This window comes from Hemiscyllium ocellatum, chromosome 4 (genome assembly GCF_020745735.1).
Source record: "Hemiscyllium ocellatum isolate sHemOce1 chromosome 4, sHemOce1.pat.X.cur, whole genome shotgun sequence".
NCBI lineage: Eukaryota > Metazoa > Chordata > Chondrichthyes > Orectolobiformes > Hemiscylliidae > Hemiscyllium > Hemiscyllium ocellatum.
The window spans coordinates 6,502,517-6,566,349 of record NC_083404.1 but is presented as its reverse complement, the minus strand read 5'-3'; the positions used below and the strand labels follow the sequence as shown (position 1 = coordinate 6,566,349).

The 63,833-nt window shown below is 44.8% G+C and overlaps 2 protein-coding genes across 2 annotated transcripts; both read right to left on the bottom strand.

Moving 5' to 3' along the window:
• Nucleotides 1–7,971: 7,971 nt before the first annotated feature.
• adhfe1 (alcohol dehydrogenase iron containing 1) lies at nt 7,972–49,048 on the bottom strand. The gene is made up of 14 exons (XM_060822679.1): nt 45,640–49,048; nt 42,959–42,996; nt 42,075–42,118; nt 41,878–41,931; nt 39,041–39,195; nt 36,851–37,047; nt 30,802–30,879; nt 28,718–28,823; nt 24,361–24,513; nt 17,814–17,912; nt 15,432–15,510; nt 12,244–12,340; nt 11,018–11,175; nt 7,972–8,472 (listed from the first exon to the last, which is right to left on the bottom strand). Exons 1-14 carry the CDS (start codon nt 45,690–45,692, stop codon nt 8,389–8,391), a joined length of 1,395 nt encoding a protein of 464 aa, XP_060678662.1. The 5' UTR covers nt 45,693–49,048; the 3' UTR covers nt 7,972–8,388.
• Nucleotides 49,049–49,150: 102 nt separating this feature from the next.
• rrs1 (ribosome biogenesis regulator 1 homolog) lies at nt 49,151–50,856 on the bottom strand. Its single transcript, XM_060822680.1, has one exon. It carries the CDS (start codon nt 50,841–50,843, stop codon nt 49,842–49,844), a length of 1,002 nt encoding a protein of 333 aa, XP_060678663.1. The 5' UTR covers nt 50,844–50,856; the 3' UTR covers nt 49,151–49,841.
• Between the last annotated feature and the right edge of the window lie 12,977 nt (nt 50,857–63,833).

Genomic DNA, 63,833 nt, shown 5'->3' with positions numbered 1-63,833 from the left:
TTAGACACAAAGGCCCAGGAGTTTGTGCGAGATCATTGAAGGCATCAGGGCAGTTTAAGCAAATGGTTTAAAACGCGTACAGGATCCTCTACTTTATAAATAAGAGAGACTCACGATTGGTGTGTCGCTCCCAGGTGCCAGGACTTGTGATGTCTCTGATCGTGATTTCGGGATCCTTGTGGGGAAGGGGGAGCAGCCCCAAGTTGTGGTCCACAAAAGCACCAACGACATAGGAAGAGAGATCGGGATTTAAGGCAGAAATTCAGGGAGCTAGGGATAGGGAGAGAGATGAGTTGAACATGTGGCTACAGGGATGGTGCAGGAGGGAGGGTTTTGGATTCCTGGATAACTGGGGCTTTTTCTGGGGTAGGTGGGATCTCTTCAAACAGGATGGTCTTCACCTGAACCAGAGGGGTACCAATATCTGGGGTGGGAGGGTTTAGGCTAATTCAGCTGGGGGGGACCTAAATTGTAGTTCAAGTATAGAGGAGGTTGAGAGTAGGGAGGTCCGAAATAAGGTTTCAGGGTCAAAAGAGGGCACCGGCATGTAAGAAGTCGGTTTGAAGTGTGTCTACTTCAATGCCAGGTGCATCTGGAATAAGATGGGTGAACCTGCAGCATGAGTCAGTACCTGGGACTTCAATGTTGTGGCCATTTCAGAGACATGGGTAGAGCAGGGACAGGAATGGTTGTTGCAGGTTCCAGGATTTAGCTGTTTCAGTATGAACAGAGAAGATGGTAAAAGAGGTGGGCGTGTGGTATTATTAGTCAAGGACAGTATTACAGTGCAGAAAGGAATTTGAGGTAGTATGGGCTGAGATTAGAAACAGGAGAGGTCACCCTGTTGGGAGTTTTCTGTAGGCCTCCAAATAGTTCCAGAGATGTAGAGGAAAGGATAGCAAAGATGATTCTTGATAGCGAGTGTGACGGGGTAGTTGTTATGGTCTTTAACTTTCTAAATATTGACTGGGAATACTATAGTTTAAGTACTTTAGATGGGTCAGTTTTTGTCCATTGTGTGCAGGAGGGTTTCCTGACATAGTACATAGACAGGCTAACAAGGGGCAAGGCCACATTAGATTTGGTACTGAGGAATGAACCCAGCCAGCTGGTAGATTTGGAGGTAGGTGAGCACTTTGGTGTTAGTGTCCACAATTTGGTTATGCATACTTTAGCAATGGAAAGGGATTGGTATACACCAGAGGGCAAGAGCTCCAGCAGGGGGAAAGGCAAATACGATGCGATTAGACAAAATTTAGGATGCACAGGATGGGGAAAGGAAACTGCAGGGAATGGGCACAATTGAAATGTGGAGCTTATTCAAGAAACAGCTACTGCGTGTCATTGGTAAGGCAGTCAGGGAGGAAGTGGTGGAGTGAGGGAGCCGTGGTTTACTATGGAAGTTGAATCTCTTGTCAAGAGGAAGAAGAAGGCTCATGTTAGAATGAGATGTGAAGGCTCAGTTAGGGTGATTCAGAGTTACAAGGTAGCTAGGAAAGACCTAAAGAGAGAGCTAAGACAAGCGAGGAGGAGACATGAGAAGTCGTTGGCGGATAGGATCAAGGAAAACCTGAAAGCTTTCTTTAGGTGTATAAGGGATTTTAAAAAATGACTAGAGTAAGATTAGGGCCAATCAAGGACAGTAGTGGGAAGTTGTGTGGAGTCAGAGGAAGCGTTAAATGAATATTTTTCATCAGTATTCACACTGGAAAAAGACAATGTTGTCGAGAATCCTGAGATACAGGCTACTAGTCTAGATGGGATTGAGGTTCACAAGGAGGAGGTGTTAGCAATGTCCCCTGGGCCAGATGGGATTTATCCTAGGATTATCTGGGAAGTCGGAGGTGATTGCCAAGCCTTTGGCTTTGATCTTTTTGACATCATTGTCTACAGGAATAGTAGCAGAAGACTGGAGGATGGCAAATGTTGTCCCTTTGTTCAAGGAGTACAGACAATCTGGTAATTATAGACCAGTGAGCCTTACTTTGGTTGTGGGTAAAGTGTTGGAAAAGGTTATAAGAGATAGGATTCATAACCATCTGGAAAGGAATAAGTTGATTAGGGATGGTCAACATGGTTTCCTGAAGGGTAGGTCGTGCCTCACAAATGTTGAGCTCTTTGAGAAGATGATCAAACAGATGGATGAGGGTAAAGCCGTTGATGTGATGTATATGGATTTCAGTAAGGTGTTTGATAAGGTTCCCCACGGTAGTCTACTGCACAAAATATGGAGGTGTGGGATTGAGGGTATTTTAGTGATTTGGATCAGAAATTGGCTAGCTGAAAGAAGACAGAAGATGGTGATTGATGGGAAATGTTCATCCTGGAGTATAGTTACTAGTGGTGTATCGCAAGGATCTGTTTTCGGGGCCACTGCTGTTTGTCATTTTTATGAACGACCTGGATGAAGGCGTAGAAGGATGGGTTAGTACAGTTGTGGATAATGCTGAAGGATTTTGTAAGTTACAGAGTGACATAGATAAGCTGCAGAACTGGGCTGAGAGGAGGCAAATGGAGTTTAATGTAGTAAAGTGTGAGGTGATTCACTTTGGAAGGAGTAACAGGAATGGCTAATGGTAAGATTCTTGGTAGTGTAGATGAGTTGAGAGATCTCAGTGTCCAGGTACAGAGGTGTCCTTGTTGAAATATTCAAGAGTTTTGGGGGACTTGACAGGGTAGATGCAGAAAATTGTTTCCCCTTGTGGGAGAGTCCAGGACCGGAGGGTGTAATCTCAAAGCAAAGCGTCATCTATTTAGGACAGAGATGGGGAGGAATTTCTTCTCTTTGAACGTAGTGAATCTGTGGAATATTTTTACTACAGAGGGCTGTAAAGGCTGGGTCATTAACAATATTGAGGGCTAAGAGAGACAGATTCTTAATGAGTAAGCGAATCAAGGGTTATGGGGAAAAGGCAGGAAACTGGGATTAAAGCTTACCAGAACAGCCATGATCTCGCTGAATGGCAGAACAGACTAGATGTTTGCTTCTGCATCTTGTCTTATTTTGCTTTAATGTATTTATAAAGATACAGACTTAAATGATTCATATACGTTTATACCCAAAGCCACTCTTGATATGTCAGGAATATATACCACTCATCAGAATCATTTTCTGTTCATGAAGTACTTTTTCACGTTGTCGTGTGTGAGGATTAGTGAGGGCCTGGGTCAGTCACAGAAGTCATTGGTGTTGAAGCAAATGAAAAGTAGGATGTTAAAATGAGTGGATTCCTTAATTATTGCACTTTTGTGTATCTGTTAGGTTGCAAATATTATTCAGGAACACACAGGAAAATTAAGATTTGTATGGTTTGGAAGTGTTGGATAATAAAATGTAAAATAAAATGGGTGGTTGCCCTGACTGAATCAAATGGTCAGAAAATCCAAAAAGGCACAGCGGAGCTAATCTGGGGATTTGGCGCAGCATTGTCCAGACTTGTTCTGTAAAGTAATTGGTAAACAATATCACATTCACACAGGCATAACACTATATAATAATGCTACAAATAATGAATCAATAGGGATAGAACCCCAAATCTGCTTTAAAGCCATCAGTATGTTTTCTGCAGAAACTGTGATTAAATTATGTCTTCATCACAATGCTCAAGATATTATTCCTTGAATATTGCATCTTTCAGAAATCTGATTACAAATGTTTTACAAGCATTAGTGTTAGTCGGTGATGTGCAGCTGAGAAATATATAAGATCATGACAAGTTAATTCACTGTAAACTAGATTTATTTGTGGTATGTCCATTTTAAAATCACAATTGAATGAAAAACAGCAGGAATTATATTTTCCACAATGGAAACTCTATGATAGTAAAAGAAAGCAATATTGTTTAGCAACTTAATGCTGTTAGGATATTTTCTTACAGTTCACAAGACCAAGATACAGCAATTTATTCCAGGCATGAGATCACTTTTGGAACAAAAGATTCTGTGATATGCGATGAGGCCTTCTTGAATGTAATTTGCAATGAAGTGTATCTCAAAGCCATGCAAAACTGTATAACAAACTGGGACAAATCTCAATTTGTGAGAGTTTCTTTAAGAGCTTCTTTGTTACAGTTAAAAAACACTCCCAACTCTTTTTCATGCTACAGAAACACTAAAATATAATGCTGCTTTCCAGCAGTCATTACATGATTAGATTAGATTTCATTACAGTGTGGAAACAGGCCCTTCGGCCCGACAAGTCCACACCGACCCGCCGAAGCACAACCCACCCATACCCCTACATTTACCCCCTACCTAACACTACAGGCAATTTAGCATGGCCAATTCACCTGACCCGCACATCTTTGGCCTGTGGGAGGAAACCGGAGCACCCGGAGGAAACCCAAGCAGACACGGGGAGAATGTGCAAACTCCACACAGACAGTCACCTGAGGCGGGAATTGAACCCAGGTCTCTGGCGCTGTGAGGCAGCAGTGCTAACCACTGTGCCACTGTGCCGCCCATAATGTCATAAATCTCACACTATGCAATGGTTTTCAGCTCTTTTCTAGAGCTCTCCATTAAAAAGATACAAAATCATCCTATTTTGTCACACATATGTATAGACCTTCCTCTGATCGCTGCACGCTTTCTCATTCACATTAACAACTAGAGGAAAATATATTCTACTAACAATCAGATAGGAAGCTGGAGTGGTCAGGGTCCAAGCCATTCCATTCTTGTTCTTTGAAATTTGTTAAAATAACTTTACTGAAGAATAAAATCTCTACTTTGTGCACAATGTTTCTATTGAAGAGTCTAAGATTGTCTGGTTAGATGCATAGTGAAAGTTCCATTACTCTGCTTTACCTCCATTGCAGTACTGGTGAGGACAGTGTATATTATTGCATTACCCCAGTTTATTCTGGCTTGCTCATTAACATTGGTGTCTGAAAATTAAATGGATCGCCCTGGATTTAGGATTTAAATATTGCCATCAACAAGCTGCTATAAACTGGTGGCATGGTGGTGATGTCACTGGATTAGTGATCCAGAGCCTGGGTTAATGTTCTGCCAAAATGGGTGGAAATCCCACTATGACAGAGAGTGAAAGAGGAATTCAATGAAAAGCAAGTTCAGTGGTGACCATGTAACTGTTTGTTGATTGCTATAAAATCCCATCTGCTTCATGAATGCCCTTTAGGGAAGAAAATCTATTGTCCTTACCCAAATTCACATCAATGCATATAATATACAAGTGATCCTTCTTCAAAGATCACTGGACTTGGAAAGTGTTCAGAACAGGGGGAGGCAGAAGACAGGAATCTGTAGTTTGGTTATATTGACATCTATCATTGGTAAGATGTTAGAGTCCATTATTAAGGATGGGGTTGTGGAGTACTTGGAAGTGTGTAGTAAAAATAAGGCTGAGTCAGCAAAGCTTTGTCAAGGGGAGGACATGCCTGACAAATCTGTTAGAATTCTTTGAGGAGGTATCAAGCAGATTAGACAAGGAAAGCCTATGAATGTGATCTATTTGGATTTGCAGAAGGCCTTTAACAAGGTGTCACACAGGAGCCAAATAAGAGAAGAATCCATGGTGTTTGGGGCAAGGCCCCAGCATGGATAGAGGATTGACTGGCTGGCAGAAGCAGAGAGTGGGAATAATGGGGTCTTTTTCAGGATGGCAGCCGATGGCTTCCACAGGGCTCAGTGTTGGGACCACAACTATTCATGTTATGCATAAACAATCTGGATGAAGGATCGGAGGGGGTTGGTGCTAAGTTTGCAGATGACACTGAGATAGGTGGAGGTCCAGAGAGTGTTGACAAAGTGGGGAGGTTGCAGAAGGACTTAAACAGGGTGGGAGAGTGGGCAAAGAAGTGGCAGATGGAATACAGTGAGGGAAAAAGTGGGATTATGCACTTTAGTAGGAAGAATAGAGGCATAGATTATTTTCTAAATGGGGAAAGATTTTGGAAATCTGAAGGACAAAGGAGCTTAGGAGTCCAAGTTCGGCATTCTCTTAAGATTTGTACACAGGTTTAGTTGGCAATTAGGAATGTAATGTTAGCTTTCATTTCAAGAGGGCTAGAATACATGAGCAGAGATGTACAGCTCTGGTCAGACTGTATTTGGAATATTGTAAACAGTTTTGGGCCCTGTACCTAAGGCAGGATGTGCTGGTGTTGGAGACAGGTCCAAGGGAGGTTTACAAGAATGATCCCAGAGATGAAGGGCATGTCATATGAGGAGTGGTTGAGGACTCTAGGTCTGTACTCGATGGAATTTAGAAGGATGAGGGGGGATCTGATTGAAACTTACTGAGAGACCCGGAGAAAGCAGTAACATGGAGAAGATGTTTCCACTGGTTAAGAGAGACTAAGGCCCGAGGACACAGCCTCAGAGGGGAAGGATAAACCCTTTAGAACAGAGATGCCAGAGGGTGGTGAATCTGTGGAACTCACTGCTGCAAAGGGTTGTGGAGGCCAAGACATTGAGTGTTTAAGACAGAGATAGATTTTCCATTTTCTCTGCAGAGAGGAATGTGTCCCTGGTACCATTACAGTAAATCTTCTCTGCACCCTCTTTAAGGTCATGAAATTCTTCATAACATGTGATAATTAGCTTGGATACAAATGATTTAAAATTTTCAACCCTGGCTGATCAGGAATTCTATCATAGATACTAAGTTGGCTTGATGGTAGGAGACGGAGGGCAGTGATAGAGGGTTGTTGTCCAGACTGATGGCCTGTGCCTAGTGGTGTGCTGCAAGTTTAGGCGCTGGGTCCACTGTTGTTGGCAGTTTAGACAAAGGATTTGGATGAGAATGTACGAAGCATGGTTAGTACATTTGTGGATGACACCGAAATTGGTGCCATAGAGGACGGTGAAGAAGGTTATCTAAGATTACAATGGGACCTTGTTCAACTGAACCAGTGGGCTGAGGAATGACAGATGGAGTTTAATTCAAATAAGTGCGAAATGTTGCATTTTGATCAGGTAAACCAGGGCAAGACTTACACAGTCTATGGGAGACTCCTGGTGAATGTTGTTGAAATAGGGTACATAGTTTCAGGTACATAGTTCCTTGAAAGTAGCGTCACAGGAAGACAGGGTGGTGAAGAAAGTGTTTAGTCCGCTGGCCTTCATCAGTCAGAGCACTGAGTACAGGAGTTGGGAAATCACGTTATAGCTGTACAAGGCAGTAGTAAGGCCACATTTGAAGTACTGTGCACAATTCTGGTTACCCTGCTATGGGAAGGGTGGTATTAAACTAGAAAGGGTGCAAAAAAAAGATTTACAAAGGTGTTACTAAGACTGGAGGGCTTGAGGTAGAAGGAGAGATTCAATAGGCTGGGAGTTTTTTTCCCCGGAGCATAGGAGGCTGAGGGGTGACTTCATAGAGGTTTCTAAAATCATGAGGGGCAGGGAATAAGGCAAATAGCCAAGGTCTTTTCCCTAGGAGAAAGTGAGGACTGCAGATATGGAGATCAGAGTGGAGAGTGTGTTGCTGAAAAAGCGCAGCAAGTCAGGCAGCATCCAACGACCAGGAGAATCTACGTTTCATGCATTAGCCCTTCATCGGCGCACAGGTTTAAGGTGTGAGGGGAAAGATTTAAAAGGGACCTGAGGGGTAACTTTTTCGCCCAGAGGGTGGTGCATGTATGGAATAAGCTGTCAGAGGAAATGGTAAAGGCGGGTACTGTTAGAACATTTAAAAGACATTTGAGCAGGTACATGAATAGGAAAGGTTTAAAGGGATGTGGGCCAAATGCACACAAAAGGGGTGGCACAGTGGCTCAGTGGTTAGCACTGCTGTCTCACAACACCAGGGACCCAGGTTCGATTCCGGCCTCGGGCAACTGTTTGTGTGGAGTTTGCACATTCTCCCCGTATCTGCGTGGGTTTACTCCGGGTGCTCTGGTTTCCTCCCACAGTCCAAAGATTTGCAGGTTAGGTGGATTGGCCATTGTAAACTGCCCATAGTGTTAGGTACATTAGTCAGAGCGAAATGGGTCTGGGTGGGTTACTCTTTGGAGGGTTGGTATGGACTTGTTGGGCTGAAGGGCCTTTTTCCACACTGTAGTGCATCTAATTTAATCAAAATGGGATTAGTTCAATTTAGGAAACCTGGTTGGCATAGATAAGTTGGGCCGAAGGGTCTGTTTCTGTGCAGTATGACTATCATGCCTGATTTATCTTTCTATTGACCTTGCAATGGTACTAGGTAACCAATACATGCCAGTGAAATAATAAAGCAATTAGTGATTCAGAAAATCATAAAATAATGACTGATTACTATCATTAACTTGAAATATTTTCAACAACATATTTAAAACTTATTGACAGAGTTGGTTGACAAAACTAATGGTTTGCTTACATTCCTTTGTATTCAGTGAGGTTCCCTTATCTTAATATAGTTTTGAGCTTGTTCATAGAACAAGGTTAATACAGCTTCATAGAGGACTCGAATAAAGCTGACAGGTCTTCCTCTGTCTGAGGCCTTGGTGACAGTTTTGTTACTCTCTCCTAAATGAGATCAGCAGAAAAATGGTTTATTGTCTCCAAGATGTTAAAGGTGGTTCTGTTTCTGTTTACATGCACGACATACCCCTGGAATAAGCTGCCAATGGGTCTGGTTCCCTGAAGAAAAACTTCAGATACATGGATTTCAGGGGGGTGATGGTTATGTGGAGAGAATGTACAAATTGTTTCTCCAGAATTTAGAGAGTTCAGGGGTGATCTGATCTTCAAGATATTAACAGGAAAAGATCAGTTAGAAAAAAGTAAACTATTTTCATTGGTTGGGGTTTCTGGAATTATGGGGCTTAGTCTGAGAGTTAGGGCCAGATCGTTCAGGGAAGATGTTAGGAAGAACTTCTGCACACAGAGGGTGGGAGATATCTTTCACAAATACACCACTTTTCAATTTATTTCCCTTATTTCCTGTATTACATTTTGTTTTGTCCCTCTATTGGATAATCACTGAATCCCTACAGTGTGGAAACAGGACATTTGTCCCTCTACACCTCCATCCCCCATGACCAGGGCCTCCAAACCCTCCGTTTCTTCCTCTCCCGACGTCCCCAGCAGTACCCTTCCACTGACACTCTCATTCGTTTGGCCGAACTGGTCCTCACCCTTAACAATTTCTCCTTTGAATCCTCCCACTTCCTCCAGACCAAAGGGGTAGCCACGGGCACACGTATGGGCCCCAACTATGTCTGTCTCTTTGTCGGCTACGTAGAACAGTCCATCTTCCGTAATTACACCGGCACCATTCCCCACCTCTTCCTCCGCTACATTGATGACTGCATTGGCGCCACCTCGTGCTCCCATGAGGAGGTTGAGCAATTCGTCAACTTCACCAACACATTCCATCCTGACCTTAATTTACCTGGACCATCTCTGACACCTCCCTCCCCTTCCCGGACCTCTCCATCTCCATCTCCATTAATAACGACCGACTTGACACTGACATTTTTTACAAACCCACCGACTCCCACAGTTACCTGGATTACACCTCTTCCCACCCTACCTCCTGCAAAAATGCCATCCCGTATTCCCAATTCCTCCGCCTCCACCGTATCTGCTCCCAGGAGGACCAGTTCCACCATAGAACACACCAGGTGGCCTCCTTCTTTAGAGACCGCAATTTCCCTTCCCACGTGGTTGAAGATGCCCTCCAACGCATCTCGTCCACATCCTGCACCTCCACCCTCAAACCCCACCCCTCCAACCGTAACAAGGACAGAACACCCCTGGTGCTCACCTTCCACCCTACCAACGTTCACATAAACAAATCATCCGCCGACATTTCCGCCACCTCCAAACAGACCCCACCACCAGGGATATATTTCCCTCCCCACCCCTTTCCGCCTTCCGCAAAGACCGTTCCCTCCGTGACTACCTGGTCAGGTCCACGCCCCCCCTACAACCCACCCTCCCATCCTGGCACCTTCCCCTGCCACCGCAGGAATTGCAAAACCTGCGGCCACACCTCCTCCCTCACCTCCATCCAAGGCCCTAAAGGAGCCTTCCACATCCATCAAAGTTTTACCTGCACATCCACTAATATCATTTATTGTATCCGTTGCTCCCAATGCGGTTTCCTCTACATTGGGGAGACTGGACAGAGCGCTTTAGGGAACATCTCTGGGACACCCGCATCAATCAACCACACCGCCCTGTGGCCCAACATTTCAACTCCCCCACCCATTCTGCCGAGGACATGCAGATTCTGGACCTCCTTCACTGCCACTCCCTCGCCACCCGATGCCTGGAGGAAGAACGCCTCATCTTCCGCCTTGGAACACTTCAACCCTAGGGCATCAATGTGGACTTCACCAGTTTCCTCATTTCCCCTTCCCCCACCTCACCCCAGTTCCAACCTTCCAGCTCAGCACTGTCCCCATGACCTGTCCTACCTGCCTATCTTCCTTCCCACCTATCCACTCCACCCTCCCCTCTGACCTATCACCTCCATCCCCACCCCCATATACCCATTGTACTCTTTGCTACCTTCTCCCCATTGACCTCTCCCCTGGAGGCTCCCTGCCTTCATTCCTGATGAAGGGCTTTTGCCCGAAATGTTGATTATCCTGCTCCTCGGATGCTGCCTGACCTGCTGTGTTTTTCCAGCATCACTGTAATCTAGACTCTGATTTCCAGCATCTGCAGTCCTCACTTTTGCCCATTCGGCCCATCGGGCATTCACCAACCCACCAAAGAGCATCGCAGCCAAACCCACCCCTATCCCTGTAACACTGCGTTTTGCATGGCTAACCTACCTAGCCTGCACATCCCTGAACACTATGGGGCAATTTAGCATGGCCAATCTATCTAACCCGCACATCTTTGGAGTGTGGGAGGAAATCAGAGCACCTGGAGGAAACCCACGCAGACACAGGGAGAATGTGCAAACTCCACCCAGACAGTTGCCCGAGGGTAAGATTGAACCCAGGTCCCTAGCGCCGTGAGGCAGCAGTGCAAACCACCGAGCCATTGTGCCTAAATTTGTAAAAATAAAAACTAATCTCTCCTTGCTGAAGCAGTGCTTTAGACTACCACACACCTGAGGTAGAGTTCCTTTGACCAGATCTGGAATATCTTCTTTGCTGTAACCAACTGCAGTTAGACCATCTTCAACCTTCAACTCAAAGAGGAATTTGCGAAGAGTCTCAGCCAGAACTAACCCTGCATCTTCACGTTTCACAGTCCGCACGTCAGCCCCTGTAGGAAACAAAGTGCTCAGTTTGTAGGATCAGCTGGAAGGGATGTATACTCAGTACACTCAGTAAATTACAACATCGTTTAACCCTCCTCTACATCCGATTCCAGGAAATGTGACAATCAAATCACGTGCATAAAAGCAAAATGAATGCAATTACTAACTATTTCAACAAAGCTTGTGTTGATTATGGCCTTACAAAGAAATTCTTTGTAGAAATCAGAGAAACTGAATTTCTCGCCAGCCAGGAACTGTTTTGCAATTACGATACATTTTATACACAAAGCTCTTTGATATTTAGTTTGGATCAAGTTTATTAATTGCAGTCTGCTAATGAACCACTAGAAGAATAAATCACTATATCTTAATATTAATTTTAGTAATATTCACTAATGTTTCTTTACTAACTGTAACTTTATTGATTCACACATACCAGAAAGAGACTCTGTAAACAATGTTGTACACGTGGAATTTATATCTAATGGTTAATCTGATCTGAAAAATCTGTGCAGACTAAATACATTGTATTTTATTCAGTTAGTCAATGAGATTAGCTGTTAACCTTATCAATCGGAATTTTGTAAAAATGTTTTTGTAAGGACATTACCAGAAATGAACTGAAGAAAAGGTACGTTTCACAGATTTTACCAACTCACTTTCAAATGCTCAATTCTGCATACAGTAGCACCTCAACATACGAACGACCCCGTTCCTGAACAAATCGGGTTACGAACAGGTGTACATAAAATTTTGCTTCAACGTACGTACGAAATTCAAGGTATGAACGAAGGTACAAACACAAAAAGCCCGTGTGCGACCACGTGGTTTCACTGTTCTGCTTTGCTACACGCTTGAGCACTCGGGCTCCGCGTGATCTCATTCAATTCGTCTTTGGCGCGTGCGCTGTGAACAGCTACGTCCAAGCATTCTTATGCTATCCGAACAATGGGAAAAATTGATTCAGTTCGCGAACTTTTCGGTTCGTGAACCAGGTCCCGGAACGGATTAAGTTCGTAAGTCGAGGCGCTACTGTACTGTCAAAGTGATCAGCCAGAATTGTGCTCTCCCACCTAATATCTCCGCTGCTTCCAAGTGTCGTTCGGGACACGCAGAGCCTGTGAAAGTGAAGACTGCAGGTGAAGTCAAAACCACCGAAAGGCCATGGGGCTGCAAAGAGAGGACAAAGCTTATGTTGCAGGAGCAGAATTGCCAACAAAACATGTGGAAAGTAAGGAAATGCCTAAACTCAACTTCCTTCCAAATCCTCATATCCATGATTTTACCAAGATCCCCCTTAGCTGTGATTCTGTGAAAGTAAATCCCTTGTACGACTCTGTCTCCTCTCTCCACCCAATCCCAATGGTCATATTACCAACCACTAACTGAGGTAGGTTGCTACCATCAATCCTCCTTTCTGCTCTTTCAAAGTAAAGTTAGTAAAGGCACATTGCCTGTAACAAAACCAACATTCACGCTGCCAAAGGGAAATGTACAGAACTGCAACAGACACTTTTCCAAAGTATCATGAATGGGGTGCTACAGCAACCCCAGCTAAAGCTCCTCGACTCTTAGTGCAAGGGCTTGTCTGAAGATAGACCACAGTAGAATCCTAACAAGAACAGGCACTTAACTTACATAACAATGTTTAGTTTATTCTATGACAGCAATGGGCAGATTTAATATTTAACGAGTTCAATCCCAATAAGATTTATCTGAAACAAAAACAGAAATTGCTGGAAAAACTCAGCAGGTTTGGCAGTTTCAGTGGAGACAGTCATAGAGTCTTAAAGCTGTACAGCATGGATACAGACCCTTCGGTCCAACTTGTCCATGCTGACTAGATATCCTAAATCAGTCATAGAGTTGCTGTACAAAACCTTGACAAACATCTCCCTGCAAGTCACCCCATTAACTTCTCCAGTGGCTCAGTGGTTAGCACTGCTGCCTCACAGTGCCAGGGACCAGGTGTGATTCCACCTTCAGGTGACTGTCTGTTTAGAGTTTACACATTCTCTCTGTGTCTGCGTGGGTCTCCTCCCGCAGTCCAAAGATGAGCGGGTTAGGTGAATTGGCCATGGCATGGGGAGCAGGCCTGGGTGGAATGCTCTTTGGAGGGTCGCTGCAGACCTGATGGGCCAAATGGCCTCCTTCCACACTGTCGGGATTCTATGAGTTGCTCACTTGAATTTAGTCGACTGGAATTAGCCCTTGGCGTTTGGTTTGACCTTAAACTGAATTTTCTACCTTATTCCCACATTCACAATATTCCACCTCAGGAACACCACCAAATTTCAACCCAAACTCACCCCAATTCTGGAGTCATCCTGTTGTGTTGCCCGCCGGGTATCTCACCCTTCACTGGGTCAATACCAGTGGTGGACATCCACGGGTATAACTGCTACTGATTTACATTAGGATGGGGTAGAAGGTGCAACCTTCCCATCACACTCCCCAGCACACCCTCTGTGAGGGACGGCACAAGATTCAACCTTTTTCACTCTGAGGAACGCTAAAAGTGATCATCAGTCTTTGAGGTGATAACAGAGGTTTTACATGTTAACGCTCTCTGACATTACAGAAGTGATCACCCTGTGAGACTCATTATAACAAAATTCTTTATTGTAATTGGAGCTACTTTATAAGACCAGGTGAGTCACTTGAGATCTGTGTAATTTTTGACACGGTTTACAACCTATCAGAGTCTGGAACAGGGTGACCGAACTGCTGCATTTAAAGAATAAACTAGGTGACTGACAAAGAGTCACGAGTTTGAGTTTGAGTTTGATTTCTTCTTGTCATGTGCAACGAGATACAATGAAAGTGTTGTCTTGTGTGTTCGACAGGCAGATCAAATCATATAAGTGCATCAGGGTAACAGAACAGAATGCAACATACAATGTTATAGAGTCATACAGCACAAAAACAGGCCCTTCAGTCCAACCAGTCTGTGCTAAACATAATCCCAAACTAAACTAGTCCCACCTGCCTGCTCCTGGCCCATATCCCTCCAAACCTTTCCTATTCATGTACTTATCCAAATGTCTTTTAAACGTTGTAACTGTACCTGCATCCACCTCTTCCCCCGGAAGTTCATCCACACATGAACTCCTCTCAGTGTAAAGGGATTGACCCTCATGTCTTTTTTAAATCTTCCTCCTCTCACCTTAAAAATATGCCGTTTAGTCTTGAAAGCCCTCACCCGAAGGAAAAGACACCCTGTCATTGACCTATCCATGCCCCTCGTGATTTTATAAACCTCTGCAGCATCTCCCCTCAACCTTCTACACCCCAGGAAAAAGGTCCCATCCTATCCAGCCTCTCCCCAAAACTCAAACCCTCCATTCCTAGCAACATCCTGGTAAATCTTTTCTGAACCCTCTCCAGCTTAATGATATCCTTCCTATAACAGGTGACCGGAACTGGACACTATGTTCCAGATGAGGCCTCACCAATGTCCTGTACAACTTTAATATGACTTCCTAACTCCTATGCTCAAAGGACTGAGCAATGAAGGCAAGCTTGCTAAATGCCTACTTCACCACCCTGTCTACCTGTGATGCAAACTTCAAAGCATTATGTACCTGAACCCCTAGGTCTCTCTGTTCTACAACACTACCCAAGGCTCTAGTTTTAATTGTTGAACTCTTGCCTATGTTTCTTTTATCAAAATGCAATACCTCTCACTTATCCAAATTAAATTCCATCTGCCATTCCTCAGTCCATTGACCCAATTGATCAAGATCTCTTGGTAATCTTAGATAATCTTCCTCACTGTCCACATTACCATCAATTTTGATGCCATCCACAAACTTACTAACCATGCTTTCTGTTGTATTTAAGTCATAGAGTCATAGAAATGTACTGCACAGTGTTTTAATCTCAGCAACATGTCTTTGCTCATCACTCTTAAGTGAGAAAGTTACTCATGAGTCAGATGAATAATATATACAAGAGTACAACAATCCTTTACATTTCGAAGGCACCATGAGGTATGGGGAGAAGCAGGAATACGCTGTGATAGAGGGTCAGGGATGATGAGGCAGGCTCAAAGGGCTGAATGGCCTACTCCTGCTCCAAGTTTCTAATGTGACACATTACAAGTTAGGCATACAGCCCATGTTCAGTATACCCCCCTTTGTAACCTTGTCACATCACCCGACTCCAACAATAAGTCACAGCTTTGTAATACATCTTTATCATATTCCCTGCATGATCTATGTCCGAGGCAGCTGGATGTACATTCACTGCAAATACATACCACCAAAGGGTGATCCACGTTGTAGTCCTTTGCTGTAAAGTTTTTCACCATTCCTGCTATTGGATACGACATTCCATGACTGAGAGTACACAAAATGTACAGTTTGAGTCTGATCACCTAATGTAAGCAACTCACATCTTTTCACCATGAGCACCCAATACGTCCCCACCACCCCCCAGATTATAGCATAAATGCTGCCTCCTCCACACTTTAAGCCCCGATGAAGAATCATTTAGACTCAAAATGTTAGCTTGCTCTCTCTCCCTGGATGCTGTCTGACCCACTGTGATCTCCAGCAAAGAGTATGGGCTTGTGGTGCAACGGTAGTGTGCCTGACTCCAGATCAGAAAGTTGCATGTTCAAATCACATCAGGCTTAATTGAAGAAGAAAAAAAGGGTGACACGGTCACTCAGTGGTTGGCACTGCTGACTCACAGCGCCAGGGACCCGGTTTGATTCCCACCTCGGGTGACTAGCTGTGTGGAGTTTGCACATTCTCCCTGTGTCTGCGTAGCTTTCCTCCCACAGTCCAAAAATGTGCAGGTCAGATAAACTGGCCATGCTAAATTGCCCATAGGAGCAGGTGCATTAGTCAGGGGTAAATATACAGTAGGGTATTGGGTCTGGGTGGGGTACTCTTCGGAGGGTTGGTGTGGACTTGTTGGGCCGAAGGGCCTGTTTCCATACAGTAGGGAATCTATTCTAAAATTTGTTGTTTTGAGTTACTGTATTTTCTCTTGTGTAACTCAAGAGATCTGAAAATTCAACAAAATTTTAAGAGTCTCATGTTAAAACTAACTGAATCCACAATTATAGATTAAAATTAGTGAGATTTAAAAAGTCCCTGAGTTACTTCAGAGACAGTATGGATGCTTTTTTAAGGGCATACACTGTTTGTCAAGTTGACAGGTTTCGAAACGAGAGTGACTGCACAGACACAGGGCTTCAACAGACAGTGTGTCGGGGTTTGCGAAGCAGTTAGATAGTAAGGTGGATGGGATTTGATGATCCGTCTCTGCCCAGGCTCAGGGGCAGGACTGAGCCATGCCTTTGGGTTTGCAAGGTGCAGAATAAAGATCCTGCCACCCTCCTGCTTCTCTTTGGTCCAATTCGAAATGTTTGCCCCTCCTGTCCAGAAGGCAATGTGTGCTGCACATTGGCATTCAATCAGAGGGCTGGCTGGCTGCAGGGTTATCATTCCACTGGCATTGCCCATCCCCCCTTCCCAGCATTCCCCTTCCTTGTGACTTCTATTATGTGACTGAATTGTTAAAGTTCCCATGATAACCGTCACCAGCATTCTCACAACAACCAATCTGAGGTGAGGCCTTCAATGCCTCACTTTCTCTCTCCTTTTTTTAAAAAAGTGGTGTTACATTTTCCAATTTTGAAACTGATGGGTCCACTATCAAAGCTGGGCTAGTTTGGAAAATCCCAGCGATTGCACACCGAAGGTGACAGCAATCTCTTTTACAGCCCAAGGTTTCAGTCTGCTAGGACCTGGGAAATAGTCAGAATGTCAGGTTTCTGCAGATATTAATGACCTTAATTTCCCCACTCTGTTTAAACCCTAGTTTAACCCAACATTTGCAATATATTTTTCTACAATGAAGGCAGATACAGGACATTTGTTCCAATATCTCTGACATTTTCTAATTCTCCATTATAATTTCTCCTGTCTCGGCTTCGAAGAGAGTAATGTTTACTTTAGTTATTCTCTTATCTTTTAAAGAATAATAAAACACGTACTCAAGGCTTAAAGAAAGTCCCACTGCAGGTAGCAGTATCATCGTCACACATACTTTAGGAGATCCCTTTATAATGCTGTTTGATTGATATCAGCCAGTAATTATTGGCAGGTTTATATGAAGGAGGTTAATGTTACCTCTTGGCACAGATGTTGCTGGATCTGCAGAGTTCAAAGATAAGTAGTAAAATAGGGTAAAGTCACCATAGTCTTCCCAGACCATAGGGCTGCTCTCTCGTTAGGGAGGGACAGAGAGAGAGAGAGAGAGAGGGGGGGGAAGGACAGAGAGACAGACAGACAGAGACAGAGAGAGCGACAGAAAGAGACAGAGAGAGCGACAGAGAGACAGAGACAACTGGTGGTGGTTTAACCTGAGGGTCACCATGCCTCAAGTGAGGGGAGAGATTGAGAAGGTGGGAACTTAGCACCTGGGGTTGGGAACTGACTTCATACTATTGCTATCCCTCTGCATCACAAACCAGATGTCCAGCCAACTGAGCTGCTTTTAACTAATACACAGCAAAGAAAGGAAAAGGCAAATCAGTCCATAAAACACTAAAATATTAAGCTCTGTAAAGGTGTGTTATTTGTGGAAGATTGGCATTCATATCACACACATGTATTGCATTGCTTACCAGAGGTGGACACCAGCGTTTCCAAAACCAATTCCTGCAAAAACACTCGCAAGGTGCATGTTGAATCTAGCCTCGATGTCATCAGGGTGTCTAACAGCACTAGCAGTATGAAGGAGAAATTAATATTTTACACGTGATAACAGCATTCACAGAAAAACACCTGAACAATCTCCTATGACATTCAACGTGGGCGATAACAGGCGATACCAGGGGCAGGATTTAATGGGGCTTGTAAGAATGGGAAGGACCTAGGCTCGGGGCGTGGGAAGGGTATGTTATTGGGAGCTGCCATCTTGAGTCTGCAGCATTAGTTTGAGGTTGTGTGATATACCGGGTGGCATGTCAATGGCAAAGTGGCCAACACGATAGTGTATGTTGGGAAACTATTTCCCATTCATTTGTGGAGCTTGAAAACTCATCTATTGGGGAGCACATCAAATTCAGTCCATCTACAGGAACCTCCCTCTGGTTTCCTCATGGCTTAAAGATGGTGTGCACCCAATGTTTAATCTTTCGATTTGAGGGGAGGGTTTGGCGTTGTCTACCTCACCAGGTATGGAGTTATCAGGAATGGTAGCAGAAAGGATGAGGAGGGGGCTACACAGTTTAGTAGTCAGGTCCTCAAACAGCATAGTGGTTAGCAAAAGGTGCCCAAGTCTTGAAGCAGAGGGTTAAGAGGCGGAAGTACTTGAAGGGATCCAGGCTTCATCCTCTAGGGGAGGGGTTATCACTGCAGCGCTGTGGTCCTGTGTGTCTCAGGGAGACAGTTGCACCACAATGGAAAGCCAATGGTCAGGGAAGGGAACTGGGCAGGTCAGTGCATCCACTGGAAGCTGCTGCGTCGCAGGAGATCAGATGGGCATCCATCACATTGCAGATCAGGGAGGAAGCCACTGTGGGATTGGAGGGGCTCTGGGCATGGGCCATGGGAAGATCATGCAATCCCACTGATTAACTCCCAGGTGCTATAGGAATGAAGACCACGTCCACAGAGGTGCACACATCATTGTCTGCCACCTCCACACAGTCCCCTTTGTGGATGTGCAATGGGTCTCAAACATACACCCAGTCTCTCTGCAGCTTCACCTGCTACCAGAGGATGGCTCGGTCACACAGAAACACAGGCCACAAGACCATTAACCGAGGGGGAAGGGAGGTCGGTAGAAACCTAACCGAGATCATCTTCATCACTGCAGAGTGCAGGAGCACCAGCGAATGTTCAAAATGCACACCAACTATCTCTAGATGTCCAAGATGCAATGCTGGTCACAGCTTTCTCAGGAGGCAGTCACCCACCCTATAGCTCAGGGGCCTCAGAGGGAACCCAAGCCAATCACCCTCAAAGGTAACCGTGGCTCTAAGTCCCTTGACAAGGAGCTCACTTCAGGGGAACATTTCCCAGACTGCACCACACTGACTGAGATCTCAGAGTAGATCTCCCAGGTGCCAGAACCATGCAGAAACGTGGTCAGGACTATCAGAAGCAACAATCTTCAATCGTTCTGACCACAAATGATACTGTGACCTCACCATCTTTCCTCACTTGCAGACCATCTCTCTGCCAGTCTCCATCAAGAACTACCTCATTTCACCCATCCCTACCTCCAGCACTATGGGGAGTATACTGTTCTATCACCAGATGCAAGCAGTTGACTCTTAGCCATCCGCTATCTTCGCATCCCACCCAACAGCTGCCACGGGGAATGCCTGACAGTGCAGACAGCTGTCTAAAGGAGGAGATTCCAACTAACCCATACAATAAGAAAGTGAACAAGGTATGCTGTGATATTTACAATAACATACCAGCACTAGAGTGCCTCAATGTTCCTTCCATGGCCACTTCACCTTCTTGTCACTTGGAGATCAGCAGCTTGGGAGGAGGTAGGTTACAGAATGCAATCTTCCAGTGCATGACAAGATGTGGGTCACACCCTTCAATCTGCAGTGTGCCTGCTCGTGTGCAGCTCCCATGGGCAGCAGTTGTGCCCATGTCCTGACCTTCTGTTATGGGCTGCATGCCTCTCATTTAATTCTACCCCAAATATAATTCTTCAGCTGGTTTGGAGCTCAGTCCTATAGCAAATGAAGGTGGTAAAAGAGGGGGAGGTGTGGCATTGTTAGTCAAAGGAGAAAGTGAGGTCTGCAGATGCTGGAGATCAGAGCTAAAAATGTGTTGCTGGAAAAGCGCAGTAGGTCAGGCAGCATCCAAGGAACAGGAAATTCGACGTTTCGGGCATAAGCCCTTCCTGATGAAGGGCTTATGCCCGAAACGTTGAATTTCCTGTTCCTTGGATGCTGCCTGACCTGCTGCGCTTTTCCAGCAACACATTTTCAGCATTGTTAGTCAAACACAGTATTACAGTGTCAGAAAGGACATTTGAGGACTCTGAGGTAGTACGGGCTGAGGTTAGAAACAGGAAAGAAGAAGCCATCCTGTTGGGAGTTTTCTACAGATCTCCGAATAGTTCCAGAGATGTGGAGCAAAGGTGATTCTGGATAGAAGTGAGAGTAACAGAGTAGTTGTTATGGAGAACTTTAACTTTCCAAATATTGACTGGAAATATTATAGTTTGAGTACGTTAGATGGGTCAAATTTAGTCCATTGTGTGCAGGATGGTTTCCTGACACCGTAGGTAGAGAGGTCAACAAGGGGAAAGGCCACATTAGATTTGGTACGGTAATGAACCTGGCCAGGAATTAGATTTGGAGGTAAGTGGAGCACTTTGGTGATAATGACCACATTTGGTGATGTTTACTTCAGGGATGGAAGAGATAGATATATAACACAGAGTAAGAGTTATTGTTCTCCTCGGAGAGGCAATTATGTTGCAATTAGGCAAGATGGAGGATGCACAGGACGGGGAAGGAAACAGCAGGGGATGGCACAATAGAAATGTGGACCTTACTCAAGGAACAGTTATTGCATGTCCTTGCTAAGTATGTACCAGTCAGCTAGGGAGGAAGTGGTCGAGCGAGGGAACCGTGGTTTACTAAAGAAGTTGAACCTCTTCTCAAGAGGAAAAAGGTTTATGTTAGGATGAGATTTGAAGGCTCAATTAGGGCGCTTGAGGGTTATAAATTAGCCAGGAAAGACCCAAAGAGAAAACTAAGAAGAGCCAGGAAGAGACATTGGCTGATAGGATCAAGGAAGGCCCTAAAGCTCTCTATATGTACATCAGGAATAAAAGAATGACTAAAGAAAAATTAGGGCCAATCAAGGATAGTTGTGGGAAGTTGTGTGTGGAGTCCGAGAAGATAGAGAAACACTAAATGAATATTTTTCGTCAGTATTCACACTGGAAAAAAGACAATATTGTCAAGGAGAATACTGAGATCCAGGCCTCTAGTCTAGACGGGATTGAGATTCACAAGGAGGTGGTGTTAGCAATTCTGGAAAGTGTGAAAATAGATAAGTCCCCTGGGCCGGATGGGATTTAGTTTAGGATTCTCTGGGAAGCCAGGGAGGAGATTACAGAGCCTTTGGCTTTGATCTTTATGTTGACATTGTCTACAGGGATAGTTCCAGAAGACTGGAGGATAGCAAATGTTGTCCCCTTGTTCAAGAAGGGGAGTAGAGACAACCCTGGTAATTATAGACCAGTGAGCCTTACTTAGATTAGATTACTTACAGTGTGGAAACAGGCCCTTTGGCCCAACAAGTCCACACCGACCCTCTGAAGCGCTACCCACCCAACCCCATTCCTCTAAATTTACCCCTTCACTTAACACTATGGGCAATTTAGCATGGGCAATTCACCTAACCTGCATATCTTTGGACTGTGGGAGGAAACCGGAGCACCCAGAGGAAACCCATGCAGACACGGGGAGAATGTGCAAACTCCACACAGTCAGTCGCCTGAGGTGGGTTCAGTTGTGGGTAAAGTGTTGGAAAAGGTTATAAGCAATAGGATTTACAATCATCTAAAAAGGAATTAATTGATTAGGGATAGTCATCATGGTTTTCTGAAGTGCAGGTTGTGCCTTACAAACCTTATTGAGTTCTTTCAAATGGTGACCAAACAGGTTGATGAGGGTGTAGTGGTTGATGTGGTGTATATGGATTCTGTAAGGCGTTTGATAAGGTTCCCCACGGTAGGCTATTGCACAAAATACTGAGCCATGGGATTGAGGGTAATTTAGCTGTTTGAATCAGATATTGGCTAGCTGAAAGAATACGGAGGGTGGTGGTTGATGGGAAATGTTCATCCTGGAGTTCAGTTGCTAGTGGTGACCGCAAGGATCTGTTTTGGGGCCACTGCTGTTTTCATTTTTATAAATGACCTGGATGAACGTGTAGAAGGATGGGTCAGTAAATTTGTGGATGACACTAAGGTTGGTGGAGTTGTGGATAGTGCTGAAGGATGTTGCAAGTTACAGAGGGACATAGATAAGCTGAGGAGCTGGGCTGAGAGGTGGCAAATGGAGTTTAATGTAAACAATTGTGAGGTGATTCACTTTGGAAGGAGTAACAGGAATGCAGCGTGCTGAGCTAATGGTAAGATTCTTGGTAGTTACAAGGTTTGTGAAGGTTTGTAGCTGAGGTTGAGGTTTAGGGTGTAGGTTTGCTCGCTGAGCTGTAGGTTTGATATCCAGACATTTCATTACCTGGCTCGGTAACATCATCAGTGGTGACCTCCAAGTGAAGCGAAGCTGTTGTCTCCTGCTTTCTATTGGAGGTCGCCACTGATGATGTTACCTAGCCAGGTAATGAAACAGCTCAGCAAGCAAACCTACACTGTAAGTCTTGGTAGTGTAGACGAGCAGAGGGATCTTGGTGTCCATGTACATAGATCCCTGAAAGTCGCCACCCAGATTGATAGGGTTGTTAAGGTATATGGTGTGTTAGCTTTTATTGGTAGAGGGATTGAGTTTTGAAGTCACAAAGTTATGCTGCAGCTGTACAAAACTCTGGTGCGGTTGTACTTGGAGTATTGTGGACAGTTCTAGTCACTGCATTATAGGAAGGGTGTGGAAGCTTTGGGAAGGGTTCAGCGGAGATTTACTAGGATATTGCCCGGAATGGAAGGAAGGTCTTATGAGGAAAGGCTGAGGATGTTTTCGTTAGAGAGAAGGTTGAGAGATGACTTAATTGAGACATCGAAGATAATCAGAGGCTTAGATAGGGTGGACAGTGAGAGCCTTTTTCCTTGGATGGTGATGGCTAACATGTGGGGACATAACTTTAAATTGAGGGGTGATAGGTATAGAACAGACGTCAGAGGTAGTTTCATTACTCAGAGAGTAGTAGGGTCGTGGAAAGCACTGCCTGCAACAGTAGTAGACTTGCTAACTTTAAGGACATTTAAATGGTTATTGGATAAAACATGAATGAAAATGGAATAGTGTACGGTAGATCAGCTTCAGATTGGTTCCACAGGTCGGCACGACATCGTGGGCCGAAGGGCCTGTACTGTAATGTTCTATGTTTGAAATACTCAGGGTATTATAAATAACATTTTATTGTTAACTTTAACCATGATATTTTTGACCATGTACAGTATAAAATAAACCAGAGAAGAAACAAAGAATATATCTAAGCTGTCATCATACACCAACCAGTTAGGTTATTAGAACCTGGTACAGACTGATTACTTTGGAAGAGTTCATTTCATTTTTTCTTCATTATGTTGCAGCTAAGTAACTTTGCTAATAAGATTAATTGTTCCCTCTGTAATCAAGTTCTTTTTTCTAACAAAGGCTCACATTGCTGATGACTGTGTCACCATCAAGATGTACCAGCAAAATTAGGCCATTCAGCCCACTGCATCAGCTCTGCCGTTTTATCAGATAGTGGCTGATCTGATGATTCTTAAGTCCACTTTCCTGCCTACACCCTTACTGCCCTTATTGATTAAAAATCTGCCTTCCTCAGCCTCAAATATATTTATTGACCCAGCCTGAATAGTCGTGTGTGCGGACAAATTCCATAGAGTCACTTGCCTCTGATTTCTGGAATGGCTATACTGCCCTCTGTGGGTTAGCTGTGTGACTGGCAGCAGCCTGGGAATAACTGGGCCAAAACAACGATTCCCAATCCTTTTCTGGAGAATATATCCTTCCTCAAAAGTTTAAGTTTGACATTATTTATTTACTAATTATTCTATTTTGCAAGCTGAACTCCTCTTCAAACGCAAAACACCACATTATTAAAATCAAATGATATCTAACGAAGGGTCACTGCACTCTAAAAGTTAAGACAAGCAGAATTAGGCCATTTGGCCCATCGAGTCTGCTTCCCCATTCGGTCGTGGCTGATATGTTTCTCAACCCCATTCTCCTGCCTTCTCCCCATATCCTTTGATCCCCTGACTAAGCAAGAACCTATCTATCTCTGTCTTAAACACACTCAATGACTTGGCCTCCACAGCCCTCTGTGACAATGAGTTCCACATAGTCATCACCCTCTGGCCAAAAGTAATCCCTCCTCATCTCAATTCTAAAAGGGTCGTCTCTTCACTCTGAGGCTGAATTTCTCCAACAATTTCTGCTTTGGTGCCAAATTATTAAAGCTGGAACCAGTCATAGCTAGAGATCGGTTTCGTGTTACCGTTTCAGATACTTTGCCACGATGTTTAAGGCATGCTTGGACCAGACATCACTGATGGGGTTACTCCCTTGATAAGCTGGACGATTGATTGGGTTAGATGGGCAGGGTGACCGTAGGTTGTAGGGGAGTGCGGTGTAGGACTCCAGAGCGTGGCTGTGAACAAGAACAGAGAGCATCAACAACTTCAAATGTACCTCCTGTGTGTGGAGGAATTTAAATGCGACTGTTGGAACTTATAAAAGTTTCTACATGATTAAAAAGAGAGTTCTAGACAGTTTGATTTATAGAACAGAATCCCTACAGTGTGGAAACAGGCTCTTCAGCCCAACAAATCCAGACTGGCCCTCCAAAGAGTAACCCACCCCCCCTTCCCTATGACTCTACATTTACCCCTGACTAATACACCTAATCTACACACCCTGAACACTATGGGCAATTTAGCATAACTAATTCACCTAACCTGCACATCTTTGGAAACCAGAACATCCGGCTGAAACCCACACAGAAATGGGGGCAACATATAAACTCCACACAGACAGCTGCCCGAGGCTGGAATCGAACCCGGGTCCGTGGTGCTGTGAGGCAGCAGTGCTAACCACTGAGCCACTGTGATTGGTCTTTTGAATTTTGCATCAGAACCATCTGTTGCTATTTGAGCAATTTGATTGGTTTATGGTCGATATACCTTCCAATAATTTGATTAGCTGGTGAAAATTATGTTAATTTTTTTGGCTGCTCTTCTTAAACCTGTCCCACCATGGTCCTAACTCTAGTTTATCAGCTGCAGCCTTGGGCATAAATGCTCATTTGATGATGTTTGCCAGCATCTGGCTAACAGTGCAATTTCACAGATGGATAAATGTGACAGATTGCTACATTGCTATCTACAGACCCTGTCAGCTTGCTCTCCCACTCGGTCCTTCCTTCCTAAGTGCCAAAGTCTGGTCTTTACTAAGGCAACTATCTCTGGCTTTTCCAGCTCTTTTTCATCTCATCGCTCTTATAAGGTCTCCAATTAGGTAGAGTTACTCCCTCTCAGAAACTTTATGAAATAATGGTTCCTCAAAGCCTCCCACTGGCCTTTCAGAAATCTCCTTCCGTTATCTGCAGCAGCAGGTGAATAGCGAGTGACTTTAATCGCTGTCACAATGCTCTCCTGCCTTTTATACTGGGCAGTTTGGAGAGGTTTGTAGAGGTTGCTAATGACAGCACTAGCTGCAAAACAATATGTGGTCTCTTTCTTGAACATTAAGTGTAATTTACAGTCAGTGTTTTGTAACAGAAAAAGAGGCTCCTCATTTCATTCTGTCTACACCAACCCTCAAACCAATCCATTTCCCAGCAGTTTGCCCAGACCCTGTGTGCCACGTTGTTTCAAGTGTTCACCTAAATAAATAAATAAATAGAGGTTTCATTATCCTTAGCAAGGGTGTGTGCTTCAACTCCCTTTAGCAAAACATAGCTTATGTTAAATGTTAATCAAACATTTGTTGAAATTCAACACCATGACTTTAGAGATTGTTCAGCAACTGGAAGAATGTATTGATTTCTGGGAAAATGTAATTATATTGACTGAAGAAAAAGCAGAATAATTATTTCATATTTAACTATCACAATACAATTATATGCCAAAGATGAGCTGATTGTTTGATGACAAGATACAATGTTCATTTTACCTCTTGAAGACATGCCATCGGATATGGGTCTGATCATTCAGCATGTTAAGTTACCAATATTGTATATGAGTGTTGAGTACTGGGTGTGGGATATCACAGCCATAATGGCCATCTATAGACACTTCCCAACAGCTATTTCAATGGTCAGGACTGGAACCCGCCTGGTCTTTCCCTAGCCTGACATATTTGGCAAAAACAGTGAACAGCCATTCGCTGGAGTGTAGGAGGTTCAGAGGTGACCATATAGAAGTTTATAAAATCATGAGGGGTATAGATAAGGTTAATGGTGGGTGTCTTTATCCCTAGGATGGAGAACTTTGGGACTGGGGCCTCATTTTTAAGGATAGAGATTTTAAAAAGACATGAGGAGCAAATCTTTTACACAAAGGGTGATTCGTGTGTGGAATGAACTTCCTGAGGAAGTGGTGGATGTGGGTACAATTACAACATTTAAAAGACACTTGGATAAGCACATGAATAGGAAAGGTTTGGAGGTGCTGGCAGCTGGGACTGGTTTAGTTTGGGATTGTGTTCAGCTTGGACTGGTCGGACAGAAGGGTCTGTTTCTGTGCTGTATGACTCTATGATTATGTATTGCATGTTACAGACACTATAAAGTTAGAACATCCAAGAGATCAAGAGTGAGACCATCTCAATTACATGGAAGAAAATTATATTGGAAATATGACTGAAACGACAAGTTTGGCTGCTTAAAAAAAAACCAAATAAAAATTATCCTCACAGCATTTATCAAAGACCCTATGAGAGCGCATTATACTAATTCCAATAATCTGAAGAATCAGACAGCTCCTGTACTTTACAACAATATAATATAGGAACAGAAGTAGGCCACTCAGCCCATCGAATCTGCCTTCATTCAATCATGGCTGATAGGTTTCTCAACACCATTCTCCTGCCTTCTCCTGGTAACCCTTGATCACTGCTTACAAATCAAGAACATGTCTGTCTCTGTCTTAAACACACTCAATGACTTGGCCTCCACAGCCCTCTGCGCCAATAGGTTCCATGGAATTATCACCCCCTGGCTGAAGAAATTCCTCCTCCTCTCAGTTGTAAAGGGTCGTCCCTACAGTCTGAGGCTGTGCCCTTGGGTCCCCCAGTCTCTCGAGGAGAAAGTGAGGTCTGCAGATGCTGGAGATCAGAGCTGAAAATGTGTTGCTGGAAAAGCGCAGCAGGTCAGGCAGCATCCAAGGAACAGGAAATTCGATGTTTCGGGCATAAGCCCTTCATCCGCGTGGGCGGCACGGTGGCACAGTGGTTAGCACTGCTGCCTCACAGCGCTGGAGACCCGGGTTCAATTCCCGACTCAGGCGACTGACTGTGTGGAGTTTGCACGTTCTCCCCGTGTCAGCGTGGGTTTCCTCCGGGTGCTCCGGTTTCCTCCCACAGTCCAAAGATGTGCGGGTCAGGTGAATTGGCCATGCTAAATTGCCCGTAGTGTTAGGTAAGGGGTAAATGTAGGGGTATGGGTGGGTTTCGCTTCGGCGGGTCGGTGTGGACTTGTTGGGCCGAAGGGCCTGTTTCCACACTGTAAATCTAATCTAATCTAATCCTGACCGAAACGTCGAATTTCCTGTTCCTTGGATGCTGCCTGACCTGCTGCGCTTTTCCAGCAACACATTTTCAGCTTCCCCAGTCTCTCCTATTGGTGAAAGCATCTTTTCCATGTCCACTCTACCCAGGCCTCTCAGTATTCTTTAAGTTTCAATCAGACTCCTCCTCATCCTTCTAACCTCCATTGAGTACACACCCAAACCTCCTCAACTGCTCCTCATATGACAAGCCGTTCATCCCTGGCATCATTCTTGTAATCCTCCTCTGGACCCCCTCCAATGCCAGCACATCCTTCCCTAGGTGCAGGGCCCAAAACTGCTCACGATATTCCAAACACAGTCTGACCAGAGCCTTATACAGCCTTAACTGTACATCTCTGCTCTTGCATTGTAGCTCTCTGGAAATGAATTCTAACTTTGCATTTGTCTTCCTAACTGCCTGTTAATTCGAAGAGAATCCTGAACTAAGACTCCCAAGTCCCTTTGTGTTTCAGACTTCCAAAGCCTTTTTCCTTCTGTAAGACAGTCTATGTCTCTATTCTTCCTACCAAAATGCATAACCTCCCACTTCCCCACATTATATTCCATCTGTCACATCTTAGCCCACTCTCCTAGCCTGCCCAAGTCCTTCTGCAGCCTCCCTGCTTCCTCAACACTCCCTGTCCCTTCACCTATCTTTGTGTCATCTGCAAACTTAGCAATACTGCCCTTAGTTCCTTCGATCAGTAATGTATAAAGTGAATAGCTGCAATTCTCAAGAGATGTTCAGAGATCTCTCAGCCAATACAGAAGGACTATGTGAGAAATCTGACTGTTCACAACAAAATGTGCATTTTCAAATTTGACAAAATTAGTAAAAAAAAGCTCATCAAACTCAGAAAAATACATGTTAAATAATCATAGACATACTGAAATTTCTACACAGAATGTTACTCCTTCGATCATTTAAACTTTATTACATTTGTTTACAATTATTTCAGAGTTGCTCCAAATCTGTGCTCACTGGTACAGCAATGGAAGGTGTGTTCCATCACATCTCTAGTGATGTTGTGCTAGCAGAGAGGGAGCAGTTGCTAAGACAATTTTGAACCTGGAAGGATTACCTACCAAAGTACATCAAATCCACTGTAAGCAGCCACTCGCTCAGGCATGTGCAGTGTGTGCGAAGGGTCCACGATTCCAAGCGCTGGTTTCAGAGCCCTGCTGGCAATACCTAAAATGGAACGTTCAGCAGACAGTGGGAAAACAAAACCAGCTCAGTCACAGAATCATACAGATGTGCAGCACGGAAACAGACCCTTCGTCCAACCTGTCCATGCCGACCAGATATCCCAACCCAATCTAGTCCCACCTGCCAGCACCTGGCCCATATCCCTCCAAACCCTTCCCATTCATATACACATCCAGATGCCTTTTAAATGTTGCAATTGTACCAGCCTCCACCACATCCTCTAGCAGCTCATTCCATACACCCATACACGTATCACCCTCTGTGTGAAAAAGCTGCCCCTTAGGTCCTTTTTAAATCTTTCCCCTCTCACCTTAAACCTATGCCCTCTAGTTCTGGACTCCCCTCCCTGGGGGAAAAGACTTTGTCCATTTACCCTAACTATGCCCCTCATAATTTTGTAAACCTCTATAAGGTCACCCCTCAGCCTCCGACGCTCCAGGGAAAACAGCCCCAGCCTGTTCAGCCTCTCCCTGTAGCTCAGATCCTCCAACCCTGGCAATATCCTTGTAAATCTTTTCTGAACCCTTTCAAGTTTCACAACAGCTTTCTTATAGCATGGAGAGGTCAGTATCCTAATCCCACCCTCCCCTATATCCTCTGATCCCTTTAGTCACAAGAGCTACATCTACCTTCTTCTTAAAAACACAATGTCTTGGCCTCAACTACTGTCTGTGGTAGGGAATTCCACAAGCTCAGCATTCTCTGGCTAAAGAAATTTCTCGTCATCTCAGTCCTAAGTCACCCTCTTGATAAAATTCTAAGATAATAACACTAAGTTCATCAGTTTCGGTCCGATTCCCACGAGGAATCTCTGCCATGGTCTCTGGAGGCAGGGAGAGATTATCTCATATCCCTGCCTTAGGTAACAGCCAGGACCTGCCATTGTGAACCATCAAAGTCAGGGTGTGACTGTAACTCAGTCCCCAGTAGGTGACGGGATATAACATCTCAGGCTGCAGGGACCTGCCTGATGTACTCACTGTAGCAAACTCAGATGTTGCAAATATCTCCAGCTCCTGCAGGGAAGGAGCCTGATGGACTCCCCATGGTCACCTTCCCTGATATTTCTGGACCCTCAGTTTATCCACTCCATTCACTCTTCTTTTCTTATTTTATCCTTTCTTCTCTTGTTCTTTTTTTCTCTTTTTTATTTTATGGTACTGGGCTCTTGGTGAGGAGCTTGGTTGTGGTGACAACATCAGCTGCTGTGACTGGGCGCAACGGCGTGGGACTCAGGGTGGTGGCGTTAGAGACAGGGTGGGGTTCCTGACAGCGTCAGCGTCCAGCGCACGTTCCTGGAGATGGTGGTGGAGGGGAGTTTGGGCCCAGTACAAGACCCAGCTGCATTGGCGGGGGCTGCATTGGCCAGGTGGGCCTGAAGGGGGCTCATGGCTGAGTAGAGTGGGTACTGGCAGCATCGGCAGTGGCTCCATTGGTGAGGTCCACAGTCACCAGGGCATCGGTGGTGGTGGTGGTGAGATGGTGCGGAAGAACAGGCGAGTTTCCTTCCATCCGCGATGGTGCAGTGAAGGGGACTCATGGCTGGCCAATAGGCCCATGATGGAGCACGGAACAAGAAGGGCTGTAAAACCGACACTTTCTTTACTCCTGCATTGGTCTGTCTTTACATTCTATGGTTCGGTTTATTTTCCTGTGTTTGAAGATCTGTAGCCTATTAAGTTCTGTAGTGCCAGAGAGTGACAACACTATCCAACACTATTCCCTGTATTTTTGTAACAAGATACACGTGACAATAAATAAATCAAATCAAATCAAAAGCCTAAGCAATAATCACATGTACTGTGAATCACACACAAAATGTGCACACGCTATTTGGGGATTCTGAGAGTGCTGCTGTGGTTCTATGGATCAGATTTGTAATTAGTTATAAATACCCTTACCAAATTAACATGGGAAAGGGCCACCTCATCACAGTTTACATCGTCATGGTTACTTGTACCTGTTTTAACTTTCATAGCTTCGTAGTCAAATATTGCCACACCCGTGGTCTCACTTCCTGTGCCAGCTGTCGTAGGAACTGAGAATAAAAAATTAAAATGTGATTAGTTAATAGCTATATGCTTTTTTAAAACATACATATATATACTTCCAACATTTAATTTGCCGAGTAGAGAAATGGGCTGAGATGGGGCTCGTGATGGCCTTATGTCACTATAGGCATGGCAGAAACATAAATCTGTCTTCCTTTAAGATTTGTAATGACTAAAGAAACATGACACATGAAACATTCTTTTGGCTGATTGACAATAGGTATAAATATTGTTAGGACATGGTGTAAACCCTCCTGCTTAATGTAAAACCAGCAACACAAAAAAGATTTATCCTGTGCAGTAATCTGTAAAAATTCGAGTAGCCAAGAACTATGTAAAGTAAAAATTAACAACTTTATTTAGAGAATAATTAACTAACCATTATTTTCAATTTCTTTCTCTAACCTATCTTTTACCTTCCCTTCTGTAATACTAGTTCAATAAAACTCCCAATTATGATTTACACATCAAAATATCTTATCTCAAAAACCAGGCAGCTTGAGGTTCTTATCTTCGGATTTTCCTGTATCTTCTTTTCTCCTTGTTCAGAATTTAGAACATAGAACATAGAACATAGAACAATACAGCACAGAACAGGCCCTTCGGCCCACGATGTTGTGCCGAACATCTATCCTAGATTAAGCACCCATCCATGTACCTATCCAATTGCCGCTTAAAGGTCGCCAATGATTCTGACTCTACCACTCCCACGGGCAGCGCATTCCATGCCCCCACCACTCTCTGGGTAAAGAACCTACCTCTGACATCTCCCCTATACCTTCCACCCTTCACCTTAAATTTATGTCCCCTTGTAACACTCTGTTGTACCTGGGGAAAAAGTTTCTGACTGTCTACTTTATCTATTCCTCTGATCATCTTATAAACCTCTATCAAGTCACCCCTCATCCTTCGCCGTTCCAACGAGAAAAGGCCGAGAACTCTCAACCTATCCTCGTACGACCTATTCTCCATTCCAGGCAACATCCTGGTAAATCTTCTCTGCACCCTCTCCAAAGCTTCCACATCTTTCCTAAAGTGAGGCGACCAGAACTGCACACAGTACTCCAAATGTGGCCTAACCAAAGTCCTGTACAGCTGCAACATCACTTCACGACTCTTGAATTCAATCCCTCTGCTAATGAACGCTAATACACCATAGGCCTTCTTACAAGCTCTATCCACCTGAGTGGCAACTTCAAAGATCTATGTACATAGACCCCAAGATCCCTCTGTTCCTCCACCTGACTAAGAACCCTACCGTTAACCCTATATTCCGCATTCTTATTTGTTCTTCCAAAATGGACAACCTCACACTTGGCAGGGTTGAACTCCATCTGCCACTCCTCAGCCCAGTTCTGCATCATATCTAAGTCCCTTTGCAGCCGACAACAGCCCTCCTCACTGTCCACAACTCCACCAATCTTCGTATCATCTGCAAATTTACTGACCCACCCTTCGACTCCCTCATCCAAGTCATTAATAAAAATTACAAACAGCAGAGGACCCAGAACTGATCCCTGCCAAACTCTACTTGTAACTGGGCTCCAGGCTGAATATTTACCATCTACCACCACTCTCTACCACTGGTTAGCCAGTTTTCTATCTAATTGGCCAAATTTCCCTCTATCCCATGCCTCCTGACTTTCCGCATAAGCCTACCATGGGGAACCTTATCAAATGCCTTACTAAAATTCATGTACACTACATCCACTGCTCTACCCTCATCCACATGCTTGGTCACCTCCTCAAAGAGTTCAATAAGACTTGTAAGGCAAGACCTACCCTTCACAAATATGTGCTGGCTGTCCCTAATCAAGCAGTGTCTTTCCAGATACTCATAAATCCTATCCCTCAGTACCCTTTCCATTACTTTGCCTACCACAGAAGTAAGACCAACTGGCCTGTAATTCCCGGGGTTATCCCTATTCCCTTTTTTGAACAGGGGCACAACATTCGCTACTCTCCAGTCCCCTGGTACCACCCCTGTTGACAGTGAAGACGAAAAGATCATTGCCAACGGTACTGCAATTTCCTCTCTTGCTTCCCACATAATCCTAGGATATATCCCGTCAGGCCCAGGGGACTTGTCTATCCTCAAGTTGTTCAAAATGTCCAACACATCTTCCTTCCTAACAATTTCTGCATCACAAGTTACTAATCGAAAAGGTACTTTTAAGAAAGATTTTTTTTCAAGCAGTCTGTTACATGCTAGGACTTGGCAGTTCTCCTCTCAACTGTTCAATATCCCCCCCGGTATTATACCCCAAAGCATTGGATTGTGTCATTGGCTTTTAAGGTTGTCAATATACTCAATTCAAACTTGATTGGAAATTGGTATTTTTTCGGGGTATAATTTAAACTGATTGGCTAAATTTGAATTTGTCTTTGTCTACAGGCAACGAGCTAATCAAGTTGTTCGACCAAGTGTTACATACATTGTTGCCTTATTGAGAACACTTGGTGTTGTGTATGGTGGTTCTGTTGCTTTTAACTCTCTTAAAGTTAAGAGAGTTAACCATCCACATCTTCATAACAATATATAGGCCCTAAACGACCTTCCACATGGGTGTGAACTGGCAGAGGTGATAAAAGTTGAGATTTGGATGGGAATCCCTTAAGTTCATGATTACATGACACAAAGTCATAGAGACATACAGCAGGGAAACAAACCCTTTGGTCCAACCAGTCCATGCTGATCATAATCCCAGTCTAAACTAGCCCCACCTGCCTACTCCTGGCCCATATCCCTCCAAACCTTTCCTATTCATGTATCTATCCAAATGTTTTTTTACTGTTGTTATTGTACCTCCATCCACCACTTACTCAGGAAGTTCATTACTCTGTCTAAAAAGTTTGTCCCTCATGTCTCTTTTAAATCTCTCTCCTCTCACTTTAAAAAGTGTCCCCTAGTCTTAAAATCACCATCCTAGGAAAAAGGCAACTACTATTAACTCTGTCTATACCTCTCATTATGAATGTAAGTTTGCTCGCTGAGCTGGAAAGTTTGTTTTCAGACGTTTCGTCACCATACTGGGTAACATCATCAGTGGGCCTCCGGTGAAGCACTGGTGGGAGGATGGCCTGCTTTTTATTTATGTGTTTAGGTTTCCTTGGGTTGGTGATGTAATTTCATGTGGTGATGTCATTTCCTGTGGTGATTTAATTTCCTGTTCTTTTTCTCAGGTGGTAAATGGGATCCAAGTCAATGTGTTTGTTGATAGAGGTCCGGTTGGAATGCCATGCTTCTAGGAATTCTCATGTGTGTCTCTGTTTGGCTTGTCCTAGGATGGGTGTATTGTCCCAGTCGAAGTGGTGTCCTTCCTCATCCATATGTGAGGATACTAGTGAGAGTGGGTCATGTCTTTTTGTGGCTAGTTGATGTTCATGTATCCTGGTGGCTGTTTTCTGCCTGTTTGTCCAATGTAGTGTGTGTTACAGTACTTGCAAGGTATTTTAGAAATGACATTAGTTTTGCTTGTTGTCTGTATGGGGTCTTTTAAGTTCATTAGCAGCTATTTTAATGTGTTGGTGGGTTTGTGGGCTACCATGATGCCAAGGGGTCTGAGTAGTCTGGCAGTCATTTCCGAGATGTCTTTGATGTAGGGGAGAGTGGCTAGGGTTTCTGGACGTATTTTGTCTGCTTGTTTGGGTTTGTTGCTGAGAAATCGGCAGACTGTGCTCATTACATACCCAATCTTTTTGAATGCACAGTATAGGTGCTTTTCCCCTTCTCTTCGTAGTTCCTCAGTGCTGCAGTGTGTGGTGGCTCATTGAAATGATGTTCTGATGCAGCTCCATTTGTGGATGTTGGGGTGATTACTCTGTCATTCAGTATTTGGTCCGTGTGTGTTGTTTTCCTGTAGACTCTGGTTTGAAGTTCCCCATTGGCTGTTCACTCTACTGTGTCATCTAGGAATGGCAGGTTATTGTTGTTTTCCTCCTCTTTAGTGAATTTTATGCCAGTAAGGATATTATGGATGGTGTTGAAGGTTTCCTGTAATTTGTTTCGTTTAGTGATGACAAAGGTGTCATCCACATAGCGGACCCAAAGTTTGGGTTGGATGGTTGGCAGAGCTGTTTGTTCGGGTCTCTGCATTACTGCCTCTGCTAAGAACCCTGACATTGGGGATCCCATTGGTGTTCCATTGGTTTGTCCATAGGTTTTGTTGTTGAAGGTGAAGTGGGTGGTAAGGCATAGGTTCACTAGCTTGACGATATTATCCATCCATCCATCCTAGGACAAGCCAAACAGAGACATGCACGAGGATTCCTAGAAACACGGCATTCTAACCGAAACTCTATCAACAAACACATTGACTTGAATTCTATTTACCACCTGAGAAAAAGAACAGGAAATTACATCACCACAGGAAATTACATTGCCATAGGAAATGACATCACCAACCCAAGGAAACCTAAACACATAAATAAAAAGTGGGCCATACCACCAGTGCTTCACCAGAGGCTCATTGATGATGTTACCCAGGATAGTGACAAAACATCTGAAAACAAACCTTTTGGCTTAGCGAGCAAACTTACATCCAGAACCTCAGCCTGAGCTACAAATCTTCTCAAAATTTGCTAGCCCCTCATTATTTTATCAGGTTGCCTCTCAACCTTCTACGTTCCAGTGAAAAAAGTCCCAGCTTATTCAGCCTTTCTTTAAAATTCAAAGCTTCCATATTCAGCAACATCCTGATAAATCTCTTCTGAATCCTCTCCAGTCTGATAATATCCTTCCTGTAACAGGGCAACCAGAACTGGACACAGTATTCCAGAAGATTCTCACCAACCTCAACATGACTTCCCAACTCCTATACGACACTATTTAAATATGATTTATTGCACAAATATTTATATCAGATGGCAAGCCTGAATAAAAAGGATACAGTGGAAGAACAGTTAGGGAGAGATTGGTTTAGTCAGGAGAATCCAGGGACTAAAGGCAAGTGGATGGTGTCTGGAGTGGAGCCTGATTTGGGGGTGATGGAGGTGCAGATAGTGTGCAATATGTAAAATGTGGTTCGTGGGGGTCAGCAGAATATGGTGGGGCAGCAGATCAATCACATTTCAAGGGGAAGTCTTATAATGGGACTATTGTTATATGGCTACATTATACACAACAATCTTTATGACTGCATCACCAGTTAATCTCCAAAGGCACTGTAAACATAATCAAGACTAACAGCATTTTTCAGGAGTGCTGAGATGGAGGAAAGATTCAAAGGGACAAAGAGGAGAGCAGAGAATGCAGACAGAGTGAGAGAGCAGTGGGCAGAGGGGAGGGAAAGATTGTGGGAAAAGAGATATGAAGAGATAAAGTTTGCGCCTGCAAATAATTTTCACTTCCACCATTTTAAAGCTCCAATGTTGGGAATAACAAATTATTGTGAACCTTGATTCTAATTGACAAGATAGTTGATTTAAATTAGTAAAACGAACTCATAGTTATTTGAACCAGCAGCCCTTTATAGGTTAGTATAATACAGACTGGTGAGTGATGATCTTTTTGAAAACCCCCTTTATTTAATCATTCAGTCCACAATTTGAATGATCTTACATTATTAAAAGTTGAAGGAAAAAAAGTGGTGATTAAGAATATACCAAATACAAAATGAAAATAGATTGCACATGACAATAAATGTTTAACCAACTATACAGGTTGGTACACTTATAGCAGAGTCCAATGTCTGTGTGTGCTGATATAGTGGATGTTTGATCATGGTTAATGTTGCTGATGATGTTGTCAAGCACTTAAATCAATATCACACATTTTTATTATTTGCACATTGCGCAGTTTCGCATGGAGTTAGTAGCACTGCCACTCAATATGGTTCACTTCCATTGTTCCCTCTCTAAATACACTAAAGTTGGATATCACAATCTGTCTGTTACACAGAAAAATTGAAATGGTACAATACAGACCAACTCGGAATGAAATCAGCAGCACGGACTCACCTGCTATCAAAGGACAGAGACTAACAACAACGGGTTTGCCGTTTCCAATTGGTGCATTGACATAGTCCAGGAACTCAGCATCGGGACTGCAGGAGTAAAGGTTGGCCACTTTGCATGTGTCCATCACCGATCCACCTCCGACAGCGACAAACGCATCAAATTGTTCTTGACGAGCAAATGTTATTGCTTCCTTGAAGCTAATATAGTTTCAGAAAGTGGAGAATAATCAATGTAAACCAAAACATCACATCAGAATAGGACATACTAAAAAATTAAACAAGTGTTACACTTTGCTTTTTTTTCCGAAAGGAGAGCTCTCGGTAAATCAGACATTGTTGGAAAAGCTCAGCAGGTTTGGCACCGTCTGTGAGGGGATGTTTCAGGTCCAGCGACCCTTCTTCGGGATTTTAGGTAAGTTCTACTTGGAAAGTAAGATCTTCTGGGATTCTGAATGCACCCAGGGCTTTATCCTTAGTCTACGCTGGTAGCTGTCCTGTAATGCTGTGGTAGTGTCCCTACTTCTGAGCCAGGAGGCCTGGGTTCAAGTCCCACTTGCAGCAGAGGTATGTAACAATAGGTTGACGAGAAACTATCTCTCTAATCTGTGCTGAGCTAACTGATCCTAACAAGCACAACAATCAGCCTGGACTATTTCACTGGCACTATACATTCGTTGTAGTTTAATTTATTTTAGCTAACAAGGCCTATCACTTTACTTGGAAGTATCGTTTTACTTCAGCTGGATAATTCAGCTTATTCACAGGCAATTTCACCTCCTCCCCAAGGTTACTCTGTCTGGACCTCGCCTTTCCTGTTTCATTTATATTTTAGTTTGTATTATTGCCTGTAACTCCTTCCCATCGCCCCACTAGTAAAAAGCCTTTGCTTTCTGTTGGAACACTAGACCCATTTGGTTCCTGGAATCTGAACAGTGATCTGGAAGTAGGTCATTCAGCTCAGTGAGTTCACACCAATCCTCCAAAGAGTACCCCACCCACAGCCATCCCTTTACCCTATATTCCCCAGGGCTAACCCACCGAGCCTGCACGTTCCTGGACACCATCGGCAATTTAGCATGGCCAATCCAACACATCTTTGGACTGCGGGAGGAAACTGGAGCACCCAGAGGAAACCCCACAGACACAGGGAGAACATACAACCTCCACACACACAGTTGGCTGAGGCTGGGAATTGAACCAGGGTCCCTGCAGCTGTGAGGCAGCAGTGCTAACCACTGAGCCACTGCGCCACTTATTCAGCCTATCCTATTGATAATAGAAATAATGAGTCGAAAAGTGTGGCGGTGGAAAAGCACAGCATGTCAGGGAGCATTCAAGGAGCAGGGGAATCAATGTTTCAGGCAGAAGCCTTCATCAGAATTCCAGTGAGTAAAGAGGAAGGCCAGCAGTGATTCAGAAGGGAATCCTAGTCAAGATGGAGAGCCACTGGCCTTCCCACCCACATTATTGTTATTGTCCCATTGCCTGGAGGAGAATGCAAACCATCCCAGAGTCATTTGTACATCACAGAAACAGACCCTTCGGTCCAAATCGTCCATGCCGATCAGATATTCTAAATTAATCTAGTCTCATTTGCCAACATTTAGCCCATATCCCTCTAAACCCTTCCTATTCATATACCCATTCCGATGCCTCCTAAATGTTGTAATTGTACCAGCTTCCAACACTTCCTCTGGCAGCTCATTCCATACATGCACCACCCTCTGCATGAAAATGCTGTCCCTTAGATCTTTCCCCTCTCACCTTAAACCTCTGCCCTCTAGGTTTGGACTCCCCTACCCTGGGAAAAAGACCTTTGTTATGCACCTTATCCAGGGAGGCCAGAATTGAACACAGTATTCCAAAAGTGGTCTCACCAATGTCCTATACAGCCACAGCATGACATCCCAACTCATATCCTCAATGCACTGACCAAGAAAGGCAAATGCTTTCTTTACAATCCTATCCACCTGTTGGGTCACTGTGGTGAGGAATGTCCACATGAGGCAGTCTCTTCAACCTGTGCTAAATGTGTCGTGTGGTAGGCATTTTTTTCAAAATATATACCCAGTTGAAGTACAGACTTTTTAAATTGAGAGATTACTAATAGTGGAATAGTAATACTCGGGATATGAGCAACAATAATACCACAATGACATTACTCCATAACTCACAATGAGTTACTGCTTACCTTCCATCTGTCGGTTCCACTCTCACCTTGTCAAATACTTTAAAATTTATTCCATTCTTAACCACTGAATCCAGGACTGCTTTAACAGGAGGGAGTTTGGCTACATTCTTGTCAGTCATGATACAAACATTCCTGGCCTTCATGTTCTGTAGATCCTACAGAAATACCAAATGCTGGAATGTTTTAACATGAAAAACATGTGAACAGCAAATTAGTGAACAGCTCATACATTTGCCAGAGTTCTGCTCTTACCCTCTGCTACATCTCAAACACAGGAAAAAAAGACCAAGGTTCCAAGTTGCATCCTGACACTTGCCAGAGTTGACTTTTGTAAAACAAGTTGCACTTTGTGTTAGAAAACAGAAATTGCTGGAAAAGCTCAGCAGGTCTGGAAACACCTGTGGAGAGAAATCAGCATTTACATTTCAGGGGACCAAATGACTGTTCTGAGGAAGGGTCACCGGACCCGAAATGTTAACTCTGATTTCTCTACACAGATGTTTCTAGACCTGCTGAGTTTTTCCAGCAATTTCTGTTTTTGTTTCTGATCTAGAGCATCCGCAGTTCTTTCGGTTTTTATACTTTGTGTTTGCTTGTTCAGGACAGACACGTCAGTTTGCTAAATGAAAGGGTGATTGGCAAATCAATGTTCGATGTCACGGAAAAGGAAAGGGTTTCTGGCTACATTTGACACATCGTGCTCGTTATTCCTGTGAAGACAGTTTCAGTTTCTGTAGGCAGGCAAGCTGTGCAGTACTATGGGTTACAAGGCAACTCGGTCCATCTTTGACTTCTGTGTCTCCAAAGAGCACAGTGGTCGTGATGTACACCATAGGATGAATGGAAGTTTGAGGAGTTTAGGAGGGAATGCACACATCAAGCAAGGTCAGCACTCAGACTGAATGATGCATTGCTGTGATTACTCCTGGGTACGGGAAGGAGCAGGAAGGACATACTTTCTCTATCTATGGGAAGAGGAAACCCATGTCTCTCCACAAAGAAAAAGCCAGGTTGGAAGTTGCTGAGGAAATGAGCTGGTGTGTTGTCCCCAGATCTTGATTGTAGTTAATGACTTAGTCAGGCCAAGAAATGGGAGTACTTTTGTTGATTCTGCAATGCTGTTTCATCAGGTCCTCCGCACTTTCACTCTGTATTGATGAGAAATCTCCATCAGCTCACTCTTCACCCCAGCCACTGCCATCACTATATCACCTTCCCTTCATCCAACCACCATGGTCACCCATCTCAATCCTTTTGCAATGCCATACATCTGTCTCTTTGACAGCCTCACAGGCTGCAGGGTATCCACTTGTTGATATCGTCTCACTCACAAATCTGTTTGATTTGCCCTTGTCTGAGATGAGAAAAATTACAGGAAAGGGAGAGGTTGGTCATGGTGAGTAATTCAAACTGTATAAAGATCTAGAAGCAACGCCTCGGAGGTACGTGTCATCTCTGTATGCCTCTCAGCCAACAACAAAGACACAGGAATCTTACATGCAACTGGTGATAGATTGGGAAATACATATGCTGACTGTAATTAATCAATAACTGTACCATGGACAGTGATAATTGTCAAAATTATGAACTTGTCAATGACCAAATCACCACAGAATGTATGGTCTTGCTCCTGTGCAAACACGCACACCACAATGGGTTCTCGTTGAGAGTTCACTGGGTCTACACTTCACATGCGAGCACTGACCGACGCTGGTGGCAGGGAGAACTGAGAACGGCCTGTGGCACTGGGCTCAGTCCTCTCCGAGCTCTGCACAGTGGGACACAGTCGCTGAACACCAGAGCTGCCGTCGGAGGCGCTACACAAATTCAGCCAGGTACACCATGCATTCTCTGCACAATATCGGATAGTTGAAGGAACCAACTCAATTCATAACACTAAGGCAACATACTGCAGATGCTGAAAATCTCAGACAAGACTGGTAAAACTCAGCAGCCCAGGCAGCATTTGTGCAGAGGAACAGAATTAATCTTTTAGGTCAACGACCTTTCAACAAAACTGTAGGGCAGTAGAAATGTGAGGGCTTTTAGCTTAGTGAAGGTGTAGGGAGAGGCAGGAAATACTAATAGGTGGTCTATAAACTATTCCTATTAACGTGAGTGCTCCTTTATTAGTCATTTATGTCCATCTATATGAATTTTACTTTGCTATTTTACTTCAATTCATTCTGTAATTCTGTATAAAAAAAGCACATCCCGAGGTCTGTTTGAATGGTTAAAGCGCATTAAAGACTGAACAGTCAAAATTACGAAGCAAGTAATATCCTCGTGATTCTTTGCCGGATTAATCCTCACTAGCACGACTGAACATATTTATTGTAGAAAGATGAAAATAAAGTCAGAGAAATATCCAAACCTTTAAGGGGAAGCTAATAGTTATTTAGGGGAGAGGGTGATTTATATGAGGTAAGATAAAAGGAGGCTGAATGGAGCATAAATACCAGTATGGAGTAATTCACAGAATCCCTACAGTGTGGAAGCAGGCCATTCAGCCCATCTGAGTCACACTGATCCTCCGAACAGCATCTTACCCAAACCCATCCCCCCAAACCTTCATTTCCCATGGCTAATCCACATAAGCTGCACATCTTTGGATTGTGGGAGGAAACCGGAGCACACCCACACAGAAACGGGGAGAATGTGCAAACTCCACACAGACATTCGCCCAAGGGTGGGATTGAACCTGGGTCCTTGGTGCTGTGAGGCAGCAGCACTAACCACTGAGCCATTGAGCTGCTGTGAATGAACTGAATGTCTTGTTTCTGTGCTGCATACCACGTGTAAAACAATCGGTATAATCTGAGAGGGAATATTCTTACCATCCCAACTTCATTTGTCACCCCTTCTCCATATCGAATGTTGGAACAGGCCATCTAAAACAGAATAATTATCCGCACAGATCATCAGCCTTGCAAATAAAACTCAATTCCTTTTTTTATAACTTTTCCCACATTACTGAATGATGAAATGATTGAGATCTAAAAGATTCACGATGCCTGAAATGAAACATTTGTACCTCAAATGCGTAATCTGTTGTCCTGGTTGCAACATGTTCTGGAGCTGAAACATAAACAGCAATATTGAAAAGCATTCACAGCTTCCTCAAACCACACTGCAGAGAAAATGGGAACCCCAAGATTTCAAACAATTTGAAATGACTATAAAGAACATCTATCTCTACAATACAATTCTGAACACAAACTGATAGTTAGAACGTGCGGATAAAATTGCGCCAAAATTGCTGTTTCCCGATTATGCTCAGCAACTATCAACTGCTGTGGAGGGATTAACAATTTTTAAATCCCACCTTTCACCTAAATACAGTGGGAAATTTCACATTACAATGTGGGTCAGCAACTGAACCTGATTTCACAGAGCACTTAATGGAGTTTTTTCTATTGACAAAATGGGCTGGATTGTAATAATTCAGTGATTTGAAAAATAATCAAGCTACTCAATCACAGCAGGAGAAAGTAGTCACAAATGCCCAAAAGTTACTTGTACTACAATATGCTGAAAATTGTAAAATCTGAAGCCTAAATCCAATGTTATGTTCTGAGATTGTGATGTTTATATCCTGGTGGCTGGTCAGGTTATGTTCCTCTATCATAGAAAGCGTGGTATCAAAGATCAAACTCCTCTTGGAGTTAATCAGAAACACACACTAAAAAAATGTGTGATTTTTGACCTTGGTAAAAATGCATCCAGCCATTTATTACGGCCACTGACACAAGTTTATATTCTTGAATTGATTGACAGATCACGAGGCAACTGCCAGTATTTTAACTGATGTTTTAACCAAACTGCTGAAATTATATTTTAAATAGAATTATTTATCTAACTTGTATGCTATTTTCACCTTCTATAGCATTGAATAATGCTCTCATAATTGAGGATTACCTTGTGAGTAACCGTGAGAGTGAGCAGGGCACCGACATCTAGACAAACAATAAAGAATTAAAGGTATTCAAATGGTATTACTTCTCTAAGTATAAAAGAATTACAAAGATGGCTGTGGTTAATAATCAGCATTAAATCATCATATGGCAGTTATATGTGTCAAATATTGTTTCACATTTGCTTTACTGTACATGGACCAGGAAATACAACAAGCCATGTTGTTTTCCTGGTTTCAGAAACCCTGTTCCATCAGTCTCTCGCCACAGCTATCTTGCTTTCATCTCCTGGAGACAGGGACTTGCAGGATTCGGGTTTTCTGAGTGCCAGGACAGCACTGGGGAGTAGGTGCCAAGGCTGGTTATAAGACCTGTAGGCCTCAGTGACTGAAACATGGGCACAGCTTTCCACATGATTCTGATGCTCCAATGCCTCACTAAAACTAAATCCAGAAAGTTAAAAATCACACAACACCAGGTTATAGTCTAACAGGTTTATTTGGAAGCACTAGCTTTTGGAGCGCTGCTCCTTCACCAGGTGGTTGTGGAGAATAAGATCCTAAGACACAGAATTTATGGCAAAAGTTTACAGTGTGATGTAACTGAAATTATATCTTGAAAAAGACCTGAATTGTTTGTTAAATCTCTCATCTTTTAGAATGACCATGTTGGTTTCAGTTCTTTCATATGTAAATCGCAAAACTTTATTTTAATGTTGGTCTTATTCAAGGTAATATGAAAGTAGTTGAACAGCCCTATCTATACCCACAACAATTTGCTAACATATTTGCTTTCCTATCTCCTTCTGCCTCTTTGGGGATGTTTAGCATACTCTAAGCTGAGGTGTCTTTGGTCTTACATTCAACCCACCTGGCCTCATTTTTGATCTTTAGGGCATATCATCAATTTCATTCAGAGGATGAGGGTGTCACTGGCTAGGCCAGCATTCATTGCCCATCCCTGACTGCCTAAAGAGCAGTTAAAAGTCAACCACATTGCTGTGAGATTGGAGTCACATGTAGGCCAGACCAGGTAAGGATGGCGGTTTCCTTCATTAGTGAACCAGATGGGTTTTCCAACAATCAACAATGAGGACATGGTGATTGTCAGACTCTTAATTCCAGATTTTTAAAATTCAAATTCCACCATAGCAGGATTTGTACACGGGTTCCTGAATTAGCAGTCCAATGATAATATCAATAGGCCACCACCTCCCCATTTAGAAATAGCAATGTTCACCAGTGATGGCAATGTTCACTGTAACTCCTCAGATACTGACACACCCACACACAGAGACCTGGAGACATTCAGATGTGTACCAAGAAATATTCATGCTGCACAAGTGCCAGGCTACCTACCCATGATGTTCAACGCCATTCCCGTTGCTAAATATCCTGGGGATTACCACTAAATAGAAACTGAACTGGTCCATCCACATAATTACTGTGACTATAGGGGCAGACCAGAGGATTTAATGGCTAATAATTTACTTCCCAACTCCCCAAAGTCTACATATCTACAAGGCACAAGTTAAGACTTCCCTGGTTGAGTACAGCTCCAACAGCAGGCCAGAGGTTTGATAACACTCAAGAGGAAGCAGCCCTCTGCACCCCAGACATCACAACATTCACTCCCTCCATCTGCAGAACAAATGGCAGCAGTGCGTACTGTCTACAAGTTAACACCGCAATGAGACACCCTCTGAACCTGCAACCACTGAGATTGACAGGGCAGAAGACACATGGGAAACCATCATTTGCAAACCTCTCAAGTCACATACGATCCTCACTTGGAACAATACCCAGGTTCCTTCATTCTGGTTAGGTCACAGTCTGTAACTCTTCCTAACAACACTGTGGGTGTACCTGCACTAGGTGGAACTGCTCATGGTTCAGGAGGGCAGGGGAAATAAGACCATAAGACATAGGAGTGGAAGTAAGGCCATTCGGCCCATCGAGTCCACTCCTCCATTCAATCATGGCTGATGGGCATTTTAACTCCACTTACCAGCATTCTCCCCGTAGCCCTTAATTCCTTGTGACATCAAGAATTTATCAATCTATGGAATGGGGGTTCATTGCCAAATGCTCAAAGGCAATGAGAGATTGGTAACAAATATTACCTCTGCTAGCACCCAGCATACCCCAGGCACAAACACTCTAGAAAGAACTCCTTCTCCAATCTGATCATGACATATCACTAAATGGTAGCTTCCATTCTGGTTTAACATCGCTGTTTAGTATTTTATTGGGTACCATGACCCATGGCTGAATGTGACTGCCAGAAAACACATTGTCTGGGTGCTCGTAATAAATCAGGCCCAGTGTGAGAGCGTTACTGCAGCTCAATTCCTGCAAATGCAGCTCAGCTCAGGCTGAGCGAGCGCAGTTACTGGGAACATTGCTGGAGAACATTCACCAGCCGCTCATGTCCTTGGGGACCGACAGACACAATGTGCTGCCCTTGCTGCTGGAAGCAGCTATGGGCTCGGTCTGCTCCGGATTGATTGCTCATAGAGTGGCGCCGAGTTCCTGCAAAAACTGCTGACCCCAGTGACTGACAGTGACTCTCCCCCCACTCCCCCCAACAGCTCAGTGCTATTTGCAAATTCAGTCTAAACAGCGGAAAGATCGAATGCGTTGCATGAAAGAGAAACTGTCATTTGCTTTGCCTTCAGCGACTTACGACGCCAGTTGCAGCTGCTTCAACAAGTGGGTAACTCTGTCTCGACCTGCCATGTCCTTGCAGACAGTGGAGAACTCTGGGATGGGGGCACTCAGTTTTTCACAAATTAAACATTTCCTCAGTCCTGCTGCAGCGCTGTTTTTAAATTCAGCAATGTTTGTTGATATTCCAGAAAAGCACAGAATACAACAAAAGCGCAGCAGGATCTGAAAACAGGAGCCCACTCAACTTAGATAAAACAAGGAGCTGTGGACATCTGAAACAAACAAGAAACTCACCAGGTATGGCAGCCTCTGTGCAGTTAACCTTTCGAGTCCACTCACGCTTCCTCAGAGCTGCGCCTCTCTCGAAAGATATTGCCAGACCTGCTGAGTTTCCCAAGCAATCTCTGTTTTGGTTTGTTTCAGCCACTCCACTTGGCTGCGCCAGATCTTTGAGGGCTATTAAAAATTGTCTATGTTTTATTGCTAAATTGCAAAAAACCAAACAAAATGAGATGATAACACCTCTGGTTGCATCTCATAGGCAAGCATGTCAATTCTTGGCTAGTGTTAAAAATCCCACAACAGCAGGTTAGAGTCCAACAGGTTTATTTGGATGCACAAGCTTTCGAAGTGCTGCCCCTTCATCAGGGGGTTGTGGAGTAGGATCCACCTGATGGAGTACCGCTCCGAAAGCTTGTGCATCCAAATAAACCTGTTGGACTATAACCTGGTGATGTGGGACCTTTGTTTTAACTTTATACACCCCAGCTCCTCCACATCAATTAGATTAGATTACTTACAGTGGAAACAGGCCCTTCGGCCCAACAAGTCCACACCGACCCGCCGAAGCGCAACCCACCCATACCCCTACATTTACCCCTTACCTAACACTACGGGCAATTTAGCCTGGCCAATTCACCTGACCCGCACATCTTTGTGACTGGGAGGAAACCGGAGCACCCGGAGGAAACCCACGCAGACACGGGGAGAACGTGCAAACTCCACACAGTCAGTCGCCTGAGTTCTTGGCTAAGAAGACCATAAGAAATAGGAACAGGAGGCGGCCATTCAGCCCCTCAATCTTGCTCTGCCATTCAATAGGATCATGGCTGACCTGATGTCCCTCAAATCCACTTTTCTGCATTTGCCCCATAACCCTTGATAAGCATCTATCTCAGGCTTAAATATACAAAATGTCTCTACCCTGACAGCTTTCTGTGGCAAGGAATTCGAACGACTCACAACCCTCTGAGAAAAGGAATTCTTCCCCATTTCACTCTGGGACAACACTACTATCATAGGGCAAGCCAGACAGAGAACAGCCAGGGAATTCCTAGAGGCATGGCATTCATCCACAAACTCCATCAACAAACACATCGACCTGGACCCAATATACCAACCACTACAGCGGACAGCTGAAACTGACACCCGGAAGCGGCGAGGACAGACCACTATAAATACCGGAAGAAACATCAAAGAAGCGCTTCGCAGGAGGCTCCAGAGCACTGATGATGTCTCCTAGCCAGGGGACGAAACGTTTGCAACAAAAACTTCCAGCTCGGCGAACAGAACCACAACTTAAATTGGTGTCGCCTTATTCTGAGACTATTTCCTATAGTCTTAGACTCTGCTATGAGGGGAAAACATCCTCTCAGCATTGACCCTGTCAAGCCCCTTAAAAATCCTACATATTTCAGTAAGATCACCTCAATCTTCTAAACTACTGAGTAGTCTCAACCTGTTCAACTTTCACTCATAAGACAATCCCTCCATACCTGGGATTATCCTACTAAACCTTCTCTCAATTGCCTCCAGTGAAATATCTTTTCTTAAATCAGGCACCAAAACTACTCTAAGTACTCCAGATGTGATCTCATCAGCATCTTGTCCAGTTGCAGTGCTCTTATATTCTAAACCCTTGAAATATGGGCCAACACTCTATTAGCCTTTCTGATTACCTGCTGCCTGTGTCTAGCCTACTGTTTCATGCACAAGTCCCAAGTATCTGTGTCTAGCTTTCTGCAGTTTTTCTGTTTAAATAATATTGTTCTCCCTTCCAAAATGAACTTCACATTTTTCACGCTATTTGCCAACCTTTTGCATACATACCTAATCTATTAATATCTCTCTGTAAACTTTGTATCCCTTTCATCGTCTGCCTTTCCACCTGTTTTAGCAAAATTGGCTACTGTACATTCACTTCCTTCCTCCAAGATGTTAATGTGGTCCCAGCACTGATCCTTGTTGAACCCCACTGTTAACAGGTCACCAGAGCCCCTTAACCCCACTGTTTCCTGTCCATGATCCAATTCTCTATCAATGTTAATATATGACCTCCAACACCAGGGGCTCTTGTGACTTAACCTTTTGAGGTGTGGGAGGCCTTCTGGAAGTCCACTCTGGTTAATACTTCCTCAAAAAACACTAGTATATTTGACAGCCACGACTTCCCTTTCTTGAAGTCATGCTGACTTTGCTTGCTTGGATCACAATTTCCCAAATATTCTATTACCTCAATAACCAAATCCAATACATTTCCAACAATTGTTAAGCTAATCAGCCTATAGTTATCGGCTTTTTGCCTCCCTTCCTTTTTGAAAAGGGGTGTCACACGAGCAATTTAATGTTGAAACAGCAAAGAACTGTTTCACTTTGAAGACTGTTCTAATTGTTGTCAATGTATAGGAGACTTGTTCATGAAAATATACAGAAGAAAACGGTAGTAGTTTCTGAATAGCTTTGTTGTTAAATTGTTCATATTCTGTTGTTCACATGTATATGTATAAATAGTTAGTATCTTAACTCTTATCTGAATAATTTTTTTTGAGTTTTGGAACTTTTAATAGTTATTTTTGGAACTGAGTCCCTCCTAGACTACAGGTGGGACACATCCTGTTGGTTCAGAAACATTACTTTACAATGTTTTCAAGATAGTTTTTATGAAGTCCTCATCAAAACTACTCTTGCCAATCTGATGTTTTCCTTAGTATAGCTAAAGATACCTAACGTTATTGCCATCCCCTCCATGCAATATTTCTCCTCATATGTTTTGTCCGACACTGTGGCTACTGTTAGAGGATGGTGGGTTGCAGACCAACCCCACTAGTCACTTACTTCCACTGTTCAATATCTCCATCCAGAAATTCTGTGCCCTGATTTCCCAAATCAGGCAATCTCTTCTTCCTGCATAGATCTCAGCCTTGGTTAACAGTGCTACCCCTCCACCTTTACCTAATACGAGAGATCCTCGAACTATAAACATCTGATTTACAGATGCAATCCCACATAGGGTTTACTTAAAATTTGACATATGAACACTTCCTTCTACTTGTGAACAGCTATCTTATATTGTTCTGCAGTGTGTTCTGACATATATATACACACACATACATTATATATATACACACATACAAATCAATGTGTAAACAGACTCAAGAATGGAACTTATTTGCAAACTAATTACTATAATAACCTAACCTTATTGAATGTTAATATTCAGAACCCAAACCTGGTTATGTTTAGCTATCAATTCATTTCAATATGCACTATAAATGTATTTACTTTGTTAGGAATGTATGTACATTCAAATACAGAGCCTTTACTTTTGTAAAGTCAAACATATCTGTCACCAAAATTAATTTGTTAAATTCAATATCAGTTAACAAGTTTAGTGTCAAAGACAAAAACGGTGGTTGTCAGAAAAGCTCAGCACGTCTGGCAGCATCTACGAATTCAAAGTTAATGTCTCTGGTCTGGTAACCCTTCCTCAGAACTGACTCAAAACGTAACTTTGATTTCTCTGCATGGATGCTGCCAGATCTGCTGAGCTTTTCCAGTAACTTGTTTTTATTTCTAAATTACAGCACCTGCAGTTCTTTCAGGTTAACTACTGTAACGCAGTGTCTTACAAGATACAATAATTCCAATGAATCCCTTTTGAAGCAGTCAACTGCATGCAGGATTACACTAACAGGCAATTTCAATGACAATCTTTAAACCAAACAAATGGCTATGGGTACAATTCAAGCTATCTCATGTACAAATCATCTACTTTTATATATAGTTAGTCAGATGCATAAGAAATACAAAATACTTTATTTTAAGTTCATGAAAAACAACTGTAGGAACATAAATTCTTAAAAAAGAAATAAGGTATGTCTTCGCAAAATTATAACGTACTCTTGTTTTAGAGTACAGTATTTAACAGTTCAGTCAGGCTCATTTTCTCTTCCCAGGCTGTTTCATGCCTGATTTCCGATGTTGACCTTTCCCCTTACTATTGCGGTTCTGACTTTTTCCTCCTTTCCTGCCTTTTGGCCGCATTTTCTTCCGTTTCGCCGCCTGCTCCTGGTCGTCCTCCCGCAGTTGCCTGTTGGCGGCCTTGGTGGTGTCCAGCCTGGGCTTCTTGCTGGAGATAACGTCGAGGAGTTCCAGCTGCCGCCGCGCCTCCGCCGAGAAGTCTCCGATCAGCGGCTGGAACTGCCTCCTCTGGCCGGCGCTCCTGGCCGCCGCCGGCTGCTCCCGGGGCAGCTTCTGCTGAAACCTGCCGGCCGAGGCGGTGGAGGTCCTGGCCACGCGAATGGCTTGGCCGAGCTCGGCTTTGCTGGGCTGCGGGGTGGGGGCGAGCCCCACGCCGGGCACCTTGTGCTTCTGGGCCCTGGCGATGTTCCGCAGCCGGTTCAGCTCGTTCTTGGCCACTCGCTCCCTCTTGGCGGCCGCGCGTTTGGTGAACTGGTCCTCATGGGGGTCGGCGGAGTCGGGCACCTCCAGGACCCACTCCCGGGGCCCATCGTTGGCTCTCCGGTAGCCCCAGCGGCGGCGCCACTCCTTCCGGCCCTCGTCCCACACCAGGCCGCCCTTCTTCTTCCTCCGGATGCCCTTGAGCTTGGCGAACTGCTCCCAGCGGGTGGGCGGCCGGGGTCTGGGCACCGGCTTCTCCCGGGGGATGCGGGTGGAGGGCGGGGGCAGCGAGGCCACCACCCCCTCCTGGAGCCTCTCGCTCGGCAGCTGCCACACGGCGTTCACCAGCAGCTGCGTGTTGTCCCGGGCCAGGCGGCGCAGCCAGGCCTCCGCCTCGGCCTCCCGCCGGCCCCCCGCCTGCAGCGGGCTCGCGTCCAGCGCCGTCAGGTTGCCCAGGTCCAGCTGCAGCTCCAGCGGGCGCTCCACCCGCACCGAGCGCTCGGCCTCGGCCACCAGCTGCTCCGCCGCCAGCGCCGCCATCTTCGCCCGACCTCACTTCCGCCGGTGTCGTCACTTCCGCCGCGAGAGAGAGCGCGCGCGCCACGTGATCTCCCAACGGCCGGAGCAGGAGGTGCAGCGGGTCAGGGGATTTATCCCCGCCCCCGCCCCCACCCCCACCCCGAACACACCCCTCCCCCATCGCCACACCCCCCTCCCTCACCCCCCGACACCCCAACCCCCACATACCGCTCCTCCACTCCCCTCCCCCTCACACCCCTCGCCCTCTGCCACACCCCCTCCTCCCCTCCCCCCACACCCCCTCCTCCCCACACACCCCTCCCCCAACACACTCCTTCCCCACACCCCTCCTGCCCTCCCCCCCACCCCTTGCCGCTCCCCCCCACACCCCTCGCCCTCTGCCACACCCCCTCCTCCCCACACACCCCTCCCCCAACACACTCCTTCCCCACACCCCTCCTGCCCTCCCCCCCACCCCTTGCCGCTCCCCCCCACACCCCTCGCCCTCTGCCACACCCCCTCCTCCCCTCACCCCAACACCCATCCCCCACACCCCCTCCCCCCACACCGCTCCCCCCTCCCCCACACCCCCCTCCCTCCTCACCCACGCCCCCTCCCCCACTCCCCACACCCTCCAACACACCCCCACCCACACACCCCTCCCCCAACACTCCCCACACCCCCTCCCTCCTCCCCCACACTCCCTCCCCCCACACCCCACCCCAACCCTCCCCCACACCCCACTCCTCCCCACTCCCACCTCCACACCCCCTCCCCCAACACCCCCTCCCCCATCCCCCCCACACACTCCCCCACTTTCCCCCCCCACACACTCTCCCCCCCCCCACACACACACTCTCCCCCCCCCCACACACACACACACACACACTCTCCCTCAGGTGAATTCACCTGTACCTCCACACACATCATTTACTGCATCTGCTGCACCTGATGTGGCCTCCTCTATATTGGGGAGACAGGCCGCCTACTTGCGGAACGTTTCAGGGAACACCTCTCGGACACCCGGACCAACCAACCCAACCATCCCGTGGCTCAACACTTCAACTCCCCCTCCCACCCCACAAGGACATGCAGGTCCTTGGACTCCTCCATTGCCAGACCATAGCAACACGATGGCTGGAGGAAGAGTGCCTCATCTTCCACCTAGGAACCCTCCAACCACAAGGGATGAATTCAGATTTCTCCAGTTTCCTCATTTCTCCTCCCCACACTTTGTCTCAGTCAAATCCCTCGAACTCAGCACCGCCTTCCTAACCTGTAATCTTCTTCCCGATCTCTCCGCGCACACCCCACTCCGGCCTATCACCCTCACCTTGACCTCCTTCCACCTATCGCATTCCCAACGCCCCTCCCCCAAGTCCCTCCTCCCTACCTTTTATCTTAGCCTGCTGGACACACTTTCCTCATTCCTGAAGAAGGGCTCATGCCCGAAATGTTGATTCTCCTGTTCCTTGGATACTGCTTGACCTGCTGCGCTTTTCCAGCAACACATTTTCAGCTCTGATCTCCAGCATCTGCAGACCTCACTTTCTCCTGTTGATATTATGGAAAAGGAATCCTCCACTGTTTTGAACCTAGTCCTTTAAAATTTACAGACAATATCCAAAAGACTTAATTTTATTGGCATAGAAATTAATGAGCTGTGAGTGATAAATACTTTATCGTTTTAAATTGAAACTGACCACGTGTACGAACAGTAATAGTAGGCATGTAATGGGAGGCTTCTATACGTTGTGTCTGTTCAGCTCGTTCCCAAGTGCAGGATTCACACACACACTTACACTTAAATGTTTTGTTTTTCTATTTTCTATTTATTTTATTTTGATAAGGAAGATTTTTTTGTATTATTAAGAGATGAGAGTGTGGTTTTGTTGTCTAATTGTCCCTGAAAAGCTGGTGATGAGCAAATGTCTTGAATTATATGTACTGCCTCAGTGCTGTCAGGAAGGATGATATGGAGGAGCCAGTTTTGGACTGGGTGAACAAAGTTAAAAATCACACAACTCCAAGTTATAGTCCAACAGGTGTATTTGGAAACTCTAGCTTTCGGAGTGCTGCTCCTTTATCAGCTAATCTACCTGAAAATAAACCTGTTGGACTATAAATTGGTGATGTGTAATTTTTAACTTTGTTAGGAAACATGTTTAACACTGAAGGAACAGTGATCTAATTCCAAATCAGTGTGTTGTATGACTTAGAGGTGTTGCTGCTTCCACGTACCTGCTGACCTTGTTCCTTTAGATGAGAGATGTGGTTCTGGAAAGTTATGTCAGAGGAGCTTTGATGATTTGCTGCAGTGTATCTTTCTAATGTAAATCTAATTCCAGGAAACCATCACAGCACAAGGTGAGAAGAGAAGAACAAAAGGAACTAAAGGTAAAGTTGCCATAGTCTTACCATAGGGCTGCTCTCTCATTAGAGAGAGAGAGAGAGAGAGAGGGCTGGTGGCAATTTAATCTGAAGGACACCACACCTCAGGTGAGAGGAGAGATTGAGAAGGAGTTCTTCATAGTAACCTCAGCTGATGTAGGAATTGAATCTGTGTTGATTGTGTCACTCTATTGCTGTCTGGCCAACAGAGCTGAAAGGATTACTGAAAATGTGTTTTTTGTTTGAAAAATGCGAGAATTAGGAAAGATTTTGAAGAAAGTCACAAGCTGTCAGAAAAGACACTGTTCCATCCCATGAGTACCCAGTAGAGGTATTTCAATATAGGCCTCTGTGAGAAATGGCAGCATCCAAGGAGCAGCGAAATCGACATTTCGGGCAAAAGCTCTTCATCAGGAATAAAGGCAGTGAGCCTGAAGCGTGGAGAGATATTCCTGATGAGGGGCTTTTGCCCGAAATATTGATTTCGCTGCTCCTTGGATGCTGCTTGAACTGCTGTGCTTTTCCAGCACCACTGATCTAGAATCTGGTTTTCAGCATCTGCAGTCATTGTTTGTACCACTCTGCGAAATGTATTCAATCAATGCCATTAATAAGAAGAGAGTTTTTTCCTAATCTTGTAATTGTATCATCACAGATTTGATCAATACGCTCCAGGTGCTAATCTCTATTTGTTACGTTATTGGGGTAATAAATAAAGGTGGAGAGTCTGAGTGAAATGTTCGGTTCAGGATTGTCTCTGACAAAAATGTTTTTTAAAGGTTGAAACATGGCAGCAAACATTAAATGAAGTCAGTTGTGAAACCGTATTGCAGTTTTGAAGCAGCAAGGAGATTGATGTGTGCCTACCAATGTTGATGATAAATGCTTGCCTTATCTATGATGCAGTTGCACTTTGCCAACAATTGGTGGCAATAAAGCGTTGGTTTTTGAATCAATTCTCCAGATAGTTTCAAGGAGGGAGCCTAGGCACCAGCTAACAGCCATCTAGAGAGCAGAGAGAGGCCTGAAAATGCGATGGAAGAGGGTAGCGATGGAAAAGAGTGGATGTGGAAGAGGGTAGCTGTGGAAGGGGTTGGATGTGGATGTGGAAGAGGGTAGCTATGGAAGAGGGTAGCGGTGGAAGAAGGTGAATGTGAAATAGGGTAGCGGTGGAAGAGAGTAGCGGTAGAAGAGGGTAGCTGTGGAACAGGGTGGATGTGAAATAGGGTAGCGGTGGAAGGATGCTTTTCAAAATAGAAGGTTGTGACTAGTGGTGTTTCATAGGGATCAGTGCTGGGACCTCTACTGTTCATGGTCTACATAATGATTTGGAGGAAAACATAGCTGGTTTAATTAGTAAGTTTGCGGACGATACAAAGATTGGTGGAGTTGCAGATAGTGTGGGGGATTGTCAGAGGATACAGCAGGATATAGATCGGTTGGAGGCATTGGCAGAAAAAAGGCACATGGAGTTTAGACCACTAGACATAGGAGCAGAAATAGGCCATTTGACCCTTGAGTCTGCTCTGCCATTCAATCGTAGCTGATAGATTTTTCAATCCGACTTTCCTCCTTTCTCCCTGTAACTGGACAAATCCGGATAAATGTGAGGTGATGCATTTTGGAAGGTCATGTACAGGTGGAAAATATACAGTGAATGGCAGACCCTTAGGAGAATGAAATGCAGAGGGATCTGGATGTGCAGGTCCACTGATCACTGAAGGTGGCAGTGCAGGTAGCTAAGTTAATAAAAAAAGGCCTGTAGCATGCTGGTCTTCATTGGAAGGGCGTTGAGTATAAGGACAGATAAGTTATCCTGTAGCTTTATAAAACTTTCATTAGGCCATATGTGCAATAATGTGTACAGTTCTGGTCACCAGGAGGATGTGGGTACCTTGGAGAGGGTACAGAAAAGGTTTACCAGGATGTTCGGAGAAATTGAGGACTGCAGGTGCTGGAGATCAGAGTTGAAGAGTGCGGTGCTGGAGAAGCACAGCAGGTCAGGCAACCTAACCGACTGGGCTTTACCTGGATATTGCCTGGCGTGGGGGATTTTAGCTATGATTTTATCAATAAAATGAGGTGGTCTTTGGACCAACTCCGGCTTCTACCTCAGCTATGGGTCTGGATCCAGGCTCCTCCACACCAATGCCTTGAGTCCCTGCGGCTAAACCGACAGCACTGCTGTAACCCCATTCAGTGCCGCTGGAACAAAGAGTCACCACTCTCTGGCGCCATCTTGCCTCCACCAACACCAACGTGGTCATGAGTTCATGATGGACTGGGTCTTGCTGCCAGTGCTGCAGGGTCCTGCACTGAGATCAAGCTCGCCACAGTTGCCACCACTACCACCATCAGGCACCCGGGCCTAGCTGTGGAGCTGGACCCTCGGCCCAGCCTGGTAAGTCTGGACTGAAGGATTAAGCCTGGAACCTGCTCCCTGTGGCCCAGCCGTTAGCACTACTGACTTACAGTGCCAGGGACCCGAGTTAGATTCCACCCTCAGGTGACTGTGTGGAGTCCACATATTCTCCCTGTGTCTGCGTGGATTTCCTCTGTGTGCTCCGGTTTCTTGTCATAGTTCAAAGATGTGCAGGTCAGGTGGACTAGCCATGGGAAATGCAGAGTTATACTGATACGGTAATGGGGTGGGATCTGGGTGGGATGTTCTTCAAAGGGTCAGTGTGGACTCGAAGAGCCGAATGGCCTGCTTCCACGCTGTAAGGAGTCTATGATTCAATAACATAGAACATGGAACATTACAGTGCAGTGCAGGTCCTTTTGCCCTCAATGTTGCACCTAACTGTGGAACCAATTTGAAGCTCATCTGTCCTGCACTTTTCCTCTACCAATAAAAACCTGGGTGGCAATTTTCAGGGATCTATGTGCATGGATTCTGAGATCTCTCTGCTCATCTACAGTACCAAGAATCTTACCATTAGCCCGGTACTCTTTATTCCTGTTGCTCCTTCCAAAGTGAATCATCTCACACTTTTCTGCATTAAACTCCATTTGCTACCTCTCAGCCCAGCTCTGCAGCTTATCTATGTCCCTCTGTAACCTGCAACATCCTTCAGCACTATCCACAATTCCACCGATCTTAATGTCATCCGCACATTTACTAACCCATCCTTCTACACGTACATCTAGGTCATTTATACAAATGACAAACCACACTGGACCCAAAACAGATCCTTGCAGAAACTACTAATAACTTTCCATCAACCACCACCCTCTGTCTTCTTTCAGCTAGCCTAATTTCTGAACCAAACCACGAAATCACCCTCAATCCCATGCCTTTTTTTTAGTGCAATAGCCTACCATGGGACACTCTATCAAATGCCTTACTGAAACCAAATACATCACATCAACCACTTTACCCTCATCCACCTGTTTGGTCACCTTCTGAAAGAACTCAACGTTTGTGAGGCACAACCTACCCTTCACAAAACTGTGTTGACTATCCCTAATCAACTTATTCCTTTCTAATTGATTATGAATCCTCTCTCATAATCTTTTCCAATATTTTACCCAATTTTTCCAATATAATTACCTGGGTTGTCTTTACTCCCCTTGAACAAGGGGACAACATTTGGTATTCTCCAGTCTGCTGGCACTATTTCTGTAAACAATGACAACATAAAGATCAATACCTAAGGCTCTGCAATCTCCCCTCTGGCTTCCCAGAGAATCCTAGGATAAATCCCATCCGGCCCAGGGGACCTAACTATTGTCACACTTTGTAGAATTGCTAACACCTCCTCCTTGTGAATCTTAATCCCGTCTAGTCTAGTAGCCTCCACAACATTGTCTTTTTCCAGTGTGAATACTGATGAAAAATATTCATTTAGCGCTTCTCCTATCCCCTTGGACTCCAAGCACAACTTCCCACTGCTGTCCTTGATTGGCCCTAATCTTTTTCTAGTCATCCTTTTATTCCTGATATACATATAGAAAGCTTTAGGGGTTTCCTTGTTCCTATCTGTCAACGACTTCTCATGTCCCCTCCTGGCTCTTAGCTCTCTCTTTAGGTATTTCCTAGCTAATGTGTAACTCTCAAGTGCCCTGATTGAACCTTCACATCTCATGCTAACATAAGCCTTCTTCTTCCTCTTGACAAGGTGTTCAACTTCTTTAGTAAAACACACCTCCCTCTCTCGACTACTTCCTCCCTGGCTGACTGGTACATACTTATAAAGGACATGCAGTAGCTGTTCCTTGACTAAGCTCCACATTTCAGTTGTGCACATCCCCTGCAGTTTCTTCCCCATCCTATGCATCCTAAATCTTGCTAATCGAATCAGAATTGCCTTTCCCCCAGCTATAACTCTTGCCCTGCATTATATACCTATCCCTTTCCATCGCTAAAGTAAACAAAATTGAATTGTGGTCACTATCACCAAAGTGCTCACCTACCTCCAAATCTAACACCTAACCAGGTTTATTATCTAGTACCAAATCCATTGTGGCCTTGCCATTGTTGGTCTATCTACATACTGTGTCAGGAAGCCTTCCTGCACACATGAAAAACAACACTGACCCATCCAAAGTACTCAACCTTTCCTGATGAAGGGCTTGTGCCCAAAACGTCGAATTTCCTGTTCCTTGGATGCTGCCTGACCTGCTGCGCTTTAACCAGCAACACAACCAGCAACAACCAGCTCTGATCTCCAGCATCTGCAAACCTCACTTTTTACTCAACCTATTATATTTCCAGTCAATATTTGGAAAGTTAAAGTCCCTCATAATAATTACCCTGTTACTCTTGCTCCTATCCAGAATTATCTTTATTGTCCTTTCCTCTACATCTCTGGAACTAATCAGAAGCCTCTAGAAAACTCCCGACAGAGTGACCTCTCTTTTCCTGTTTCTGATCTCAGCCCATGTTACCTCAGTAGACGAGTCCTCAAACGTCATTTCTGCACCATAATACTGTCCTTGACTAACAATGCCACACCTCCCCCTCTTTTACCACCTTCTCTGTTCTTATTGAAACATCCAAATCCTGGAACCTGCAAGAACAATTCCTGTCTCTGCTCTATCCATGTCTCCGAAATGGCCACAACATTGAAGTCCCAGGTACCAACCCATGCTGCAAGTTCACTCATCTTAATCCGGAAGCTCCTGGCATTGAAGTAGGCACACTTCAAACCATCTCCCTGCTTGTCGGTGAACTCTTGCGACCTTGAAACCTCATTTCTGACCTCACTACTCTCAACCTCCTGGACACTAGAAATACAATTTAGGTTTCCAATCCCCTGCTGAATTAGTTGAAGCCCTCCTGAAGACCACTAGCAAATTCCTTTCCCACCACCACCACCCCCCCCCCCCCCCCCCCCCCCCCAGAGTACTGGTACCCCTCTGGTTCATATGTAGACCATCCTGTTTGTAGAGGTCCCACCTACTTCAGAATGAGCCCCAATTATCTAGGTATCCGAAACTCTCCCTCCTGCACCATTCCTGTAGCCACGTGTTCAACTCCTCTCTCTCCCTATTCCTCGCCTTGCTAAGCATGTGGCATGGGTAACAAACCAGAGGTAACAACTCTATTTGTCCTAGCTCTAAGCTTCCAACCTAGCTCCCTAAATTTTTGCTTTAAATGCATATCCCTTTTCCTATCAATCTCGTTGGTGCCTTTGTGGACTATGACTTGGGGCTGCTTTCCCTCCACATTAAGGATCCCCAAAACACGATCCGAGATATCATGAACCTTGGCACCTGGGAGGCAACACACCAACTGTGAGTCTCTCTCTCATTCCCACAGGTCTGTCCCCTTAACTATGGAGTCTCCAATAACTAATGCTCTGCTCCTCTCTCCCCTTCTCTTCTGAGCAACAGGGACAGACTCTGCACCAGAGTCCTATACCCCATGGCTTACCTCTGGTAGGTCATTCTCCCCCTTCCATAGAATCCAAAACAGTATACTTGTTGTAGAGGGAAACGACCACAGGGGATCCCTGCACCGTCTGCTGGTTCCCTTTCCATCCCCTGACAGTAACCCATCTGCCTTTTTCTTGTACCTGAGGTGTGACTACCTCTCTATAACTCCTCTCAATAACCCCCTCTGCCTCTCGAATGACCCAAAGTTCATCCAACTCCAGTCCAGTTCCCTAACGCGGTTTTCGAGGAGCTGGAGATGGGTGCACTTCCTGCAGATGCAGTCAGCAGGGACACGAGTGGTAATCCTTACATCCCATATTCTGCAGGAGGAACTTTCAACTGCCCTAACCTCCATTCCCACTGTTGTAAATTCCCAAAGAGACTGTAGAAAAAAAAGCTAGTCCCCATACCAATCCAGCACACAGGACCTTTTTTTTGGTTAGAGGAGGAGAATGGTTGGGAGACATTGCCTAAGTAGTGTTTCAGGAAATGAAACCACCCAAATATATTACCTCACTGATTCAGCACCACCTCTCCTGCTCAGCGTGCACTCTGCCTATTTACGAGGTAATTATTTAGTTCAGTGATTCACCTTCAGCCCCCTGGTCGACGCTCCCGTTCTTCCTGCTGCGGATTTATGACATCGCGCTGGGGTGGAGCCATACGCCTTTCGTCCAGGTGTTGCTGCCAGATTCCTCCTCCTTCAACATTTACCCGGCCTCAGCACTCCTTGGGCCTGCGTTGCCATCTTCATCCACCGTTCCACACAAGGACCACTTGCTGATGCTGCTGACAACCGAGATGAAAAATTGAGAGAAATGCCATTGAGTTGCAGAGCCATACAGCACGGACATGAACCCTTCAGTTCAGCACGACCATGCGACCAAATGCCTTCAATAAATCTAGTCCCATTTGCTAGCGTTTGGCCCATATCCCTCCTAATCCTTCCTATTCATACAACTGTCCAGATGGTTTTAAATGTTGTCATTGTACCAGCATCCACCACTTCCTCTGGCAGCTTATTCCATACACGTACCACCCTCTGCGTGAAAAAGTTGCCCCTTAGGTCCCTTTTAAATCTTTCCCCTCTCAACCTAAACCTATGCCCTCGAGTTCTGGACTACCCCACTCCAGGGAAAAGACTTTGTCTACTCACCCTATCCATGCCCTTAAGACTTTATAAACTGCTATATGGCCACTCCTCAGCCTCCAACGCTCCAGGGGAAGTGGACTATAAAGAAAAAAAAAGTAAGAAAAAGTTTCTTTAAAAAAAAGAAAAGCATACAGAGGTGGGTGAGCCCCAGGCTCAGCAGCCCGAACACTGCTATGCTGCTGCGACCATTTTGTGTCTCATGGTTTTCATTCAACACCTTTTTCCTCTCTCTCAGAGAACTGACTCTAACATTCTTATACCAAACCTCACCCACATACACTTCCAATCATGACATTTGTACATGTATGTCCACGTACGTCTGTAAACTTTTGGTAATGTCACCCATACTGATGACCAACACCCTGATACATGCAGCCTTTATCTCTCGCAGATGACAATAAATGTCCTGGGGGCATCTATGTATCTGTTCAGCACCCAGGAGGAGATGGTGCTTAGGATTATTGACGGGAATGCCACCGAACCATTGGCACTTGGTGAAGATAAGGCCAGTTAGTATAAGCTGCTGCCTTATGAACCTTTTCCATTTGCTGTTCACTGTCACCCTGAAAGGTGATGTGAAATTGAAATTGCAGGTGGACTGAAAGTAGATTTCTTGCATTCTTCCCCACCCACCCTTTACTCTGATCACCCCGGTGCTATCAAATACTGTCATCAGGAACTGCTGCCTAGTCATCCACTAGAGCCTTAAGAGTAAGGGCAAGGGCAGACCTCAGTGAAGGGGCACCATCATTTGATCTTACTCTTTAAGGAACCAGCACATACTGGCATTGTGTGAACCCTAGAATAGGGTCAGGATCTGGATATGGTGAGTAATTGGGTAGAGTAATTGGGCAGCTAGCAAAGATTGGCTCATGTGCAAACTTCCTGGACAATGAAGACAATTCTGTTGCAAGGCACTCTGATGAGCCCCTCATTGGGGTGAACTACGCTGATGACAGTGTGCATTGAGATGTCTGGCACATTGGCATGTCAGTTACCCTCTAATCATAGGCAGGGAACATGCAGGAGTCTGGCTCCATTGTGGCACTGTGGAAGTGATAAGAACCATTTTCACAGAACTTGCTGAATGACTTATGTTTGAATATTTATGACTGTTGTCCCAACTCCCAGAGTTGGTGGGTTACTGATGTCGCAGTAGAGCAGTGAGAGCTCTGATGGAGCTCATGGCTGGTGACATCCAGGCTGATGGTAGACATGGATCCCAATGGATAATGGGGCATGCAAGCTGTCATTGTAGTCTAGCAATCTGTGCTCCAGCAGATTCCTGAGGAACCATTCTGTTACCCGCTTTCTTCTTCCACGGTTAAACATTCTCGCTCCAATCACTGCCACTCAGTTACCAGCCACCAACCCACACTGTTGCTCAGATGATGTAGTTTAAAGCTGGGTCCTTTGAATTCTCAAATAATCCAAAGTCAACAGCCTTCCCCTTTGAGGGCATGCTGCAGCTACTTGGGTCAGGTAATGGTATCACACAATGTGATACAAGACTAATATACCTCCCAACTCTACCAGGAGGCACTCACTGCAGGCATACATCTTACAGCTATTTTAATAAAGGCACAGTACAAGCTAGATTGTTGTGCTACAAACTTATAGCATGGCGTCAGAATGGAACTGCAATCAAGTGTTGAGGAGCTGTATAGAAGTGCAGCTGCTATAAGAGGAACACAGCAATGTTCAGAGCTGCTGAAAGCTGCTAAAACAAAACACAAGAATTCACAGAATATCAACAAAGAAGCAAGCCACCACTGAAATTAGTGGGAATGTCACAACGGCTGCAAATGTTGCTTTCCCAGCACCAACTGAAATAAAAGGCACGATGAAACAGAATTGGCAGCTTTTCCACTAGCAATAGCAAATCGATGAGACTGTGACAGTTTTCATTACCAAGCTCGCTCAGCCAGGTGTAGCTGTATTTTTTTCACACAGTGAGAAAGCTACTCTGTTTTTTTGATAGATGCCCTGTTTTGAAATCAATGTCTCTTCTGTCAATGGTACTGGAAACTTTGGATCTGACAGCTATTTTATTATTGAGTCATACACTTCGGAAATTGACTTTTCGATCCAGTAAGTCCATGCCGACCATAATCCCAAACTAAACTAGTCCCACCTGCCCGGGCTTAGTCCATTTCCCTCCAAACATTTCTTATTTTTGTATTTATCAAAAATGTCTTTTATAAACATTGTATCTGTACCCACATCAACGACTTTTTCTGGAAGTTTATTCCATGCACGAACCGTGCTCTGTGTAAAAAATGTTGCCTCTCAAGTCTCTTTTAAATCTTTCTCCTCTCAGCTTAAGAATATGCTCCCTGGGGAGATTCAAGATGCAGCGACCCAGTAGGTCTGAGTCTGCAGAGCTCTGCCCAAGACTCAGGCAAAGTGGAGTGCCTACCTTCACCTCACCTGTTAAATTACTCAAAATAGCTTTTGCCCAGCAGTCTTGGCCATTTTGCATCAAACTTTAACAGTTTGGTGCTTTTTTTAAAATGACTAAGGGCAAAAACTCTTGCAGCTCACAACTGGCAGGGACCCCTTCCCCACCCCCTCCCGCAGCAGCAGAGATGTCTGCAGCCCCTTTGGGGGGACGTACCTGCAGAGACGAGCCTGATCTCCGAGAGCGTCAAACTCCGGGAGAAGCATGACCGAGAGATCGAAAAACTTGGGCAGCATGTCAGAGGGGCGGAGCAAAGAGCCGCGGCCTCGGAGACTGCTGCCGAGTTGTCCGTAGGTCAGGTCCGGGCTCTCGAGCAGCGAATCTGGACCTTGGAGGAGCACATCGACGACCTCGAAAATCATGGCAAGGAGATCCTTCCCCAAGACTCTGATCTTTATTCAATATCTTTTGGGTGAGGTTCTGTAGTGTTGAAATTGAATTAGAACCGGGCGGGGGCAATGGTCCGGTTGCTGGGCCTTCCCGAACAGGAGGAGGAAGGCCAGCTTGTAGATTTCCTGAAGCAGTGGCTCCCACAATTACTGACATTGGAGTCGGAGCTGGGCTGGGTGCGGGTGGAGTGGGCCCACAGGGTTGCTGTGCGCAGGCTGGGGTCGGACCATTGTCCCCGCCCGGTTCTAGTTCGACTTCAACACTACAGGGAAAAGCAAATGCTCCTGGAGGCCTCCAGAGTCTTGGGGAAGGATCCCAAAGGCGTGATATACAAGGGCTCCAAGATAACGCTGTTTCAGGACTTTTCACCGGTCGTGGTCCGCAAGAGGAGGCCATTCGACGAGGTGAAGAAGTGTCTGAGAGACTTAAATATTCAATACTCCATGCAATATCCGGCAACGCTGCACTTCAGTCATGGAGGATCTACATATAACTTTGGATCACGGGAGAAAGTAAAACAATTCCTGGATGCTCTCAAATAGACTGCGGAACTTGAACTATATGGATAACAACTTTATATTCCTCCCCTTTGTTTATCCTTCTGTCTTTCTCCATTTTCTTTTGTCCATCTTTCCCTGGGGGTGGGGGTGGGGTGGGTGGGGTGTGGATGCCTGTTCTTTATTCTTTCTTTGGTCTTTTATCTATAGCTCGTGCAGCTTATTTGATTTTTGGGGAA

Excerpts from the sequence above, each read along its gene's own strand:
- rrs1 (XM_060822680.1), bottom strand. The coding sequence starts at position 50,843 with ATGGCGGCGCTGGCGGCGGAGCAGCTGGTGGCCGAGGCCGAGCGCTCG.
- adhfe1 (XM_060822679.1), bottom strand. The coding sequence starts at position 45,692 with ATGGCAGGTCGAGACAGAGTTACCCACTTGTTGAAGCAGCTGCAACTG. Across the intron at positions 39,196-41,877 it reads TGACAAATGAAGTTGGGATG|GATCTACAGAACATGAAGGC; the intron begins GTAAGAATATTC and ends GTATTTCTGTAG. Across the intron at positions 15,511-17,813 it reads AACGCTGGTGTCCACCTCTG|TCATGGAATGTCGTATCCAA; the intron begins GTAAGCAATGCA and ends GTGTACTCTCAG.